Genomic DNA, 72089 nt, shown 5'->3' with positions numbered 1-72089 from the left:
ATGAAACACCATGACCAAAGAAATGTGGGGAGGAAAGGGTTTCTTCATTCGTGCCTTCACATCACAGTTCATCGTCCATGGAGGTCAGGACAGGAACTCAAGCAGGACAGGAACGTGGAGGCAGAAACTGATGCAGAGGCCGTGGAGGGGTGCTATGATTAAACACTGTGACCAAAACCAAGCTGGGAGGAAAAGGTTTATTTGGCTTACACTTCCATATCCCTGTTCATCATGGAAGGGAGTCAGGACAGGAACTCAAGCAGGCAGGATGTAGAGGCCATGGGTGGGTACTGCTTACTAACTTGCTCAGCTTGTTTTCTTATGGAACCCAGGACCACCACCCCAGGAATAGCACCACCAACTATGGGCAGGACCCTCCCCCACAAGTCACTAGTTAAGAAAATGCCCTACATGCTTGCCTACAGCCTGATCTTATCAAGGCATTTTCTCAACTGAGGCTCCCTCCTCTCTGATGAATTTAGCTTAATCAAGTTGACATAAAACTAGCCCCTACAGTTTCTATTTGCATATATTTTTATAATGTGCAATAATGTGATTTTATATATATATTTAGAATAAATCAAAATTAAAACAGTTGGTAGATGTTAAATTTTTAATGAATTACTAAGAAGAGAGACATGTCAGGAAATGTAATTATGGCTTCAAATATGACATGTATTTTCTCCTTAATTTAAACATAAGGAAGGGGAAGAAAGTCTCTCTTTCCCAAACCATTTGATATAAAACCATCCTACTTACATCTAAACAACCTGGTTGTTGGTAAGACTTTCTCACAAACACTTGTGAACTCGCCCCCGCCCCCACCCTGTGTTTTGAGGTAGGCTTTGTCAAACTGGCCTCTGGTATCACTAAGGCTGAGTGACATGTTTACACAGAACAGTGACTAATGGACTGCTGCCGCTTAAGACAGAGAACAGGTTGTCAGTGTGCAATAATCATGTATGTGTGAGATTTCTTTCAAATCTATGGCTTGCGGCAGATCGGGGAAGGAAAAATAAAATCCATGAGCTACCCAAAAACCTTTGATTTAGATCAAAGTCTCAAGAATTACTGAGCACAATTTAAGCTTTTATAGCATATTTTCAAGCCTTTTGCTAAAAATGTTTTGTTTCTCCCCAAACGCTGCTGTACATTTGTAATTTTATCTTGCTTGTAGTTTTGGTTTTCTAGGTGTCTGATGAATAAGGAATAATCATTATGCTAACGTGTCTATTGATGAGATTTTAATCAAACAAAAATATGTACAGTTATGTCTTAACTGGAAAATTTTCACAGTGGGCATAACAACCTACATACTTCTTTGCATTTGTGTGAGTGAGATACAGTGCAGTCTTTGTAGACTGTGTCTTGGCCTTTCTCCATCACCTATGTAACATTCAACAGCATTAACACAAGTTTGAGATTCATAAAATGAGGATTTGTGAACCACATATTATCCCTGGTAAAATTGCTGAAGCTTTGTTCTCTGTGATTTCTAAAACTCAGTAAAAAACTTATATAAACTTGGCTATGACATATGTCTTATGCATAGAGTGAGTCCACAGAACCTTGGTATCACTTTTAATTATCCCAAACTCTCTTATCATTCTCTACTTTTCGGTAATTGCTAGCTCATCTCTGTTAACTTCAGCCAACTGCAATATCCCAGCATGGGTTATCAATAAGATCAGGACACAATTTTACCCCAACTGGGAGGGTCCATTTGTTGTTAGTTTTGTTTTGTATGATGCAGATTAATTCTTTTGAAATATTAAAATAATAAGAGCTTCCTGTCCCCCTATGCCAGTCAGTCACTAGTTATTTCCCCTTTGAGTTTCACTGCAGTGGAGAGCTGGATGGTAGGTTCATAAGATATGTCAAAAGAAAAGGTTTATGCCGTCAGATGTACCTATATAACTGAAAAAAAGGAAGATTGGGAAAAAGGAAACTGATTAGGGCAATAGGTGCCCAGAGTAAAGAAACAACAAAACAAAACAGAACACTTGTCAGACTTATTTCTCCCACAGACTTTATAAAGCAAGAGACAATGACATCCAAATATTAAAGACAGTACATACAGTTGAAAACAGAGCAGGTTTTTGCCTCAGCATTAGAGAATCCAGGTGAACCCACAGGTAAATCATCTGCTACAATATGGAACAGCTGTAGCTAAGCTGCCACTGTGATATTAATAGGGCAGAAGGGCAACACGCTTCCACAGAAACAGTTCGGCTCTGTGAGTAATGAAAAGTATACAAGCAGCTCTGGCCAGAAGCAATAGCTAACTGCCCATCTTCCTGTCTTCCTCCTCTTCACCAGACCCACCCCCCTGGTCTCATCCTCGGCACTGTAGCAGACCATCTGATTTGGTCTCCCCTGCCTCTGTGTCCCCTACCTCCAGTAGGTCACAAATACCTCTTTTCCAGAACTTCCTTCCCAGCACCCATCCCGTTATCCCAATCCGCATCCCCAGCAGGTCTTCCCTGGGAAGCCGCAGGCCACTCCGGCCAGGGAAGCCGGTAGGCGAACTGCAGGTCTTCACTGCTCCCTTCTCGTCTCCAAATCCAACCCCCCCCCCAATCTCACCCCTAGTTCTGTAGCTCACTACCTCCTGTGGTCTCCCTCCCTGATCTTCAGTGGACCACACAGATCTTCCCACCTTTCTCCCCTCATCCCGTTATCCTAGCCCCTAATTCCAACAGGCACCCCTGGGAACCCTGCAGCACAGCGTGCCAGAGAAGCAAGTAGACCAAAGAAACAGCTAGGACAGCCTTGTGCGTCCTCTCTCCCTCTTCTCCTTCATATTTAACCCCCAATCTCACCCCTAGCTCTGTAACAGACTAACAGTTGTGGCCTCTCCTCACTCTCTGTCCCCATTCCCAGGGGACTAAGCAGATTCTCGTGGACCGCCCTGCTACCCTCTTTCATTTGGATCCTCCTAGGCCCTCCTCCCCGGCCCGTTGCCGTTCTGAAGTGTCAGATCCCAACACTGTATGTACCCTGAACCACCAGTGGCCACACTTAGCAAGATGCAAGGCAGCACACAATCACAAGGCCTTTCTAAGAACTAGAGAGGGTAACAGGAAACAAGGAGCAAAACACTCACCCAACAAAGCCAAGGCCAGATGTCAGCATCTATAATTACGATTCTCTCAAGCCCAGATGCCTAGATGCCAGTGTAAAAACACAACCCACAAGAGCCAAAACAGTCTATCTCCACTATCTATCTCCAGAGCCCAGCAATCCTACCATATTAGGCCCCGAGAATTGTGACATAGCTGAAATACAAGACAAAGATCTTAAAATGGGCTATATGAATATTATAGAGATCCTTAAAGAGTAAATAAATACATTTCTTAAAGAAATCTATAAAAGCACAAACAGTTGATAAAATTAATAAAACAGTTCAGAATCTGAAAGTGGAAATAGAATTAACGAAGAAAACACAAACTGAGGGAATTGTAGAAATGAAAAATTTAGGAACTAGAACAGAAGCCGCAGAGGCAAGTCTCATCAACAAAACGCAAGAGATGGAAGAGAGAATCTTGGCCATTGAGGACATGATAGAAGAAATAAATACCTCAATCAAAGAAAATGTTAAATCTAGAATGGAACAAAATATCCAGGAAACCTGGAACACTATGAATAGACTAAATCTAAGAACAATAAGAGTAGAAAAAGGATAAGAAATCCAGGTCAAAGGCACAGAAAACTTTTTTAAAATGCATTTTTATTGAAAAATAAAATATTTCATATTACATCTCATTTTCTATCCCATCCCATGCATCCTCTCATTCCTCCTTCCCTCCCAATTTCACCCCAATCCCCCTTCCCTATGACTATGACCGCGGGGGACCTCCTCCCCATGAATATGGTGCTAGGGTATCAAATCTCTTCTTGGTAGTCTGCTATCCTTCCTCCGAGTGCCATTGGGCCTCCCCAACAAAGGGACATGGCCAAATATGGGGCACCAGAGATCATGTGAAAGTTAGTCCCCAGTCTCTACTTAACTGTGGAGAATGTTCTGTCCCTTGGCTAGATCTGGGTAGGGGTTTGATGATGACTGCACGTATTGTCCTTGGTTGGTGCCTTAGATCAAGCAGAACCCCTGGGCTCAGATCCACCCATCATAATGTTCCTCTTGTAGGTTTCTAGGACCCTCTGGATCCACCTACTTTCCTATTCCCTATATTTTTCTCACCTAGAGTCTCAATAGGATGTCCTCACCTCTATCCCACCTTCCTGGTAGGTGAAGACTTTCATGGGACCTGCCCCTTGGGCTAGTGTCCAGTTATAAGTGAGTATATACCATTTGAGTCTCTCTGCTTCTGGGTTAGCTCACTCATTATGACCATTTCTAGTTCAATCCATTTGTCCACAAATTTTGGAAATTCCTTGTTTTAATAGCTGAATAGTATTCCATAGTGTAAATGTACCACAGTTTCTTTATTCATTCTTCTACTGAGGGACATTTAGGCTGTTTCCATGTTCTGCCTATTATGAATAAGGCTGCTATGAATATGGTAGAGCATATGTCCCTGTTGTATGCTGGAGCATCTTCTGGGTATATTCCAAGGAGTGGAATAGCTAGGTCTTGAGGAGCCCTATTCCCAGTTTTCTGAGATAGCGCCAGACAGATTTCCAAAGTGGCTGCACTAGTCTGCATTCCCACCAGCAATGAAGGAGTGTTCTTCTCTCTCCACATCCTCACCAGCATGTGTTGTCACTTGAATGTTTGATTTTAGCCATTCTGATGGGTGTAAGATGGAATCTCAGAGTTGTTTTGATTTGCATTTCTCTGATGACTAGAGATGTTGAGCATTTCTTTAAATGTGTCTCAGTCATTTGATATTCCTCTGTTGAGAATTCTCTGTTTAATTCTGAGCCCCATTTCTCAATTGGATTATTTGGTTTGGTGGTGTTTAATTTCTTGAGTTCTTTATAAATTTTGGATATTAGACCTTTGTCAGATGCAGGGTTGGTGAAGATCATCTCCCAGTCTGTAGGCTGTCGCTTTGTTCTCTTGACAGTGTCTCCTGCCTTACAGAAGCTTCTCAGCCTCATGAGGTCCCATTTATTAATTGTTGACGTTAAGGCCTGGGCTGTTGGTGTTCTGTTCAGGAAGTTGTCTCCTGGGCCAATATGTTCCAGGCTCTTCCCCATTTTTTCTTCTGATTTAGTGTCTCTGGTTTTATATTGAGGTCATTAATCCACTTGGATTTGAGTTTTGTGCATGGTGACAAGTATGGGTCCAGTTACATTTTTCTACATGTAGAAATCCAGTTAGACCAGCACCATTTGTTGAAGATGCTATCCTTTTTCCATTGAATAGATTTGGCTTCTTTGTCAAAAATCAGGTGACTATATGTATGTGGATTCATACATCTGGGTCTTCAATTCGATTCCATTGATCAACCAGCCTATTGCTGAGGCACAGAAAACTTTTACCACAAAATGAGAGTAGAAAGTTTTGCTAATATAAAGAAGGCAATGCTTATCAAGGTACAACAGACAGAGAATACCAAATAAACTGGACCAGAAAAAAAAAATCCCCTTGGCGTATAATCAAAATACTAGACTCACAAAACAATGAAATAATATTAAAAGTTGCAAAGGGAAAAGACCAAATAACTAATAAAGGGAGACCTATTAAAATAACACTTGATTTCTCAATGGAGACTCTAAAAGCCAGAAGGTCCAGGACAGATGTTCTATAAATTCTAAGAGACCAGAGATTACAGATAAGACTATCACACCCAGAAAAAATATTTAATAACAGTAGATGGAGAAAATAAAACATTCCATGAAAAATAAACAAATTAACAGTATCAGTCTATGAATCCAGCTCTACAGAAGGTACTATAAAGAAAATTTTTATCTTTAGAAGTTAAGTACACCTCTCTGCCCCCCTAAAACACCACAAAGAATAAATAGCATCAGACAAATCAAAATAAGGAAAAACCCCACACCACAATGAAGAGAATCAACATATACTGCTCATTAATATCTTTCAATATCAACAATCTCAATCCACAATAAAAGGACACAGACTAACAGAATGGATTTTCTTTTAAAAAGGATCCATCCTTCTGCTCCATCCAAGAAACACACCTTAACATCAAGGATATACATAACCTCCGGGTAAAAGGATGGAAAAATATATTCCAAGTAAATGGACCAAAGAAGCAAGCTGGTGTAGCTATTTTAATATCTGACAAAATAGACTTCAAACCAAAACTAATCAGAGGATACAGTGGAAGATATTACATACTCATTAAAGGAAAAGTTCACCAAAAGGTCACTGCAATTCTTAACATCTATGCACCAAACACAAGGGCCCCCAAGTTCATAGGAGAAACTCGATGATAGCAAAAATCACATGTTGACTATTTTACCCAAACACAAAAGAGTATACCTTCTTCTCGGCACCTCATGGAACTTTCTCCAAAACTGACTGCGTTCTCAGAAACAAAGCAAGTCTCAACAAATACAAGAAAACTGAGATAACACAGTGCATCCTATCAGAGCACCATGGATTAAAGCTGGATTTCAGCAACAGCAACAATAGAAAGATTGCAAATTGGTGGAAACTGAATAGCTCTCTACTAAATGAAAAATATGTAAGACAAAATAAGAAAGAAACTGAAGACTTTCCAGAATTGAATGAAAATGAATAAACAATATACCCAAACATATGGGACACACAATAGAGGTGGTTCTAGAAGGAAAGTTCATAGCACTAAGGCCTTATATTTTAAAAAATTAAGATCTCATACTAGTAATTTAACAGAACACTTGAAAGTTCTAGAACAACAACAACAACAACAACAAAAAAGCCACATCCCAAAGTAGTAGACAGCAAGAAGTAATCAAACTCGGGGCTGAAACAATAAAGTAGAGACAAACAAAACAATGAAGAATTAATAAAAAACAGTTGATTTTTTGAGAAAAATCAATGAGATTAGCAAGCCCTTAGTCAAATTATCCAAAAAAACAGAGAGAGAAAAGATCCAAATTAACAAAATTAGAAAAGCAAAGGGCAGCATCCCAACAGAGGAAATCCAGAGAATCATAAAGATGCTTTAAAAAACCCACACTCCAGGTGGGGCAAGGGGAGGAGTGGAGAGGAGGGAAACTGGTTAGGATGTGTTGAAGAACAGTATGATGGGCAGATCTGGGCCCAGGGGTCCTGCTCAAACTATGGCACCAACCAAAGACAATACATGCAGTAAACTTCAAACCCCTACCCAGATCTAGCCAATGGACAGGACATTCTCCACAGTTGAGTGGAGAGTGGGGGCTGACTTTCACATGAACTCTGGTGCCCCATATTTGACCACGTCCCCTGGATGTGGAGGCCTGATGGCACTCAGAGGAAGGATAGCAAGCTACCAAGAAGAGACTTGATACCCTATGAGCATATACAGGGGGAAGAGGTCCCCCTCAGTCACAGTCATAGGGGAGGGGAGTAAGGGGAAAATGGGAGAGAGGGAGGAATGGGAGGATACAAGGGATTGGATAATAATTGAGATGTAATATGAATAAATTAATAAAATATATTAAAAAAAGAAAAAAGAGAAAACAATAGATGATAGATAGATGGACAGACAGATGGACAGAGACATATTAACTTGTACTTCCACAAGTGCAAGTTGGAAACTCTATTAGAAACAGACAATGTGTTCAGTACATACTACTTACCAAAGTTAAAGCAAGGTCAAATAAGTAATTTAAACAGTAGTAAAACCTGTACTAAAATAGAAGCAATAATTAAAAGTCTCCTAACCCAAATGATCCCAGCTCCATCAAAATCCTACCGCATTTTCTGTTTGTTTGTTTGTTTGGTTAGGTTTGGTATTTGACTCTTTTATTTTCTTTTTTCTTTTATTTATTTTTATTTTCTTTCTTTACTGAAAATCGATTTTTCTCTAGTACAGTCCATCCCAACTACAGTTTCCCCTCCCGCCACTCCTCCTAGCTCCTTCCACCTCCCCTCTCTGTCAGAGCCACTCCCCCTCTGTGACCTCTTCAGAAGGCAGCAGGCCTCCAAGAACCAACAACCAAACGCGCCACAGCACGATACAAGTAAGACAAAGCAAAAGCCCTCATATCGAGGCTGGATAAGGCATCCCCATAGGAGGAAAAGAGTTCCAACGTTGAAATGATTTTTATAAAACTCAGTTTATTTCTTTTAGCTTATTTCTTAACACAGCTATCACACAAATGATTGAGACTCTTTTATAATACAAGGCTTCACAACACAATCTGAGCAGTCTGTTCTTAACTCTCTATGCTATTTTTCTTAAATCCCAGCAATACTTGCACTTTGTAGCTTTCCTCAGCTCCAGCTCCTTCTTCCTAATCTTCCTAGGACCTCTCCTGGTGGTCTACACCTCCAGCTTCTCCCCCTGACTCCTCCTCCCTTGGCTGGCAGGAAGTCCAGCCCTATTCTCTCCCCTGCTCATTGATTGGCTGTAAGCTGCTTTATTGGCACAACAGGAGGATAATTAGGGAGCAGAGTTTACACAACGTTTAGACAGAAAATCAGAAGTCAAACTACACAATAACCTTATGCCTACACCCCAAGCTCAGGCAAAAGAGTCAGAGACACACCTGTTCCCACTGTTAGACGACCCACAAAAACACCGAGCTAACAACCTGGTAGAGACCCATGCCGTCCCCCTGCTTGCTGCCTCAGTCTCTGTAAGCCCTTAGGAGGCTGATTAGTTGATTTAGTGGGCCATGTTCTCCTGGTGTCCTCCATCCCTCTGATTCCTACACTCTTTCCTCTCCCGCTACCTCAAAGTTGCCCAAGCTCCAAAGGGAGAGAACCACCGAAGACCCTCAATTTAGCCTTTCTCTGGACAGGCTCTCTTCACCTGCTCCCAACATCTGGCAGAGGAAGCCTCTCTGATGAAGACTGGGCGGTATGGCAGAATATCTTTCGGAATTATTTCATTGATTTTTGTTTTAGTCAGTTGTGTTTGGTTCTACCCTAAGTCTCTGGGTTATCCAGCCTCAGGCTCCTGGCCATCCAGGCAGTGTAGGGCACAGGCTCCCTCTCCAGGCATGGGCCTCAAGTTACACCAGACATTGGTTGGACACTATTTATGTAAATATAAAAATCCATATGTATTTAAGTATGCATTATTGCTTTTTTATGTCCACGAAAGATTAAATATATGTGTGAAAATCAGTTGTTTTAATAATAGAGGAAAATGATCATTACTTCATCACTGGTGCTTAATAAGTCCATCACTGACTTCTTACTGCACAAAGTTCTGCGTTAACTAACCAACATCAAAGATATTCCAAATGTTATAATCCAAATCTTTCAATTTTTGAATAAAGTATTTAATAATCCATTTAAGCCATAGCAAACAGAACAAAATATTTTATATTTACACAAGGATTTCCATTTATAGAGTAATTTCTCATATATTAATTCTTCATCAATTTTTCAATATGCTCATAAGAGAACAGAATGAATACTTTGCTCTATAATCACAGGAAAATATTAAGAGACAGTGATATTAGGCAAATGTGAAAGCTGGACTTAGAAATCAATTCTTACAATGCCTAGGCCATTTCATTATTCATTTGAATAGTTTACAGTAAAATTTGTATCTATTTATGAAATAGTATTAATTTGTCAACATATTTTACTCTGTAACTAAAAATGTGTCAAAAGAGAAAGACTGTTCCAAAAAAAAAAAATCATCTCAAAATGCGAGCAAGATCTATATTCTTTATTATGGTTACAAAGTGAATATGCTGCAAATCCAAAAACAAAACAACCACCTCCAGTGAAAATGCATAGCAAATGGCCCACTGATTTTCTCTCACCTACACATATCCAATTTTCTTTTCCATTGTTATACTCCCTGCGTCCCATTACAGTGCAATCAATGTAATGAATGCTGAAACAAAAAAGTAAAAATAAAAATGAAATGAAGGAAGCTTTGCCTCACAGCAGATACTCGCAACACATCCATGAGAATTTGCTATTATTAAATTAGCCACAGGAGTGTTTTTATTGCTTCCTCTTTGCAAGAGAATATTCAAATCAAATAAAATTCAGCTTTTAACAACTAAATATTATATACTTACAGCTAAAGCGCATAGTTATATTATAGACCTAATGTTATATGCATAATACTTGTGATACAAAGTAACCCTTAATTTTCAATTAAAAGTGAAAATTGCCTTAGATTTTGTCTACTTGGGTTTTTCTACAAATAAAAATGATATTAAAATTGCGCTATACCCGAGTGTGTGTCATAAAAGAATGAACTCAGCCAGCTAATGGTATATCATTCAGGGTTATTTTTCTGATTGTTTTATTGCTTGTATTAACTCTATAACCAAAGTAGCAGTCAAAGGCCAAATGGAACATATGTATTAAAACAGTAAAAAAAAAAATCTTCGCAGTCATGTCGAACTAATCTTTAGCTCAGCGAAATCACTTGATACTACTATGATGATCTCAGGAAAATTGCATAGTCTCAGCCGTGTGGCAGACGACGGTAGCTGTTTCTGTTTGTGCAGCTTAGGAAGGAAGTGGATGAGGCCTCCTGCTCTGTACACAGCGTGCACTTAATTGTTAGTGTTGCTGTTAAGCTGCAGCTCCATAAAGCTGAGATTTTACCCACAGAAACACGAGAATGACAACCAAGGACACTTACCTTTAAATACGTGGTCTAATGGGATCTTTTACATTTTTTTCCCGGCACTCAGCAAATATTTAGTCAATTGTAGCAACATTATCAGTCATGGTTTTTTAAAATGTCACATATCAGTAAAAGAAACAAAATGTTTTCTTCTCATGGAATTTAGATTCTGGCTGTTGGGAGTTTGATATGAAAGGCTGAGTAGAACTGAGTGAGTTAAGTAAAAGTGGAAGCTAAAGGGGAAAAAAAGCAAAACAAAGAAAGGGGATGACTGCTGTGGTTGGGGGGAGGGTGCAGCCTGTTTTCTACTGGCATCCACTGCGTACAGGCATTTGAGTAAAGGCATATGCAATGTACAAGAGAAGCCAGGTAAAGTGCTTAACTGGTGCCTGGTTTTGAAGGAAATTGCAGTCGTGTGTTCAAGGTGAAGCCAGTAAGATTTATTTTCTTAAGTGGGTTAGATACAGGTTATAAACGAAATGGGCTCTTCCGGGGATGGTGCCCGGAGGCACTCAGCTCAGTCCAGCAGCTGACACACTGCATCAGAGACTTTCCTACAATACGGTCTCTAACAACCTCTAGGGTGTCTTGAACCACTGACTATAGAATCATTTACCTTTATACCAAGAAGGTTGGAAAGCACCGAAGTCCACACATAATGTGTGCCCAGGTAGACCTCGAGAGCTTCGTGCCATAAGACCTGAAGTCCTTGTGAGAATGTCTAAGACAAAGAAACATGTCAGCAAGGCCTATGATGGCTCCATGTGTGCCAAGTGTGTGGGTAACAGGATCAAGGGGCTTCCCTTACTGAGGCACAGAAAAATGTAGGGAACGTGTTGAAAGCCTGAGCACAGAGTCAGAGAACAAAATAAATATAGAACTTTATCAAGTAATAAAAGTCAAGGCTCAGTCCAAAAATGGAAGGAAGGAAAGAAGGAAGGAAGGAAGGAAGGAGGGAGGGAGGGAAGAAGGAAGAGTGGGAGAGAGGGAGGGAGGGAGGGAGGGAAGGAGAAAGAAAGAAAGAAAGAAAGGAAACTAAAGACATCTATAATTACTTTTAGCTGAACAATTAGAAAAAATGCATTTGGAGTTGCTATGATGTGAAATATTATAAATGTGGGAAATAGGGGGAAAGTGCTGATGTGTTCATTTGTAATATAAATTTTGAGAAAACATTAGGCATATATTTAAGATTTCAGATGGTCAATTACATCCATTACAGAACACGGGCATCCTGGAACTTTTAACAACAGATAACCACGAGATTTATCAGGAGTTGATAGCGTAGAGCACGGTGTCTTAAGTAGGTCCTAACTCATGCGACTGAATGTGGTAGCCATGAAAACTTAGCAACAATAAAAGCTGTCTGGGTGCACAGAGGCTTAAACTCCATTCCAAATCAAATGCATAACGAATTGTAAATGTATCTGACCCCACTCAGCTATGCTGCAGCATGAAACTTCCCTGTGGCCTTGCTTCTTTCTACACGTATAAAACACGTGTTTTACACCTCACATGTTATCGCAACATTGCAGCTGGACTTTTATTACTTTCTGGGTTCTTCCTTTTCCCATCCTTTATCCCCCACCCTGTTTCACCCCCACCACTAGATAGAAGAGAAACGAGAGAGGAAAGAGTAATCCTTGGATCTAACTTGTTTCTTTTTCTTTCTTCTTTGAGCACCTCTACTAAAAAGCCTCAATCAATCCCCCTGAGCGACCACCAACCACCAACCCCACCTATTTAGCACTTATATATGGTCTGAAAATTTCCCAGAATTCCAACATCACACAATCATAGAAATTATCTGCAACTGGCAAACCATGTCTCTGCTAGAGCATGAGGCAAATCGTAGTCAGGTGCTGCAAAGCAGCCCCATATCCCCACACTGTGATCAAAACAAAAACATGTTCTTATAATATTTCTGTGATGTTTTTATTTTATTTTGCGTGCGTCGGTATAAAGGTGTCAGATTCCTTGGAGCTGGAGTTACAGACAGTTATAAGCTGTCATGTGGGTGCTGGGAACGGAGGCAGGATCCTTTGGAAGAGCAGACAGTGCGCTTAACCACTGAGCCTCCGTATTTCTGTTATTTAAAGAAGCTGAAATTCCAGAACTCTCCTCACACAGCATACAATACCTGTGAATACTGCCTGAAATGCTCTGACTCATATTTTAATTTTATCACGAATTCTGGAGCTGCTTCTTATTGTACATACTAAGCTTTCTGATGTCATGAAAACACGATGGCTTCATCACAGAAAACAAAGACTGCTAGTATTTTTCTACCTTCATCAGCATTTAAGTAAAGTCAGTGTATCTAGGGTTGTATTGTCTTGGAATATTTAACTTTAAAAATTGCTCTTTGAGACCTGATAGGCTGTGGTCATATGGTGGGGGAGGGGTATAGAGGAAAAGAGGGAGGGAGGGGGGATGGGAATGGGAAGATACAAGTGAGGGGGTAACAATCAGGATGTAGCCTGAATAAATTATAATTAAAAAAAGAAAAAGAAAAGAAAAAAATTATTCTTTGACCTGAGTTTCAAAAAAATTTTTTTAAAAAATGAATTTTGGCTTGAGATTAAGAGAAAATTTCCAACAGTTTCTGAAATGGCCCTAAATATGATTCTACCATTTTGTACTACATATTTTTGTGAAGCAGTGCATTCAACATGGACAATTATAAAATCAAAACATCAATCGACTCAAAAATATTGAAACTGCTCCAAGCCATAAAACATCAAATATTCAGCCAAGATATAATTTTTTATGTAAAGATAAATAAGCACATCTTCTCATTCATATGCAAATTGGATTTTTTTCTTTACTACAAGAAGAATAGTATGCATAACAGAGAATTGTTTTAAGATACATTTCTTTGTGGTTATTTTCAGTAAATATTTTATTTGTATACTTATTTTACATAACAAAGCTGTGATATAGAAAAATTTTTAAAGGTTCATAGAATAAGAAAAGAGGATTAAAACATCCATAGGAAAGGAATAGGGAGGTAATCGGCAAAAGTAGAAGTCATTGTCCAGGAAGACAAGAGAAGTGGATTAGTGCTGCTTGGTGCTCTTGAGGAGTCAGGTCATGCCAAGTCAGAGAGGTGCTTATTGGCTTGCAATGAGCTAACATCCCAATAAACCAAAGTTATCAGTAACTTGAATAAGATATGCTACATTGAAGTAGTAAGGTTAAAGGCAGATACAGTGACTTGAATAGAAACTGAGGCAGCAATCACAGATAGATCCCATGGAATCTCACTGACGGGGGGGAAAAACCCAATATTGGTGGCCGTGGAAAGGAATACAAATCAGAAATGGTTTGGTGGGTGTGGTTGCTGCTGTCATATTTACAATGAGAGAAGTTCTTGCCTGTTGTGTACTGATAAAGGTCAAATTAATAAGTTCAACTGGTGATGTAGAAGAAAGCCCGTAAGAGCAATTATTTTGAGCTATAAGAAAAATGAATGATAGATAGTGGAAAACAGACCAATAATGAGATGGAAAAGCACTGTTTGCTGGTTCTAACACCCACTGACAATATGCACAGCGGTAGACCCTCCTAGGAATTCCCTCTTCATTATTCCAAACTTCCCGGCGACATACAAAACAACATCAATAGTTCAGATTCATGTTCAGTGGGCTTGAGAAATAGAATTAGGTATGAAATGATTTATTTCATAGAGTGAGACGACAAAATTAATGTGGGGATGGAATAAGTCATCTGCAGTATGAAGGGCCCAAGGGGAATAAGTCATCAAAAATTCAAATTCTAGTTATGAATCGATACACTAAATGTGTTGCATTGGTATAGCTTTGAAATGGAATAAAATTCTGGCAAACGAGTGAACTGAGTGAGATAAACAAGTGAGAAAAAGACAAACCCTACAGCTCCGTTTACATGAGGAACCTAAAGAGGTCAAATTTATAGTAATAGACAGTAGAATAACTGGGAGATAGAGATGGAGATGGAGATGGAGGAGGGATGAAGGGTTATTATCCAATAGGAATTAAGTCAATTGGAAAGGTGAACACTCCATAAATGAATAGTAGGAATGCTTATGGCACCAATGAACTCTACAGTGGTAGATTTTATATTATAGTGTGAAATCTTTAAAGCCCAAGTTCTGGGCTTGAAATCCCACCAATTCCCACCCTGGAAAGCTTCATCCTGGAAATCCTGCCCAGCCACCCACCCAAGAAAGCCTATATAAAGCCTGCCTTCTTTTTAGTCCTCTGCTGCTTCTCACCTGCACAGAGGCAGCTTCCCTCCTGGGTTTTCCCCCCTCAATAAATCTATTGTATGAGGTTTATTGTTCAGTGTGATTTTTGTAGCATCCCTTGGCTCTCCAACTGCCAGAATACCTTTCCATCTGAGCTGTAACATTTACTTATCGATGCCGCCCCCGACCAGCAGGAAAGATACCAACACCGGGAACTCTTCTTGCTGCAGTTTATTCAGGATCCTGGACTACCAGAGTGACCCTGGGAAAAGCTCCCACAGAACCTTTATAGTGTGCCTAGTCCTATCAGAGACTGCCACGTTGTCACTCTTGGTTGGTGCATTTGGATCACGCCACCTCACGCTATGCCTTGTTCAGATCACGCCACCTCACACTATGCCTTGTTCGAATCACGCCACCTCACGCGCTATGCCTTCAGGCATGCGCATAAGGGGCTTGCTCACAGGCGCACTGCGCATGCGCAAAAAGGGGCGCACTGCGCATGCACATAAGGGGCGCATTGCATCGGGGAAACAGCAGGGGGCGCTGCTATCTGTGGCTCTCCACATTTACTACGATGCTGGAAGTATCATCCGCACAGGTGCTAACATCACACTGCAAACGACAATAGCATTGGTTAAAATGTCTGCAGCCCAGGAGCTGAAAATCCAGAGAAGAAAAAAGGCATGGGATAATAGAAGATACGTGCTTGTAAAGTTAAAGAGGCTGGATACAATAATACAGTCCGACAAATAATAAAGCCTGAATATTTACAAAGAGAAGAAGAAAAAAAAAAAGATCTGGAAACATCCGAGGACATCTACTGCCCACAGGCTCAGAGGAATAAGGACTGTAAAAGAACATGCTCTTGCCCTTAGATGGTTGCATCAGAAGTATCCAGAGTCAGTCAAACAATGGTGTTAATGTTATGGGCAAAGTGTTAAATGACAAGAGGAAAGTTCTGAGTAATTGATATTAAAGTCTAGTCAGTTCCCTTCCCCAAAAACCTACGTGTGCTGCTGCAGAATCAGATGCACTGGTGCAACAAAGCATTGTTGTCTTCCACAGACAATGTGGAATACAGCTTCTACCAATAAGCACATATATATATATATATATATATATATATATATATATATATATATATATATGTATATATATATATACGTATGTATGTATGTTGTGGATTCTATCTTTATTTCCTTTTCCTTTTGTTTTGAGACACAGTCTTGCTAGGAAGTCCTGCAATTTAAGCAATCACAATAGTTTCTCCTGAGTTCTGGGTTATAAGTGTACACCATCACGCCCCACTTGGAAAACGCATTTTGAAAATCTTGAGTACCTGTTGAAGGAGTCGCAGTAGGCCAGAAGGAAAGCAGGGATCTGCTCTAGATTGGTTACTAGGTCCACAGTAGAACTTGGACAAACAAGAATTAATGACTAGGCATTGTCGTAAGGCAAGAGCAGCTTAGCAGTTGGAGATTTCAATAATAGGTAAATAAAACAAGGTTTGCCTAGAGTGTCATGGGTGAAAGAGCAATTGTCTGCTGCAAAGTGAATTTTCCTTGATGAGGTAAAGACGACACCTATCTGTGACTATAAGAATAAATATCTACAGTGTAGTTAGAGGGTATGCTGGTTTAGTAAAGTGGTGGATGTCCATTCTGCTCCAAGACCCACAACTTCACTAGCTCTGGGTATTCGGCTAGATTTCCAGTACCATGCATGACTTCTCTCCTGTTGAGCTAGTCTTACAAACAGAGAGCTGTTGGTTACTGCCAAGTAGGCATGCCACTACTGCATCCTTAGTTATGTTGCTGTGCTGGTCATTGTTGTACAGAAAACTACAACCACTCAAAATACAGAGCTGGGGAACCCAGTCCCAACAGATACATCTGCAAAACAACTCCTGCACGCAAGGCTCAGTGACATTTTAGACAAAGGGGCAAATATATTTCAAGAGCCTGAGGATTGAGGAGTTTGCTATGAGTTTGTATCTTTTGGTAATGTCAGAAGTTACACCCATAAAGTCTCACCAACATGATTGCCCAAATGTGAACTGACTATCACACATTTGTTCTATAGTTACTGTATTTTCTTATTGGTTAACATAATTCACAATTCTTCTTTGTTCAAATATCCAAATTGAATAGTTAGATGTGACAATTGAAAGATCTACTCCATATTTGTTGTCCATACTATCTAGCAATTATTGAGCAGAGGGTGTCTTCCATGGTCTATGCTAAGTGCTTTACATAATGTATGTGATTGCATTGTTCAGGTCCTATACTAAGCATTTTGTATATACAACATGTGATTTCTTTCTCAAAACACATTAATTCATTAATACAATTTTCCATTATGCAAATTAAGAAACTGAAAGTCAAAAAATGCAAATGACTCATTTGGGATAATAAGTCTTGTGAATAAAAAATATGGAACTTGAGCTAAGGTCTTTGGGTAATAAATGTGATATGCAAAAGGGTTGATGTGAGTCAGGAAATACAAGCATAAGCAAATACAATGTCCTCCTCGTGGAACATAAAAATTACCAGCTGCAAAACAGATGATAGACGCACACCATGATGGCACATTAGATGAACAGCTGCCACAGACTGGATCCATTGGAGAATCCATTCCATGGATGAAACCAAATAAAGAAAGAAATAGAGAAGAATATTCTAGGCTAAAGGGATAGTAGAAGATAGACACAATATCAAATGGCTCCATAGAGAAACAGGCATTGATGGTTATATCTCGTTTTATTCGGAACATATATTGCGTATCAACTCACAGCTACTTAAGTTGGGCCTTTGTCAATAGTCCACCCAGCATCAGTATATTCCAAAAGGATATAATAACAATAGAGGTCAGCGATTTTTCACAAACACCTAAAATATGAGCTGCAGGAAAATAGGTTTATACATAGTTTTTCTAAAGACATTCAAATTTCTGTTAACATGCAGAATTCATGTGGTGACATCTTTCTGAAACAATAAATACAATTTATCCTTCAATACCTCCAGGTTCTCAACATTAGTAGTCAAACATTTCTAGTTTTTGTCTAAAATGACAGCTATAACAATAAGCCTCTTAAAACAAAGATCTCGTTCTAAGAGGGGACAGTGGTGCATACCTATAATCCCAGCACTCGGGATGAACTTCTGAATTTGTTAGATCACCAATGGAGCTGTCCAAAAAGAGTAAAAACATGAAGAAGATGAAACATGAGAAATGATTATGGGAACGTGTGAGAAATTGGTATTTTCTTGTCTCTTGTTCTTATCATTTTAGTTAGAATATGAGGAATTCTTCTCAGTGAAAGCACTTATTTGCTTTACCATTATTTTGTAGTTATCGATGTGAGTTTGTTCTTAATTGTACTCGGTGTGAAGTATCTTAGGACGAGGCACGGCAGCACCTCTGGTTTGCTCTTTGAGGATGTAAGTCTGTGAATCTATAGAGGATGCTGCTAGGGAAGGATGTCTAGAGAAAGCTTTGTATGTTGCTTAGCATGTGCGCACAGACAGACTCACTTATGGGGACTTCGCCTGCTGTGCAGGGTCTGCTTTGCCCACTCAGATCCACTGTCATCCACTGGTCATCCTTCTGTGATATTCCACGTTGTGAGAAGTTAAACTAGATGGACTGCTTTGATGAGACATCCTGCCCCATGCCTTCTTTCTGGTTTATAACTGTGACAGTGCGCCAGGGCGGAGGGAGAGAACAATTCATACTCCTGTTGAGATTCCTGCTAGCCATAGATTTGATTAGAGTCCTGAGCTGATCCCAGCTTCCCTGTCCGTATGTCTGTCCTCTCTTCATTCCCTCACCAACATGAGCTCCCAGTGTGAGTGAGGTGACACTCTGGACATCTTGTTAGTGACCTACACCCTCTCTCTCACCTGTCACAGGTCTGGTTGTTTCGCAAGGGCCATGGCATAACTTTATGGCTTCCGGGGGTTTAGCCAACTGATGCAGATGACCTGCCAGTCAGAACGTTGCAACCAGGTTTAGCAGACCAGATCCAACCTGTGGTGCAGGCTTCAGAGTGGAAGCACTCAAAAGTCCCTCAAGGCCTGGGTCTGTGGTTTTTTGGTATGTTTTCATTTTTAAAAAAGATTTATTTATTATTTACACAGTATTCTGCCCACATGTGTACCTGCCCACCACAAGAAGACACCAGATCTCATTATAGGTGGTTGTAAGCCACCATGTAGTTGCTGGGAATTGAACTTGGGACTTTCGGAAGAGCAGACGGTGCTCTTAACCTCTAAGCCATCTCTCCAGGCCCCTGTTGTTTCATTTTTTCCCCATTTAATGAAATGATCTCCCTGTTCATTTTATCTTTTTCTTCCCCAGAGCTGAGGACCGAACCCAGGTCCTTGTGCTTGCTAGGCAATTGCTCTACCACTGAGCTAAATCCCCAACCCCTCTTTGTTCTTTGTAGAATTAGTGAATATATTAAACTCTTCCTCCCATACAACGCATGAATTTGTAGAGTACTACTCACAACCTTATAGCATGTGCAAAATGAACATCCTTTGGACCATTGTTTCATCCACTGGAACTATCATTCCAGAATAATTTACAAGACCCTGAGCTGTGTCTGCAGGAACTCTAACCCCAACCAGACTCTTCTCCATGTCCCCAAAACCAGTCCTTCACAAACAAAAGTGTTTATGATCAGTATAAATTTGATTATAATATTTAATCTTTAAGTGTCTTAGCTTTTGTGTTTGTACACATGTGTGCATTGCTTCTCTCTCTCTCTCTCTCTCTCTCTCTCTCTCTCTCTCTCTCTCTCTCTCTCTCTGTGTGTGTGTGTGTGTGTGTGTGTGTGTGTGTGTGTGTGTGCGTGTTAATGTGCTGGGTACTCACAAGCTAAGGCACACATGTGGTTAGTGGAAAATATTTGAAGTCAGTTGTCTCCTTTCACTTTGTTTGCTTGTTGGGTCATATCTCAGTCTAGCTGGCCTGGGAGTCTCCAGCCAGTCCTCCTGTCTCTGCCTCGCACTTTACTGTAGGGACTTCAGATGTTTGCTACACAATAAGGGTTTTTACTTGTGATCTCAGGATGTACCATGGGTCCTTGGGCTAGGATAGCTTTCCTGATTATAATCTTGCCCTCTTTTACTGCTGGATACTTCTAAAAATATGTTGTATTTTAGGTTCCTTTGGAAGACCAATTCTTTAAAATGTGCTTTGTTATGGTTGTTTGCGTGTGTGCATTCAAGTGTGTGTGTATGTACGTGTGCACACAACACTTCCTTTCATCCTTTCCCACTGGTCTGGTCTGGTCCTGACCGTGTTTTGCAGGTTTCCTTCCATCCACAAGTAGTTGCTTCTTCTGATTGTGTCCCCTGTGTTACACACAGTGCCTCATGCTTCCTACCCACCACGTCTCCTCTTCTCCTTCTCTCTCACAACTGCTCCACTCTTGTTTTCATGCCCTAAGGTTGACACACAAAGGTTCACAAACTGAAACACCTGCATACACATATATACACAGGCACACTCAGGCATAAACACACACACACACACACACACACACACACACACACACACACACACACACACTCGCACAGAAAGCCATACAGGATATAGAAACACATCTCACTTGTACATACTAAATTAAACCTGGTACTTGTCCTTCTGAATCCGGCGTGTTTATTCCACTTAACATCACGATCTCCAGTTCTAACCATTTCCTGCTACACTCATTTTCCACGACAACTAACGATATGTTCATGATCCTGGTAGTCCCCCATGCACGTGTTGGTGCACATACTGGCTGGTTCCTTTCCTGAGCTACAGAACAGTGTAACAGTGAACTTGGAGGTCTAAGTGTTCCTGGAGAGCACTGAAGACTCAGTCAGCTGCCTCAGCTTCAGCTTCCACTAGCAGTGTGTAAGCATTCATGCGTCTCCACATCTTGCTGGCATTTGTTGGCCTTGGGTTTCTTGATAGGCATTGTGGGTGTCTGGGGGGGGGAGGGGTCATCTCAACCACTCTTACTTTTATTTCAGGAAGATGAGCACGGTGAAGACTGGTTAAAGTACCTACTGGCTATTTGTGTTTCTTCTTTTGAGGACCTTGTCTTCACTTCACTACCCTATTTATTGTTTAGATGACTTGGTTTTCCTTGTGTAAATTTGCAGATTTCAGTCTGTTTGAAATATCCTCCAGATTCACAGTTGCTAACTTTTTCTGTTGTTGTTTATGTTTTCCCTGTCCTGCGGGTGACCTCTTGCTTTGGGCAGTTTTCCTTTATTGTATAGAAGTTTTTGAATTTCACAGGAGCCCACTTGACAAATCCTACCTTGTTCCTTACCTTACCCATGCCATTGCAAGCCCTAGGGTGACTTGGATAATGAGTAACGCATGCTCTGATTTTTTGGAGCCTTTCAGGTCATCACTTTGTGGTTTTGCCTCATTGGGGTCATCTTAATGTGGGCTCAATGGACTTCAATCCTCTGCATGTGGAAAATCTGTTTTCCTAGCACCGTTGGCTGACCAAGCTGTCCCTTTTCCTACAGATTCCCTCGCCACCTTTATATAGAATTACATGACTCTTGCCATGTGGCTTTATATTTAGATCCTCCATTCTATTCCAGTGCCCTGAAGGCCTATTCTGAGCCACTATCACACTGTTCTCCATGCAGGGGATGTGCAGTGTTAGGATACCTCCAGCACTCTGTTTTCTCCTCTTCCTCCTCTTCTATACTTCCTCATTTTTACTTCTCCTTTCTTCTCTTTACTCATTATACACCTCTACCTTCTCTTCCACTTCATCTTTTTACTTTATTTATTATAATATATTCACATTACATACCGTTTGTTATCCCTCACTGTCATCTCCCTGTTCCCACCATCCTGCCCTCTTTTCCCCTATCTTCTTTCACTAGACCTCCTACAGGTGTGGACCCCTTCTCCCCAACTGTCTGTCCACAACCTATCAGGCCTCATGAAGAAAGCCTACATCACCTTCCCCTGTGAGCCATCAAGGTTGTTCAGCCAAAGGGGCAGTGATCAAATCGTGGGCACCAGAGTGCATGTCAGAGGTTCAGCAGAAGTCCCTTCTCCTACCACAGATGTGGAGAATTAGCTGTCCTTAGGCTCCATCTGAACCGGAGGTCTATGTTCTTTGCACGCGTTGCCCTTGGTTGGGGCATTCGTTTGTGCAGGCCCTGTGTCCAGATCTGTGGAGCTCCTGACCCCTCCCTGGTCCTTCTCTGGCTCCACTCTTCCATACACCTCTCAGCACTCTGCCCAGAGCCCGGCTTGGAGATCCAGCATCTGTCCCGATGCCCCACTGGCTGGAGTCTCTAAGAGGGCATTTATGTCGGCGCTCACATCCACATATAAGTGAGTATAAATCATGTGTGTCTTTCTGGGTCTGAGTTACCTCCCTAAGGATGATCATTTCTAGTTCCACCCATTTACCTGCAAATTTCAAGATTTCTTTGTTTTTAATAGCTGAGTAGTAGTAAGTATTCCTTTGTGTAAATGTCCCAGTTCCTCTATTCGTTCTTTGAGGGACATCTAGGTTGTTTCCAGATTCTGGGCTATCACAAATAAGGCTGCTACAAACATAGTTGAGCAAATGTCCATGTTGTATGGTGGAACATCTTTCGGGCATATACCTGGAATGGTATACTGAGCCTTGAGGTAGAACTATTCCCAATTTTCTGAGTAAGTGACAGACTGATTTCCAAAATGGTTGTACAAGGGTGCAATCTCACTAGGCCTATATAGTACTTGAGATTTTGACCTTAATCATTCTGACTGTTGTAAGGAGTAATGTCAGGGTCATTTTGATTTGCATTTCCTTGATGACTACGGATGTTGAGCATTTCTTCAAGTGTTTCTTGGCCATTCTATATTCCTTTGTTGAGAATTCTTTGTTTAGTTCCATGCTGATTTTTTAAATAGGATTATTTGGTTTGTGCTTAATTTCTTGAGTTGTTTGTTTTTTTGGACATTAACCCTTTGTCATGTGTAGTGTTGGTGAAAAGCTTTTCCCAGTCTGTAGGGTGTCATTTTCTTCTGTTGACAGTGTCCTTTGCCTTAAGAAGCTTTTCAGTTTCATGAGGTCCCATTTATCAATTGTTGATCTTAGAGGCTGAGCTGTTGGTGTTCTTTCTGTTCAGGAAGTTGTCTGGAACATCTTTTATTGTTCAGGATTGTTTTAGCTACTCTGGCTTTCTGCTTTTCCATATGAAGTTCAAGTTGATCTTTCAAGGTCTGCAAAACAAAATGTGTAGGTATTTTGGTAGGGATTGGATTGACTCTGTAGTTTGCTTTTGGTAAGATGGTCATTTTTACTATGTTGAGTCTGTGATCCATGAGCATGGTAGATCTTTTCATCTTCTGATATCTTCTTGAATTCTCTTCTTCAGAGCCTTGAAGTTTTTTCGTATAAGTCTTTCACTTGTTTGGTTAGAATTACACCGAGATACTTTATGTTATTTGTGGCTAGTGTGAATTGTGTAGTTTCCCTAATTTCAATCTCAGCCTGTGTGTCCTTTGTATACAGGAGAGATACTTTTTTAAAGTTGATTTTGTATCCAGACTCTTTGCTGAAGATATTTAATAGCTGTAGAAGTTCCTTGGTAGGATCTGTGGGGTCACTTATGGACATTACTATATCATCCACAGATAATGACCCTTTAGCTTCTTTCTTTCCAATTTGTATCCTCTTCATCTCCTTTCTTGTCTTATTGCTCTGGCTAGAATTTCAAGTCCTATATTGAAAAGATGTATAGAGAGTAGGCAGCCTTGTCTTGTCCCTGATTTCAATGGATTTGATTTAAACTTGGGTATGTTGTGCCTTCATTTTCATCGAGGTCTAGGAAGCCTTTAATTGCTGACTCATTTGCTATTGAGGAGAGCATTGTTCAGTGTCCATGTGTGTGTGCCTTTTATTATTTCTATTGTTGTTTAAGTTCAGCCTTAGTCTCTTGTGGTCTGATAATATACAAGGGATTATTTCAGTTTTCTTGTATATGTGTAGGCTTGCTTTGTGACTGACTATATGGCCAATTTTGGAGACGGTTCCATGAGGTGCTGAGAGGAAGGTATATCCTTTTGTGTATGAGTGAGAAGTTCTGTGGGTATCTGTTAGGTCCACTTGATTCATGAGCTCTGTTACCTTCATTATTTCTCTACTTAGTTTCTGCCTCGATGATCTGTCTGCTGGTGAGAGTGAGATGTTGAAGTTTCCCACTACTAATGTGTTGGGATCAATGTGTGATTTAAGCTTTGAGAGCTCTTCTTTTATGAATGCGAGTGCCCTTGTATTTGTGGCATAGATGTTCAGGATTGTGATGTCATCTTGGTGAATTTTTTCTTTTATGAGAATGAAGTGACATTCCTCATCTTTCTTGATTAATTTTAGTTGGAAGTCTATTTTATTAGATATTACAATGGCTACTCCAGTAGGCTTCTTGGGTCCATTTGCTTGGACAACCCTTTTCTAGCCCATTACCTTCAGATAATGTCTATCTTTGTTGCTGAGGTGTGTTTCTTGAATGCAGCAAAATGTTGGATCCTGTTTCTTTAGCCATTCTGTTAGTCTGTGTCTTCTGCCTGGAGAGTTGAGGCCGTTGATGTGGAGAGATATTAGTGACCAGGGATTGTTAGTTCCTTGTATTGTGGAGTTGGTGGTGATATTGTGTGGTTGTGCTTGTTTTCTTTTGGTTTTGTTGTAGTGAGATTACCTCTATCCTGTGTTTTCTTTGGTGGAGTTGACCTTACTGGGTTTTGTTTTTGTTTTTTGAATCAGGGCATCACTACACAGCTCTGGCTTACTGAAACTTGATATGTAAATGACACTGACCTCAAAATCAGTGATCTGCCACCTCCTCTTTCCTCAGTGCTTAGTTGAGTGGCCTGTGCCAACACCTTTGGTAGGACTATTTGATGTTTCAGAATTGTCTGTTTGAGGACTCTTGTGCTTTAATATGAAGAAGTTCTCAGTCTGTGGCAATGTAACTTAAATCTCAATTCAGATGGAGTTTTATCAGCAGACCACACAGGCAAATGTAGCCATTTTTATAATGTGGAATGCCCTAGCAAACAAGTTCAAGAGGGCGTTACATCAGCTAGAAACAACTTTAGTTTCTACAGTGTCTCAACTGTTTCTTTAGCTATGTTCTTTTGACCTCCTTGCTTAGGCTTATTTGTAGTTTTTATTTTGCAAGGATTATCAACAGGATTGTTCTTCCTTGCTTCTTTCTCACCAGTTTGTGCTTGGTTTGTGAAAATGTTCCTGAATGTTGCTTGTTGGCTTTTTGTTCAGCAGCGTGGGCATTGTCCCATTAGATTATATTGTCAGCAGGGTACAGCAGAGATACCTCGGTGCTGTCCATTAGGGACAGTGAGGACATAGGCTAGTTTTGGAAAAGGAGGTGGAACAAATCAAACTGGAAGAGGGCAGACAGCTTGCTGGATATACCCAGCACTTTAAGACTGAGGTTTGGGCATATCATGCAGTGGTTGAAGTACTAGCTGAGCAAGCTCTGTTGAACAGGGTGCAACCTCCTAGAACCATGGAAGCTTGCATCTACTTTTCTCTGTGCTGTGACCCAGTGTCTACTTTTTGAGCAGCCCTCCAGTAAATCTTATGGTCTTCTCAGTGCGTGAGTGCCCTGATGGAGCCTCATGGGGACTTTGAGATTGTCTAACGGTTCTCCATGGCTCTTCAGTACCACAGAGAAAGTGTCTGACCAGGAGGGAGTCAGCAGGAAGAGGGGAGTAAGTGGCCTGGCTTAGATGCTTTTGGGCTGACAGGCTTCATTTTGAATCTAAGGGCAGGGCTCCATGGGATAAAAATGCTTTTCCTAATCCGTGGGAGGTGGGAGGGGTGAGAGTGGTCATGAGAGCAGGCCAATGGAGGAGATGGTGCCCTTGCCCCTAGGGCCATCCCTTAGGTAGGAGTAGTATAGGTCCTTGGATGCCCTGGCTGGAATGCAACAAAACCCCCCATGATGCTCTTAGGCAAGACTAGGGCTTCTTACTGCTTTGTTATTTGCTAGAGAGAAAAGCAGCTGGAACAGCGAGTACAGGAGTCAAGGCTCTCACAGGCGCTGCTGTGGTTCTGCTTCCTTGAGTATGAACCAAGACCCCTTCATCCAGCTGCGTGGCCACTTGTGTCTTGCTGCCTGCTCTATGACTTCAGTGTCTGGCCTCTACTTCCCCTGGGCTATTAGCCCTCCTGTACACCCATCCAATCCCCTACCATCCAGAGAATCCCTCTATGCCAGCCCAGGGCATGTTCCTGAAAGTGGTATGACCTCCTGCCCATGTGCTGTCATTATGCAAAATGTCAAGTACAATGCTCTCATAGGCCCAGTTCTGACTCCTCTGTCCTTGGTGCCATCCCTGAATGTGTACCTCCTGTTCAGATGCACATGACCCTTTCCAGCCCGGTAAACTGAGACCTAGCCTGGGATTCCTAGGGCCGGGATCACCTCTTCCACAGTGCCTCACACTTTCCTCTTGCTTTCTTCCTAGATGTAGAAGATGGAGTGATGGCAACACCTTCTCGAACCACTCACTACACCACCCTAGTAGCACTGGTCCTGCCCAGCATCCCTGCACTGTCATTCTCCACACGCTGCCCTCATTTGTTGAGTTTCCCAGAGAGCATGGCAATGGCCCACTGAGCCAGTGCCATGGTGACGTGGTGATGGTCTAGCCCCTATTTTTTGGCACCACCCCCATTTTCTACTGTGGGAATCCATGGAAGAAGACTTTCTGCAAGTTAAATGTTGCTGTGTGGTAGAAGTTTCTGTTTTCTTTGACAGCTCACCTGGGTCATAGGAATATGCTTTTGATTTTGGCCTCAAGTATAGGTATTGGTGATGTTTTTCCACCACTGAAAACAGACATGATATTTGTCAGCTGGAAACTGACTCATGAGAGGACACATGTTGTTTTGCTGTACGCTATCTTGTGTAAGGTGTATGTTTTTTTAAAAAAGATTTATTTATTTACTGTGTATAAATGTTCTTCCTGTACACCAGAAGAGGGCACAAAAATCTTATTTATAGATGGTTATATCATGTGTTTCCCGGGAATTGAACTGAGGACCTCTGGAAGAGCTGCCAGTGCTCTTAACATCTGAGCCATCTCTCCAGCCCTCAGGCGTGGTTTTTGCTAGCTGGAAAAACATTTTTGTGTGTAGTCTGAGAGGGGATAAATAGAAGCCCACAGACACTGAGACAACATGTTTGCATCAGTCCATTTTGCAATGGTTCACATTGCTTCGCTGCTTTGAATTTTCTCCACTTGCCTTCACAGAGAGAAACTCTCCAGAGAAGTTCTTGTGCACTCCCTCTGAGTCTTGCCCCTCCCGCTGACTCATGTCAGTTAGGTCTAAGTTTTCACTAAGTTGTGCCTCTGCTGCTGCCCTTTGCTCTTTGCTGGATTGCTGGTGTCCTGAGCACAAAGACTGGACTCACCACCTACAACTATATCTTAAGAGGTTCCTAACCCACTTTGTTACTAACCTTTCCACTCCTCTTCCTCAGATCAGTGGGTTGAGATGGAGGTAGAGGAATTTAAGGACCCTAAATAAAATAGGTTTTTGAAAAACCTAAGTCTTCATTTCCAAGTTTTAGATGTATATATCTGGTAAATCTTATGTCATGGTGACGTCTTTACTGTTCTGAGCTGTGGGATTCTGAACTTCGTAGTGTGGAGGTTGGAAAGAGCAGGCTCTGTGCCTTGTTCCCAATTAACCCAGAATGAAAAGGGTCAAGAAACATAAAGCAACATAAATTGACCTTTAATGCCAACCGTAGTTTGAGCCTATATCCAGCCCTGGTCAGGCCACAAGCAGCACAAAACACTCACAATGTCTATACTTGGAATGTTATACCAAATGAGGTATAAGACAAGGACCATGGGTATTTGGACGGAGGACCCCTCAAGCTGGTATCCACAGACATACAAGTGTTTCGAATACACAGTCCTAAAAGTAGCAGCTTTATCATGAGGCTGCTTCTGTGCAGCATGGACCTCTGCTTCTCCTAGGATTCTGAAGTAAACTCTTCAGTTGGTCAGGCGCCAACTGGACTGATGCAAAGTGGATGCGGGAATTCTCGATGAGCCAGGGATCCTTGTATTGTTCTCTTCCTCTCTATGCTATTCGAGTAGTATCTAAGGATGTGATTCATCTTTACAGTAGCCAGGCTACTTTGTTGCAATCCATCTGCTAAGCTGTGGACATCGGTGAGGGCAAGATGCTGAGTATCAGTGGGTGAGATCTGGAGAGAAAAATGAATCAGCTGTCATAAGGTAAGGGGAGTGAGGTTGCCTTGCAGAAGATACGTCCCCAGCTCCTACCCACCTGTCCTTGCCCTTCCCAGGCACTCTAACACTGCATCAATGCAAGGACTCTTCCTGCAAGCTGTATGTAAATGCTGATAGCCCATCAGGGAGGACTGCAATGTGAGGTTCTACCCAGCAAACAACTGAGGAGAATGAGGTAGGCAGCCAGCTAAAAGACACAGAGTCACTGCTAGAAGACAGGAAAATGAATGCCAACTGTCAAAAAGACCAGAAAGATGGAGCAACTCTTGTGGAGAAGATTCCTGTCAGGTGTAAGGCGCAGGGGAGCAAGACAGCAGAGGACAGCAGTGCGACACTTTCCCGAATGCATCTTCTCTGTAGAGTGTTAACTTGAGTGTTAAGAGAGTTTGCCTGGACAGAGCAGAATACAAACCCTGCCAGGACAGTAGGAAAAGCCCACCACAGGATGTGCTAAGAACCAGCCAGACTGTGTTCTCCAAGGGATGGGATAGGTCAAAGAGCAGCAGAGCATTCTTGGATGTCAGAAAGCAGGGTGGTAGGGAGGAGGGCAGAGTGTACAGGAAATGGAGGCCTTCTACACCAGAAGCCTCACTGGTTCTAGCCCAGTGGCCCCAAACCTGAAAAACTGACAAGAGCCTGGGTTCTCCAGGCGGCAGGAAGAAGCAGGCAGGTGGTCAGTGGCTCCCTTTGGCTCAGAAGAAGGCTCCCTTCTATGGAGCATGCTCGTCTCCCAGCTTATGCAGCAGCCAAGCCAGCTCAGGCCTATGGGAGAAGGAGATCATCTCTCGGTAGAGATCTAGAATGACACAGCACTGTGCTGGGAGAAAGCATGGACCACTGCCATGATGTAGGGTCCCCGTCTCAGTGCTTCACATCCTCGGAGGACATAGTGACCCATCAAGGCCAGCTCACAGAGAGGACCCCCCTTTACTTGTGTCTCTATGGCTAGAACTTCCTTAGGATGCTCAAGGGAGGATCTTTCACCTCTGCTCTCCTTCCAAGTGTCAGCTCATCCACTGTGCCTTGGAGAACTGAGACATTGGAGTATGTCCCCTGAGCAGGATGGCAGTAGGCCTGCTGAGGCCAGGGAAAAATGAGGTGAGGTTTAGCTGCTGTGTGCAATGAGTAGAGTTGTTGCCTGGGCTCACATCAAAATGACAAGGACATGATGCAGGAATCCCTGAAGACTGACAGCCCTGGTCTGACAAGGAAAGTGTAAGAAAAAGAAGAATGCTTGCAGGGCTGCAAGGGAAGGCAGCCATGAAAGCCCTTAGCTGTGCAGAGGAAGCAGGTCACTCAGCAGCTCTGTTAGGACCCTGGACATGGCAAGAGCCTGCTTGTGTTACAAAGAAGGAGAGAGCAGTGCAAGCTGCCTTGGCCAGACTGTCCCAAGGGGAGGGCAGTGAGAATGACTAGAGTGGTGTGTCTAATGGGAGCAGGCTTCAAAACCAGAGGAAGGAGCACAAGTCCTGGCTCTGGGGCAGGTCCAGCAGGGCTTCGAAACAGGCTCTTTCCTGTGAGCCTTGATTGGTTGGGGTATGGCCTTGGCCATCATCCTCAGGACAGACCTTACTTGGCCTTGTTTTCCTTTTTCTCACAAGGACACAGTGTAACTCTGCAGAGTCACAGACGCAGGCACAGGCACAGACACAGACACAGGAACCTACACAGGCAAAGGCACAGGAACAGACACAGGTGCAGGCACAGGCACAGGCGCAGGCACAGGTGCAGGCACAGGCACAGGCGCAGGCACAGGCGCAGGCACAGTGCCTAGACCATACTGAGTACCCTGTCCTTCCATATACTGACCGTTTAGGAGCATTGGGTTGTGATTCTAGCAAGAGTGTCTATGTGATTCCTGGAAGGCCCTGGAGCACAGAGTCCTAAGGCTGCCATCCCCCAGGACAATTCCAGTTAGAGTGCTAGGATTGGCTATATGCAGCCATGTGTCCACCTCCTAGCCCCACCCAGGACCGTGGGCCACATTCCCAAAGCATGTCTTTGCAAAGAATACTAGAAGGGAGGCAGAAAGGAGTGGAGTTGAAATGGGGTCTCTTCTTGTGGCTAGGTATACAACGGAAGTCTCTCTCAGCAGCCCCATAACACTAATCTTAGAGGGAAGATATATAACAGTCACGCTTTAGGATTTTTTGTAACTGAGGCCTTGGCTACAGGTCCTGAGACCTGAGACAGCTTGTGGGATGCTCCTTTCACCAATACAGACATCTCCCCCTGCTGCCTCCTGAAAGCAAAACTCCGGGGCCTCAGCTCTGCTGGGGGGAACTCTAGACTGAGGTCCATTGGCGGCCCTCTCCTGTCACAGCTGTTGAGAACCCACTGTGTTACTATTAGAAACTAAGGGCCTCCAGGAGGACCATCCTACCTGCTTCGAAAGGTGACATCCATGGGACCTTCTGATCTGTCTGTCAGAGGAGACTGAGGAAAGCCTTTGTGAGGGGTGATCTGATTTTGATCTTAGTTGGTGGTGTCACCAGTCCTGACAGCAACACTTCCAGGAGCAAGGACTCAGGATTGCTTAGTGTTCCCTAGAAACCAGAATTGAAAGAGTCAGGGTGGTAAACCTCTGAGCCGACTCCTTCTGTGGACTCATGCTCTACCTGGTCTTCATCACCTCAGAGGAGCGTTCCTAGTTGAACAGTCTGTTGGTCATTTACAGCAGACGAAGATGCCACTGAGAGGGTGAGAGTTTCCCCAGAGCCTTAGGGGTCTGACTCAGACTTCCTGTAGATCCTAGGGCCTGAATGTCTTTCATTTGACACTTGCTCCAATCCTCCTCACAGAGTGCCGAGCATGGAGCAGGCACGCCCTGTGGAGAGATGTGGGATAGTATTTAATGGTGAGGGTAGCTAAGGAAGCCTGAAGACCGTGGGTCAAGATCCTGCAGGAAACCCTGTCCCTAGCTTTCTGGGATCCAGCTTCTTCTATTGAGGGTTTTGTTGGCACTGCCGAGAAAGGAATGGCAAAGGTGCCAATATGGAATAAAGCAAGAAGCTTGGATAGTGGGACCAGGAGCTTCTAGGCTCAGGAACCACACTGTGGCCGAACAGGCTTCAGTTTCTTCCCAACTCTGAGTATGCACTGGAGTTACTGGCTTGCTCTCCTCACAGGGAAATAAGAGCAACCTTATGTGAGCACTCTGTGTATGCTAATGTGGGAAGCCATGTCCTAGCACGTGACCTTCTTACTGTCACAGGCACAGAAAGGTCTGTTAAAGTACCCGTAGGCATAAAGAAGAGGGCAAATGAACAGGGAGGCTAAGAGTCAGTGAGAGTGAGTGAGAGAGCTAAGCTGAGAGGGGAGAATCCCCCAGATCAACAACCAAGGCAACTCTGAGGGACAGAGATGATCTTGCTGTCCTGACTGGCATCCAAGGATGGAGAACAGCACCCGGGTGCGCCAAGGCCGAGGCTCCCACTCCCCAGACCAGGCAGCGGCTTCTCCAGCAAGTCCTGGCTCTGCCTCATGTCCACAAATTCTTCACCTGCAAAAACTTTTGGAGGAAGCAGGAGAGTTCAATTTCGGTGTCCTTGAACTTGGTCACAGAGAATGACTCCATAGAGTTATCCTCTGACCTCCACACGCTATAACACATTGCTCTCATACACACACACACACACACACACACACACACACACACACACACTCACACACGTACACACACACTCACACACATGTACACACACATGCACACACACACACACACAGACTCACAAAATGTCAGAGAAATAGAGAAAGAGTTTCAGAGAGAGAGACACACACATAGAGAGACAGGGAAGAGGAAGAGGAAGAATAGGTGACTAGGTGAATAACTGAGTGAAGGTGTAAATAATTAAAAATGCATGGCAAGGTCCTAAGCTCTCAGAGCCAGACCATCTGTCTAAAAGAGTCTCACTTGTGAGCATCATACAAACCTCGATGGAGCTGAAATGGACCGAGTCTTCTAAGCCCAGGCTAGTAGGAGGAACATGGGCTGAAGGGCTGACCAGTGGCTAACCTTTCATGGCAGGAGGGGTGTCACGAGTGGGAATGGGACTGGCAGAGCTGCAAAGAGGAAAGGACTGAGTTGAAGGCAGCACAGTCTGCTGGGAAAGCTTATGTCTAGTCCAGGACGCAGTGGAGACATCCCAGTGATGAGCTGCTGGCTGAGTGTAGACAGAGTCACATATTATGGGGTGGAGGGAGATCTGAAGGAACAAGGGAGAACATTGTGCTGGATGTGGGCTTGGAGCCTAGGCCAGCAAGAGGCTAAGTCTCTGGCCTTGGGTGTGACAGTTTTCAATGTAGGGAGATGTGATGTCCACTGGGAGCAATTTGTGCTGCTTAATGTGAACTCTCAACTTGGGTGGCTGACAGTGACCTGGGAAGAGAGTCTTCACAGAGGAATGGGCTAGCAGAAGTTCCCCTATTAGCATGTCTGTAGAGGAGTGATTTGATTACCTCAACTGATACTGGAAAACCCATCTGGTTAGGGCGGGGCCATTCCCTAGGCCTGGGTCCCAGACTTCATCAGATGGGAGTGCTCTAGGGGAGCACAAGCAAGCTAGCTTACACACAGGCATCTATTTCTTCCTCTCTTGACTGCGGGTATGGCATGCCTAGCTGCCTTGCGCTTGTCCCTAGACTTCATTGTGATAATGGAGTGTAGCCTGACAGTATAAGGGAAAACAGTGTAGTGACAATGGCACTAGAAGAGTTTGGTGGAGATAGTAACACTGACTCTAGGACAATGCACATACCACAGAGGCCACTTGTCTCATGATTCTCTTAGTCAGATGATAACTATGAAGCTCTGGCTCCAATACATGCCCTGGGGGACCACAAAGCCTCACTCCCTCTGATCCTCTGATCTCCAAGAAAACTATAAGCATCCCCATCATGGAGTTCTGTCAAGGATCTGAGGGACATCTCTGTCAGTGCAGCAGCAAAGAGGAGCTTTCAGAGACCCTGAGCATCCCTCCAGGAAGGACTTTCCATGGAGTACCAAGTATCCTGAGAGGCATCCTGAGAAGCTCTCGCTTCTCTCATAGCACCATCCCACCTGGAGAACACTAGTGAGCAGCATCCTGGCTGAAGCTGGGGTGAAGATTAAGGCAGGAAGCATCCCTGTTTGAGCTGCACACACAGATCTCTCACGTTTAAGGAATCACCAGTGACCTGAAAAGTCAGGACCTCTGTCTAGGTGGCCCTGTGCAAGCCCCATCTTCAGAAGGAATGTGGGTCTACTTATTGAAGTGAAAGACCTATGTCACTCGTGACAGTGACAGCCAGGGAAGAGAGGGTGTCACACCCCTGGTTACCACTCACCTCCATACTTCAGATGCATGTGATGATGCAAATAAGATTGTTTGACTCAGTGGTGATGACCTCCTGTTCATCAGACAGAGACCCGTGGCCTTCCAGGTGGACACAGGCAGCAGCAGCTTGTGGGGAAACACCAGGAGCTACAGGGGAAGAAGAAGAAGATGGAAAACCACGGGAAGAGGACTACCTTGACATAAGGCCGCCCATATCCTCCTGAGTGCTGGAAACTGAACAGAGACTCCTGACAGAAGACTTATGAACACATGGAAGGATCAAACACACACAGTCCCAGGGGCCAAGTGCTCCAAATGAACCAGTAGAGAGAATGCACAGAGCACAGAACATTTGAAGCCATGCCCATATTCCTGGTGAACCGAGGCCCACACTCAGCCCAGGCATACCTACTCAAAAAAGACTAAGTGAATGAGAAGGAAGCACAGAAAACTGTGTCTTTCTTAGGTGATGGATGATCACCAGGTCTAGGGGGTGAGAGAAACAGAGCTGATTATATCCAGGTGCCCTGTCTTGTGCTGGCTGTAGGCACCAGGGAAGTCTAGCACCTCAACACACTGTTTTAAGTGGATTTCCCATTTGCATGCTCTAATCACTATAGAAAAGGAAGTTGGAAGTGGCAAGCAGCTCTCCACATTCAAGAGGAGGAATTCAGACCCCAGGGTTTCCAAAGAATGAAAAAGAATAGGTCCTCCTTGAAGGGGCCGAAAGGACTCTGTGTGGGACATGCCACACAGGGATCCCTCAGTCCTAATCAGTACTTCAGGGTCTGTTCCTTCTGAACTACTAGCAATTATGGGGTGAGGCAGAAGGAACAATGGCAAGGGGCTGACAGCAAGGGGGAGAAAGCCTCAAGATACCACCCCATTTTCCTCACCGGGTCTTTCGTTTCAAGTCCACACACACACTATGCACGCTGAGACTGGAGGTTCCTGGTTGAAGTCGGAAAGCTCATGCTTTCCAGTACTTAATCGAGATTTTTGAGGGCAGCAGCAGCAGCAGTGGTGGCGGCGGCAGCAGCAGCATCAGTGGTGGGACCAGCAGTGGTGGCAGCAGAAGTGGTGGCAGCAGCAGTGGTGGGAGCAGAAGCAGTGTTGGTTGCAGCAGTAGCAGCAGCAGTGGTGGCGGCAGCAGCAGCAGTGGTGGCAGCAGCAGTGGTGGCAGCAGTGGTGGTGGTGGCAGCAGAAGTGGTGGGAGCAACAGTCGTGGCAGAGGAGCAGCAGTGGTGGCAGTAGCAGTGGTGGTGGGAGCAGCAGTGGTGGCAGTAGCAGCGGTGGTGGCAGCAGCAGCAGCAGTGGTGGTGGCAGCAGCAGCAGCAGCGGTGGCAGCAACAGCAGCAACAGTGGTGGCAGCAGTGGTGGCAGCAGCAGTGGCAGGTGGCAGCAGCAGTGGTGTTAGCAGCAGTGGCAGTGGCAGCAGCAGTGGTGTTAGCAGCAGTGGCAGTGGCAGCAGCAGTGGTGTCAGCAGCAGCAGCAGTGGTGTTAGCAGCAGTGGCGGCAGCAGCAGCAGCGGTGGCGGCAGCACCACCACCAACTCCATTTGGATCTTCCGGCCTCCTGGACTGCTTTGCTGAATATCAGAATGGTAGGTGGAGAATCTACAAAGAGAACAGGGGCAACAGGTCATGGCTGAGAGGATTTGGGGTGCTCATCACACCTGCCCCACTCAGTGTCTTATTTTCAAAGTACGATGATCAATCTTGTAGAGTGGTAGGGTTCCCACAAGGAGACTGAGTGTCTGGGTGGGACACGGAGCAACAGGCGGCCTTCCTGATGTCAGTGTTGACCTGGAGTCTCCAGCTGCTCTGGAACTCCTAGAGGAATTTGCAAAGAATGGTGGAGCCATTGTCACCGCCTCTCAGGACGGTGTCTGGCTTCCGTCTTCCCCAGAGTTCTGCCCCTTCATCTTCTACCTTTCCCTTTCAATAGTGCAACAGGGCAGGTGCACTTTCTAGTGTTTTGCGAGGAGGGTGGGGTGTCATTCCCTTTTGCTCATCAAGAGCCTCGCACTGTGCTGAGGGAGGTATGGGAAGGAGCCGCACTGACTCCGGGGTCTGACGCCGACTGGTGTAGTGACTACAGCTCCGTGCCAGCGCTAACTAATTTGCTAATCATCATGAATTTTTCCAAAATGTGGTGAGACTTAGCTGCATAGGTTACCATCAGAATGGATGTACCATTGAGTTAAAAACAAGATAGAAAAGCTGCCAAGTTCATTGGTGAGAGATTGACCTGAAATCCTTGCAAGATGCCCACACTCAGGCTGTTGACATACTCGTTGCCTACTTTAACAACTGCCTGGGCGTGATGGAGTAAGGAAGTGCTCTTTAAAATCATTCATAGTCTGTAAAATGCAAGGTAAATTAAAGTTATTATAACAATAAAACAACAACAACATCAACAACAATACCCCATAAAAACAAACAAAAAACCAGTTCAACAGCTGTGGACAAAACAGGCCTCGGGCCCTGTTGGGAGTGATGAAACCTTCAGGCCCTGAAAGCCAAGAGAGAATTGAGAGCACCATTTCACCAAAACTTAAATTTCAAGAAACTTCCTTTAGCTGTCCATAAACACTACAGGATCACAGAGAGGCATCAGATGTGATGAGTGACGTTTGTGCTGGCAGCGTGTCCCATGGCTGCTTTCAAGTCCTCTGTCTCATCTCTTTGTTTCCTCCAACTTGGCGCAGCAGTGCTCTCAACACAGACACAGGGCTTTCCAACTCCCTGACTACCACTCTTAACTGTTTCCTGCCCACTCGCCTCCCCACGTTTGTCCCCCGACAGTCCTGGACTCTGTCAGAGGGTCATGTCCTTGTGGACAGCTTGACCATCAGAATAATGATCCCAGGATCCAGACCCTAGTGTGCGCCCGGCACATCCCTAGGTTTCTCGAATGTCAACTGACACCGGAAGAGGTCACACCACTGCACAAAGGCAGCCCGGAAGCTGGAGTCGGGTCTCAGCACCGATCTTCACCCTCAGGCCTTGTAGGTGAGGATGAAGTCAGGCCTGGGAAGGGGCGAATTGCTGCCATGACGCTACAGGAGGAGCGGAGAAGGCGCCGCCCAGGAAGTGAGGAACAGGCTGCACGGCTAACACTGTGAGCCCCAACCTGTCAGACATCCCACTCCTAGCACAACATTTTTAAAAAATTCAGTGACAGCGGTCACGGGGCCACCCTCTGTCATATCTGCAGGCCCTCCACTAGGGTGTTCAGGTCCACATGACTGAGAAGGACGGCTGAGGGAGACTTGGGGAAGAAGTTGTTGCATTCTCGGTGACAGAGAAGGTAGGACTACTGGAGTGAGTGGAGGAATGGCAGGCACTTATGGGACCTTTTCATTTTCCTGAGAGACTAAAGGCTGCGCTTGAGACAAGCAGTGGCCATGAAGAATTGCCAAGGCATCTAAACACATGTATCAGGGAGTCGTTCGGCGGGAGCTAACGGAACACCATGTAGTTTAGTGTGGCGAGAGGCAGGAGCTTACATCGACCTCTGTGCTTGTCTCATGCTGTAGGCTTGGGCAGTGCACACTATGTTCTGTCTGAACTTAGCATCCACTATGGCTCTAATCACCATTCTCCGTGGGTAAAGACAGCGACAACCAACGCCAGAAAATAAACAGACGCCTTAGAATGATAACGGAGGGGCGAGCAGCTGACACACCTGAGAGTTGGATGAGTGAGAGTGAGCAGGGAGAAGAGTTCAGACCCTCTACTGTTCCAAGAGCGAAGAGAAGGGAGCACCCAGGAGTATCTGGCATGCTGTATGGGGATTCCCTATTCCCCACGTGTGTTGGTTGATTTTATGTTCCTTGTTCCATGTGGGATGTAAAAATCTGGTTGAGCAAATGCCTGCGCCAGATTGGCGTGTGGGGAAGCATGTGGTGCATGCATTTTCAGGACTAATGACTGATGTGTGAGTGTTCAGGCCGTTCTGGGTGGTAGCACAGCTGGGCAGTGGGAAACACGCCATGTGAACCGTCAGGAAGAAGCCAGCAAGGAGTAGCCTTCGTGGACTCTGCCTGTGCCCCTGCCCCCAGGCTCCTGCCTTGAGTTCCTACTACAGGCTCCATTCAGGGATAGCTAAACACATGAGCACATGCGTGTGAACTTAAACCCTTTCGTGCCCACGTGGCCTTTGGTTATGAAGTTTTGTCACAGTAAAACGTCCAAAGACTCCATTCAGTCAGGGGTGCTACCTCAGAACCCACTTGATATTTCAGCTGGAACAGAGGACGAGAGACAAAGCTGAGAGATAAGAAGACACATAGTGGATGCACCCTGAGTCTGCCTCTTCCTTACCTGCTCTCCCACGTGACCACTGGCAGCTCTCCACCTAGAGAGGCAAGCCCCAGGGCTCTGCGTGGGCAAGCTTCTCGTTTCAGAGGCTCTATGTACAGTGCTGGGAGCTGCAGCAGGCTGAGTCTGGCCATGCTGCGTCCCAGAGTATGGGGCTCCCAGGCACAGCAAAGCAGGACCTGCTGCTCTGTGACTATGGCAGGGATAAAGAGGGAAGGACCCTGCTGTGTAGCTGTTTGACTGTGGCTCCTGCTTGGGGCAGCCTCAGTCCTGAAGCCTTGGAGTAGCTTCCCACTATGAGAAATCAGAATCCCAGCTGGAGAAGTCTAGAGAGAAGAGCAGGGGCAGCAGGGCAGGCCTGGGAGGCAGAGGGTGCTTGTCCTACCTGGGCCACTTGGTGCCTTTTGTCAGAGTAGAAAGAAAACCTAACACTGAAAGGGTTCCCTCGGGGTGACTGAGCATCTGAGGAGGAGAGGACACATGTTTCAGATGCTAAAGGACAACCCTGGTTCAGAAGGGCAGCCTAGTGTCACTTCTTCCCTAGAGTCACCACTGGTTCTGAAACACATAGGTATCAGTGAAAGAGGGCGTAGCCCCACAATGGGACAGGGCCTCTGTGTTCTGGCGTTGCTCTGTGACCTCCATTTCTGCTGTCTGCTTTATTTCCCACTGTTCTGTCACCACAGCTCCTGCCTTTCCAGTCATCAGTGCACAGGGCAGCACACACTTGGTGTCTTTTGCGTGTGTGGACTGTCACCACTGTGACAGCCTAAGCGCTTTTCAGATCTTAGGACAATATTTCATCCCACCTGAAAGTACCAAAAGTTTCCTCTGGGTGTCCACCAACACTGCACTATCACAGAAAGACAGCGTGTCCATGCAAGCAACATGCTGGCAGCTGTCACATCTCTGCCCCCATGGCCCTCTGTCTCTTCCCGTCTTTTGTCCCAGTCTCTACTATGGTCCTCTACTGCCACACCCCCTCACATCTATACCCTGTTCCGGTGTCTTTCTGAGTTCCCTGGACCCTGCCGGAGTGTCTGCACCTTGGGGACATGTAGCTCCATGGACAGCAGCTCCAAAGTCCCCTTCCCCCTGCGGTTGTGCCCACAGTCTCTCGCTGTCTACTGCTAGGTCAGTCGCGTCAGGCAGCATCTAATGTCTTCCTGAGGTGCTATGCTTAGTCCATGGTTTGAGCCTGCTGGGGTAGGAGGACAGCTGACCATCCCATGGGAACCCACAAGTGCATAGCTTCCAGATTTTTCCAATGCAAAGACACGGGGACAGAGACAATGCAGTGCAAAGCACAGATGCACCCTGTCTTACCTGCTTGCCTTGTCACTGGGCTCCGCCTCCTGCCTCTCTCATGGGAGCCACTTTGTGGGTGAACACAGGCCACCGGGTTTTTGTCCTGGGAGTCCGAGGGAAACAACAGAATGTAGACAGGCAAGCCACTATTCTTCTTCGTAATTTCTGCAAGCACCCGATGTTCTGAGGGGGAGATGCTGTTTCCGTGTCAGAGTCTTGCCCCGGTGGCAGGGGCGCTTCCTCTCCCAATATGCTGCCGAATACCCGTGGGGCAGCCACAGCTCTTGATGTGGCAGCAGGGCTACAAGTGGGGGTGTTCTTTTGGGAGGAACATAGAGGAATGGCAGGAAGGGAGGCACTTCTGGTCACCTTCTGCCCTGGGAGTGTCCGGGCTACAGGCAGGGGCTGCCGTGAGGAATGGGCATGGAAGAGGCCAAAGTTGGGGGTGCTGGCAATGTGCTTGAGGGGAAGACCAGAGACAGAGGCATGGACTGGGGTTGAGGGAGGCGTAGCTCCAGGGTTCACTGGCTTGGCAGAGATGGTACCTCCAAGCTCAAGGCCCTTTCGTGCCTGATCTTTAAGGATTAGGTATGCCACCATTGCTGCGTCATACGTTTTTTCTTGCAGGGATCGCCTGATCTTGGTGGCATCAAAACCAGCATCACAAAGTTTGTCTATAATCATAGAATCTGGGTAGCTGTCTTGTGGCATGGTTGGTTCTAATTTCATCACCCACGGGTGTTTCTCCAGCTCTTCAATGGAAGGCCTCATCTCTGGGGCAACTGTCAACATCTGGTGTATTAAATTTTCCAGTTGCCCCGAAATATACGTGGGTATGTCATAGGAGGCAGTAGTTATTTTCTTCTCTGTCTCACACCACTGTTTGCTGGAGAAGGGCAGACGCCCGGTGGTGATAAAAAAGAGCAGCACACCCAGGCTCCAGATGTCAGCCTTTCGGCCATCATAGGCAATATCATGCACTAGCTCTGGTGCAAAAAAGCCTTTGGTACCACATTGGCCTTTGAGCTTAGTGCCAGCTTTAGACCTGGTGGCCAGCCCAAAGTCGATAACTTTTACTGTCCCGTCCTCATCAATTAGGATGTTTTGAGGCTTCAGGTCTCGATGGATGATGCCCATGCTATGACAATGTTTTATGGCTGCCACTATCTGCCCGAATATTTTCCGTGCCTCCTCCTCCTGCAGCCTGCCCTCCTCCCTTACCAGTTGGTACAAGTTTCCTCCCGGGGCATACTCCATTACTAGATGGTAGCTTTTTGGTGTCTCTAGAACCTGGAAGAGGCGGATGATGTTGGGATGCTCAAGGGTCTCGAGGATTTCAATTTCTGAGAGGATCCAGCGCAGGCGCCTCTTGTTGTTGGCTATGGTTTTGATGGCCACCAGGGTGCCCGTGAGCTTGTGCTGGGCCAGTCTCACCGAGCCATATGTGCCCTGGCCAATAGGAAGGAGCATCCTGTAATGGAAATGAAGGTTTTTAACGGCACGCCTGGCCATGGTAATAGTTGGTCACTGTTCTGCTGTGAGACAGCAACCCACAACCACAACCACAACGCTAGACAGCCGTGAAGGAGTCCCACAGTTCACCAAACACAGTTCCCTGGTCTGTCTGTAGGGACAAAACCACAGCCTCGGGCACAGCCTTATATTCAGGGCCCCCATTCTCCCCTCGCAGTGGCTCTTTGTGAGGTCAGAGGGAGAAAGGGACCAATCGCAGCAGCAGCAGCCTGCAGTTTGCTGTGTCCACCCTAGCCCCCAGGGAGCTCTCCTCTTCTTGTGAAAAGGAGACTAGCCTCTGTCAGCTCCTGCTTTGGTGCAGCAGAGAGAGACAGCCTCTGCTTCTTCAGCAACTCCAGCCTGCAAAGCGCTTCAGTGGCCTTTGTTGCTGGATGCTGTTGAGCACCCAATCCTTTTCTGCCTTTTCCAGGATGAGGGGCATTTTGAACCAGTCTCCTGCTGAGAGAGGCTAAGTCATCAGATTTTTTCTTTTTTCTTTCTTTCTTTCTTTCTTTCTTTCTTTCTTTCTTTCTTTCTTTCTTTTTTTTTTTTAAATCAAAGCCACCTTTACAGTCTAGTGTTCTCCAGATCAGGAGGAACAAAGGCAGAAAGATCCAGGCCTGGGGGATCTCTTGGCCCCTCTGAGTAGCCTGAGCCTGTTAGTCCTGCTTCTGGCTCAGAGGCTTGCTTTCAGTGTGGATCAAAGGGCCACCTTAGGTGTGAACACCCAAAGAGAGGAAGGATCCTCAGGGGACTCTTTGGCCTGAGGTTATTCTTCTCCTGAGGAGCTGTGATGGGGCTCAGGGCCTAGGTCTAGGCTCTGGCCATGCTTATTTGTCCCAGGGAGTCCTGGAAAAGCACCGTGTTGACACCTTACAAAGAGGAGACCTGGATTTGATTTTCAGCTCTCCCTTGTGGTCCTTGGTGCTGGCTGGCCCCAAAGTCTGTTGTCCAGGGTATTTCAGGACCCCCCCAACCCCCACCAGAGTTCTGTTTCAGCCTCTTGTCTGCTCTGCGCAGAGCTCCAGCCATTCCTCTCTCCTACTTCTGTGACACTGCTCTATTTTTGGGACAGGATCTCATCTTTGTACCAGGGGTCAAGCTCTTGCTCATGTTTGAGACAAACCTAACCTAGCCCAGGAGGGCATGAGGGAGTGGAGTGAGCAGAGTAACGCAGCCACCCAGACCTGACCCACCTTCCCCATCCTGCTCATATTCTCCCTCAGAGACAGCACCCCCTCCTCCTGAAGCAACGGTCTAGGGTGCTTCAGTGTTTCTTTATGGGCAGTGGAAACACCATTCAGCTACTTGCTGTCCCAATGTGCTTTCTTATGGATGTGAGAAACACCATGGCCATAAGCAACTTAGGGAGCGAAGGGTTGATTTCCCTTGCCTAGTCCACTCAAAGCCCACCACTGAGGAAAGCTGGGGCAAGAACTTAAGCAGGAGCAGAGGCAAGATCCATGAAGGAAAGTTCTTCACTGGCTTGTTCTCCATGGCTTGCTCAGCTTGTTTTCTTATGTGACCAAGGGCCACTGTCTAGGTGTGACGCTGCCCACAGTGTGCAGGAAGGGCCTACAAACTCAGGGAAACTGAACAACTCTACTCAATGACCACTGGGTCAAGGAAGAAAGGGAGAACTTAAAAGCTTTCTAGATTCAATGAATGTGATGGTACAACATACCCAAACTATTGGTACACAATGAAAGCAGTGTTAAGAGGAAAGCTCATAGCCTAAGTGCCTTCATAAAAAAATTGGAGAGAGCTCATGCTAGCATCTTAACAGCGCACCTGAAAACTCTAGAATAGAAGGAAGCAAACACACGCTTCCTTGAGTAGACGGCCTCAAAAAGTCCAAGGCAGTGCTGGGACCAATCAATTTGAAACAAAGACAACAATAGAAAGAATCAATAGAAACAAGATTAGTTCTTTGAGAAATCAATGAAATAGACCAACTCTTAGCCAAACTAACTAAAACAATGAGAGACAATACCCAAATTTACAAAATCAGAACTGAAAAAGGGGACATAAGAACAGACATTATGGAAATCCAACGAATCAATAGGTTTTACTTCTAAAACCTATATCTAAATGAAATGGATGATTTCTTTGGTAGATTCCTCTTACCAAAGTTAAATCCAAGTCAGGTAAATAATTTAAATAAACCTAAGGACCCTAAGGAATGAAAAGAAGTCTTTAAATTCTCCCAACCAAAGAACTCCAGGGCCAGATGGTTTTAAGTACAGAATTCTACCAGAATTTCAAAGAAAAGCTGACACCAATACTCCTCAAATTTGTCCACACAGTAGAAACAGAAGGAACATTGCCAAATTCATTCAGTGAGGCCACAGTCACCCTGATAGCTGACCCACTCAAAGACTCTACAAAGAAAAAGAACTTCAGACCATTTCCCTTATAACCTTAGATGCAAAACTATAGAAGAGTGTTAATTCAGAACATGGCTGTTCTAGCAAGAGATCACACCCAAAGATGATCTAGGTCTGTGTGATCTGGCTGGGATACAGTCTTGCCTTTAATCCAGGAGAAGGCAAACAGTTCTGGTAGAGAGCAAGTATCAGGTAAAGAAAAGCTTAGGTGCAGCTGTGGTGGTACATGCCTTGAATTCCAAACAAAGGTAAAGTTTGCTTGTAGGAGGAAGCACTCATGTTTGAAAGTGATGCCTAATAGAGTGGCAGAAAAGGTGATGGACCAGAGAAGATTTGACCAATCAGGAAAGGCTCAACTCTCATGAGAAGAGAGTGGAAAGGGAAGCTACTTGAAGAGGCAGTTTGTCAGAGAGAGGAGGCTGTTTTACCAGGACAGTAAGAGAGAGATGGGTTGCAGAGAGAGAGGGGGGGTGGGTGGGGGGAGAGAGGGGGAGAGGGAGAGAGCAAGAGAGAGAGAGAGACAGACACAGAGAGAGAGAGATTGAGAGACAGACAGACAGACAGACAGACAGAGAGAGAGACAGAGAGACAGAGACAGAGACAGAGAGACAAGAGAGAGAGAGAGAGAGAGAGAGAGAGAGAGAGAGAGAGAGAGAGAGAGAGAGAGAGAGAGAGAGAGAACCCAGGAAGAAGCCAAAAGATTACAGCAGATTGCTGAGTTAGTCTGAGGCCCAGCAAAGCAATTCTTAGCTGAGAGAGAAGCCAGCTTAAATAAGCTGGGAAAAGAGTTTGAGCCACATCAGCTGAGTTGCACCACCCAGCGCAGAGCTGAGAAAGATCAGGAACAGGTAAGTTTATTAGGCATTAAGACTCAGATGCTAAAAACATTCTAGGCCTAGGTTAGATTGGATGGAGGTTGGAAGCTTCCAGGCCTAGGTCTCAGCTGGCAGAAGGGGATGATAAGCCTCCTTGAAAACATTGAGCCAGGAGAATAATGAAGTCAAACAACGTTATCTGCATCATCACAAACTGTAGGAACGCTCCTCTGAGGTGATGAAGACCAGGTAGAGAGTGAGTCCACAGAAGGAGGCGGCTCAGAGTTACCACCCTGACTCTTTCAATTCTGATTTCTAGGAAATCCCAAGTGACAGAACATGGCTGATGGGATTGCAAACTTGTACAACCATTTTGGGAATCAAGCTGGCACGTTCTCAGAAAATTGGGAATAGTTCTACCTCAAGGCCCAGTATACCACTCCAGGGTGTATACCCGAAAGATGCTCCACCATACAACATGGACATTTGCTCAACTATGTTCGTAGCAGCCTTATTCGTGATAGCCAGGAATCTGGAAACAACCTAGATGTCCCTCAACCAAAGAATGGATAGAGGAACTGTGGGACATTTACACAATGGAATACTTACTACTCAGCTATTAAAGACAAGGAAATCTTGAGATTTGCAGGTAAACGGGTAGAACTAGAAATGGTCATCCTTAGGGAGGTAACTCAGACCCAGAAAGACACACATGGTTTATACTCACTTATATGTGGATGTGAGCGCCGACATAAATGCCCTCTTAGAGACTCTACCCAGTGGGGCATCAGGACAGATGCTGGATCTCCAAGCCTGGCTCTGGGCAGAGTGCTGAGAGGTGTATGGAAGAGTGGAGCCAGAGAAGGACCAGGGAGGGGTCAGGAGCTCCACAGATCTGGACACAGGGCCTGCACAAACAGATGCCCCAACCAAGGGCAACGCGTGCAAAGAACATAGGCCTCCTGTTCAGATGGAGCCTAAGGACAGCTAATTCTCCACATGCGTGGAAGGAGAAGGGACTTCTGCTGAACCTCTGACATGCACTCTGGTGCCCACGATTTGATCACTGCCCCTTTGGCTGAACAACCTTGATGGCTCACAGGGGAAGGTGATGTAGGCTTTCTTCATGAGACCTGATAGGCTGTGGACAGACAGTTGGGGAGAAGGGGTCCGCACCTGTAGGAGGTCTAGTGAAAGAAGATGGGGGAAAAGAGGGCAGGATGGTGGGAACAGGGAGATGACAGTGAGGGATGACAAACGGTATGTAATGTGAATATATCATAATAAATAAAGTAAAAAGATGAAGTGGAAGAGAAGGTAGAGGTGTTTAATGGTTAGAAGTGGAGACTGCGGTGCTAAGTGGAATAAACACACCGGATTCAGAAGGACAAATGCCAGGTTTAATTTAATATGCACAAGTGAGACGTGTTTCTGTATTCTGTATGTCTTTCTGTGTGTGTGTGTGTGTGTGTGTGTGTGTGTGTGTCCCTGAGTGTGCCTGTGTATATAAGTGTATGCAGGTGTTTCAGTTTGTGAACTTTTGTTTGTCAACCTTAGGGCATGAAAACAAGAGTGGAGCAGTTGTGAGAGAGAAGGAGAAGAGGAGACGTGGTGGGCAAGAAGCATGAGGCACTGTATGTAACACAGGGGACACAAAATCAGAATAAGCAACTACTTGTGGATGAAGGAAACCTGCAAAACAGGGTCAGGACCAGACCAGACCAGTGGGAAAAGAATGAAAGGAAGTGTTGTGTGCACACGTACATACACACACGCTTGAATGCACACACACAAACAACCATAACAAAGCACGTTTCAAATAATTGGTCTTCCAAAGGAACCTAAAATATAACATATTTTTAGAAGTATCCAGCAGTAAAAGAGGGCAAGATTATAATCAGGAAAGCTGTCCTAGCCCAAGGACCCTTGGTACATCCTGAGATCACAAGTAAAAACCCTTGTTGTGTAGCAAACATCTGAAGTCCCTACAGTAAAGTGCGAGGCAGAGACAGGAGGACTGGCTGGAGACTCCCAGGCCAGCTAGACCGAGATATGACCCAACAAGCAAACAAAGTGAAAGGAGACAACTGACTTCAAATATTTTCCACTAACCACATGTGTGCCTTAGCTTGTGAGTACCTAGCACATTAACACACACACACACACACACACACACACACACACACACACACACATATACACACACACACACGTACACAACACAGAGGCTAAGATACTTTTAAAAAAAATTTTTTTTCTCCTTTATTAATTTATTCTCGTTACATCTCAATGGTTATCCCATCCCTTGTATCCTCCCATTCTTCCCTCCCTCCCATTTTCCCCTTATTCCCCTCCCCTATGACTGTTCCTGAGGGGGATTACCTCCCCCTGTATATGTTCATAGGGTATCAAGTCTTTTCTTGGTAACCTGCTGTCCTTCCTCTGAGTGCCACCAGGTCTCCCCCTCCAGGGGACATGGTCAAAGGTGAGGCACCAGAGTACATGAGAAAGTAATATCCCACTCTCCACTCTCCTGTGGAGAGTGTTCTGTCCATTGGCTAGATCTGGGTAGGGGTTTAAGGTTTACCGCGAGGCTAAGATACTTAAGGATTAAATATTATAATCAAATCTATACTGATCATAATCACTTTTGTTTGTGAAGGACTGGTTTTGGCGACATGGAGAAAAGTCTGGTTGCGGTTAGAGTTTCTATAGACACAGCTCAGGGTCTTGTAAATTATTCTGGAATGATAGTTCCAGTGGATGAAACAATGGTCCAAAGGATGTTCGTTTTGCACATGCTATAAGGTTGTGAGTAGTACTCTACAAATTCATGCGTTGTATGAGATGAAGAGTTTAATATATTCACTAATTCTAGAAAGAACAAAGAGGGGTTGGGGATTTAGCTCAGTGGTAGAGCGATTGCCTAGCAAACACAAGGACCTGGGTTCAGTCCTCAGCTCTGGGGAAGAAAAAGATAAAATGAACAGAGAGATCATTTCATTAAATGGGGGTGGGGGTGGGGAAATGAAACAACATAGCAAAAGCAAAACAAACAAACAAACAAAAAACAAAAACAAAAACAAACCAAGACCTGGGACTTGAGGGACTTTTGAATGCTTCCACTCTGAAGCCTACACCACAGGTTGGATCTGGTCTGCTAAACCTGGTTACAACGTTCTGACTGGCAGGTCATCTGCATCAGTTTTCTAAATGCCTGGAAGCCATAATGTTATGCCATGGCCCTTGAGAACCAACCAGCCCTTTGACAGGTGTGAGAGAGGATGTAGGTCACTAACAAGATGTCCAGAGTGTCACCTCACTCACACTGGGAGCTCGTGTTGGTGAGGGAATGAAGACAGACATATGGACAGGGAAGCTGGGATCAGCTCAGGACTCTAATGAAATCTATGGCTAGCAGGAATCTTAACCTTTTGGTTAGGTACAGGTTAGGAGGACAGTTAGCTAGACTTGGTGGGAGGTCTGTGTGCCTGAGCAGAATCAGACTGTAAACACCCCAGAGAGGAAAGTACTGTAGCTGGTCCTTGCACACACTGGTCAAATATTCAAAAACAATCATACGTGGACTTCAGAGGAAGATTAGCTATTCCTCTTGAACCTGGCTCAGATGTTTAATGGCTTAGCTAATTCATGATGGGACAATCGGTCCCTGAGTCTTAGATCGGCGGTGTCCATGTAAAACTATCCATTTCCTCAGGACTCACTCAAGGCTCCCTTGCTCCCTACATAAAAGTGGGTTGTGGATCCTCTAGCTGACAGGAGAGAATGCAAGTCAGGGTCTCTATGCCTTGGGCCTTCTCTAGCAGGCATGTCACAGCCAGGGCTGTCTCAGATCTGTGCCAGACAGAGCACATTCTCCACCTAGTGACCAGCTGAGCTCCAGCAGGCAATCCTCCAGGCCCTCAGATGTGCCCAAAGAGGTCCTGACAGCTACACAGCAACTGCAAGCTGCTTCCTGAGACTTAGCCATCCCACCTGAGCGCCCAGCCTCTGATGCCTTTTCACCTGGACCTAGGAATGATCCTTCCATTTGTGTGGTGCTCATGTGTGCTGGGCAACATGTCAAACTGACACAAGCTGGGGCATCAGTAAAGACAGAAATGCAATGGAGAGCATGTCTCCAAAGAATGCATGTAGGAGAGTGTGTGGGGGTGATTTCTTCATTAATGATTAGTGTGGGAAGATAGTAAACCCACTGGGGATGTGCTGCCATTGTGCAGGATGCCACATGTTTCTTTTTGTCATCATGGCTGTCACTTCAATATAAAGTAACCTGGGACAGACATTGGTCCTCATCAGGGGCTGTGAATGCTTTGTTAGTAAAGAATGGAGAATGGAAAAAAAAGGAAGAACAAAAACCAAGGAGAACGAAAGAAGGACTAGAGCCCAGCCCCACCCCCACCTCACACCCCTGTCCTTGAGTAAGAGGTTAGTGGTCAGAACATGGGGGATGGGCAAGCCCTAACTGCCACAAACTGGGGCCTAACTGCCACAAACTTACATTCTGTAGCTCACTGCTGGAGATGAGGTACTCACATAGACTGCCTTGACCTCCATATGGCATGTCTCTCCTTGGGGTGGGGCTCATAAAGACCAAGATGCACGTCTGCTACATATGCAAGGGGGCTTAGGTCTAATCTATGCATGCTCTTTGGTTGGAGGCTCAGTATCTGTGAGCCCCAATGGGCCCAGGTTATTTTACAATGTAGGTCTTCTTGTGGTGTCCTTGACTCTCCCAGTTCCCTCAACCCCCACCCCCACGCTCCCGTCATGCTCACTCTTCCAGAAGACTCTTTGATCTTTGCCTAATGTTTGGCTGTGGGTCTCCGCATCTGTTTCCATCCGCTGCTGGGTGAAGCCTTTCAGAAGACAGATATGCTAGGCTCCTGTAAGTATAGCAGAGTGTCATGAATAATGTCAGGGGTTGGCTCTCTCCCATGGGATGGATCTCAAGTTGGGCCAGTCATTGGTTGACCATTTCCTAAATCTCTGCTTCATCTTTATTCCTATATATTTTATAGGCATGACAAATTTTGGGTCCAAGGTTTTGTGGGTGGTTTGGTGTCCCTATCCCTCCAGTTTTTTTAATTATTAGATCTTAAGAATAAATTTCTGGTATATATTAGAATAATAAAATTAGAATATTATCTCTTTTTTAAAATTTTCTTTTTTTTCTTTTTTTTTTATTAATTTATTCTTGTTACATCTCAAAGGTTATCCCATCCCTTGTATCCTCCCATTCTTCCCTCCCTCCCATTTTCCCCTTATTCCCCTCTCCTATGACTGTTCTTGAGGGAGATTACCTCTCCCTATATATGCTCATAGGGTATCAAGTCTCTTCTTGGTAACCTGCTGTCCTTCCTCTGAGTGCCACCAGGTCTCCCCCTCTAGGGAAAATGGTCAAAGGTGAGGCACCAGAGTATGTGAGAAAGTCATATCCCACTCTCCACTCTATGGTGGAGAATGTTCTGACCATTGGCTAGATCTGGGTAGGGGTTTAAAGTTTTACGGCCTGTATTGTCCTTAGCTGGTGCCTTAGTTTGAGCGGGACCCCTGGGTCCAAATCTGTCTATCATAATGTTCTACTTGTAGGTTTCTAGGACCCTCTGGATCCTTCTACTTTGCTATTCTCCCATGATTCTCTCATCTAGAGTCCCAATAGGATGTTCTCCCCTCTGTCCCAGTTTCCTGGTAAGTGAAGGCTTTCGTGGGACATTCACAAGTTATAAGGAGAAATGTTAAACATATCAGTGGCTCTTGGGTCCTGCGGTCTTATGAAAGATACAGACAGAGGTCCGAATAGCGAGAAAGATTTTGGGAGAATTTTTTTTATAGATAACTGTTAGGATTTTGTTTGCAAACTTTGTGCAAGACTACAGAGAAGGATGAGATTCAGGGCTTTTGATGGCCTCAGACCTCTCAGACCCAATCTAGTCAATGATGTCAAGGCACAGAGTCAGCATCTGTCCAGTGACTTGATAGGATGCAGGAACTGCCAGTGTTCCTAAGAGAAGGAAGTAGGTATCTCAAGACAGTGAGCCAGACAGCCATCAAGGTTAGCTTGTGCTGTGTCCAAATCAGAGAACCTGTATAGACTGACAGCCAGAGGAGATGGAGCAGAGCACTGGAGAGAGTGAGTGTACTACTCACATCACAGGGGCTTGAAGTTAGGAGGGTCCAGTAAAGGAATCTCTGTAGCCTCAAGAAAACTCCCACAGCAGGGGGAATCTTCTCAAAACATACGCCATCCATGCTGTTGTGCTGAGAAGTTTTGGTTTCTTAAGAGACCCAGTTATGCTATGTGAATATGTTTTTGTTTTAATAGCCAGGTGTGGGATAAGGGGCTGCTTCAGTTTGTCCACAGCCGTTAACTATGATGGTTTCATGTATCAGTAAGGGGCGCGATCTTTGCCATCTGCAAGTAGTTTAACTCTAGGAACTCTTGAGAGGGTATAAACTCCAGAGTCCGGAGAGAGGGCCCCGGGTGCTTTGAAGAGGAAGGCTGCTGCCCGCTCCAGTTGTTCCTGGTTCCTGTTGTGGTTTGACTAGAAAAAGAGGTTGGAGATATCCTCATGATAAAGATTGGGTTTACCCCAAGGAACCTGACAACTCTGTTCACCAGAAGTAGTAAAAAGATCTCAATGCCCCGTCTCTCCACTAATCTTCTGTCTCTCTTACCTGATGTTGTGGTGTTGGAAAGGTTTGGGGTGGAGAAGGGTGGTAAATATGAGAACCCAAATAAAGTAAGTAAAAAAAAATCCCAACATGGTATGGGATGTGACATTAAAAAATGCCAACATGCTATGGCGTGTGACATAAAAAATGCCAACATGCTATGGCGTGTGACATAAAACAGTATAAAGTGTTTGATGGGCACATAATATTTTGTTTTTGGAATATGAAATTAGGAATAATATTTTATCCTCAGTATTACTGATTTTCAGTTTTTGTTTACTTGGACTAATATAATTGAACATTAAAGTATTCCTTTGAGACTGAGTTTCTTTTTAGAAACTTTTTCATTATTTTGATTTTGCATTGTGATTTGTGTTTATGTGACTGGGTGTAAAATGTTCCAAGTTATCCTGTCTTCATTGTAAGAACCACTAAGATATCAAGAGACAAATGGTAAAGGACATAAAAAATAAATTAACATAGAAGAAGAAATAATGCCCAAATGCAAAAAAAAAGCTAAATCTAATTAATATCTAATAAACAATTCCCAGCATATTGGCATATTTATTTAAGAATATCCACTTAAGCTTAATTGTGAAACTAAACTATTTGGTCTTCAACCCTATCAGAGACTTGAGAAGAAGTATAATTAATTACCTGAATAAACAGGAAGGGCAAGTTAGTAGCTTCCAAATTAAAAAAAAAAAAAAAAAAAAAAGACAGACAGTTTGCTGCCTGAACAATCACTCATAACTCTAACATTGGAGCATCATCTTCAGCCTTCTGGCCCAATATAGCAGAAAGACATATTTGTCCGGCAGGAACTACTGAGGACTTTCTTACCCTGTCTTGACAGAGTTTGGCTGTTGACTCTACCTGCATCGAAACGTGCCCCTTTTTAGACAGAATTCCGTTTGTGGCTGAAACAATGACATTTTGCCCACTGGCTGGTTTGCCACATTTGAAGCCATCTCCATAAGGAGGCTCTTTGATACTTACTCACCACCCTCTTTGAGGTAGGCTGGGTGTTGCCAGGAGTTAAGCGGTCTTATTGTCAAAGAATCCTTAAAACAATTTTTTTAAAAACACGTTTAAATGCCACATTCTGTGGGACTTTGATATTTCTGAAGACCTTATCTATGTTTTTGAAAGCCTTATCTATTTTATCTTATTTGTCTACACACTCGTACCTATTCATTACACCTAGCATTTATATTCCTGTGATGTAAATAGACTAGTAATTGACATGACCATGATTTGATCAACTAACAATTAACTTGTATAATTTACTATCCTAAACAGCCTGCAATGGCACTTTCAAAGTACTGGAGGTAAACCTGGCATTCTGCTGGAGTGGTATGGCTACAATACCTTATTGATCTATAGAACTGACTTGCTATTTTAATTATTTTCAGACTTCACTAGGTTGTGAGACTCTTAATACTAGTTTATCATCAGCTTTGCAGCCAAATATTTTACGTCTGAGCAAAATAAAGTGCTTATTTAATATTTTCTTATATAAATATTACAGAAGTCAATTTTAAAAGCCATTTATTTTTCTTTAATATAAATTTTTGGTTAAAGTAGGTAATATAGTTCATAAAACCATTGCTGACCTACAGAAACACTGCACAGTGCCTTCTTGTGAACTGTGAGCTGCTTGTCACTGTGAACTCTCTGAGTCTGAGGATCCTACTTTTCTCTCAAACATCTTCAGATATTGTCATCATGGGTCCTAACATTATGGTCAAGTTAGAGCACCACTGCCTAGGGATCTAAGATCTATTAGCCAAGTTAATTTTGATTTTTTTCACCTTAAAAATAAAGACAGTTGGGAAGAGTTGGCACTTTCTTCTGTACTCTTGGGGTTAATCACCTTTATTCTTTAGCAAATACACTATGGATATAATAGGTAGGAAGTCTGGCCAAAAGGTCAAGGAACATGGGAATAAGGAACGGACTGGAAAATGTAGCAACTGGGGAGATGTAGTCATTTTGTAAGACTGACTCAATGGAGCAGAGGATGCAGAACACAGTAAACTGATAGAGTGCAGGGAGACTGGCATAAGCCATCATTCCTGCTAGGGGCGTTTCCTATGCATAGAAAGTGACAAAGTCTACCCGTAGTTAGGTAGGGCATGAGAGGAGCAAAGAATGTATTCTTGAAAGACATCTGGGACACACGCATGCATATTCATTTATGCATATATCCTCTATGTTCTATCTTTGTAACCTATTTGACAAATAGTCCAAGCTCCCAGCCGACTGTAGTGTGTGTCATGTAACCAAGATGGCTGTGATAGCAAAAGCCTTCTAATGATCAGTTTCAGTTTCAAATGCTATTGGATTAGGCTTTATTCTGTGTCCTCATTTGTCTCTGTATGTGTATAATTTACATATAAATTACTGTTTTGACAAGGCTTTTAGGATTGTTTGATCCATTCTCAGGGTCAAAAGAAACTGGGCAGAAGCCTCTTCTTCTATGCCAATAGCATGGTAAATAGGTCTATGACTGGAGTAACGGAGGTGCCCTTGTCAGCTAAAGGGTAGCACGAAATTGTGTCCACCATGCTCAGTTGGCTTGTGTACATATTTCAGCTTAGGGCAGTGAACCTGATTGGGGGGGAGGCTGGAGGGGGGAATGGGGGAGGAGAGAGGGAAGGGACAAAAGGGGGGGGGGAGGGTCCTGCTGTATAAATGCAACTTCACCTGAACAGTTGGGTGCTTTGAATTATCTGGTCTATAATATTTTTTTCTCCTGCATTCTAGATCCAGAATTTGGGCTTGTACATAATTTGTTCACGTCGGTAGGTCCTCAAATGTACATAGATTCATAAAGACCCCATTCAGCCATTGGTACTCTCTCTCTCTCTGGAATGCTCTAAAATGCAAAATTGACAGATATATAAATATAGAGCTAGCTTGCATCATATGCTGAAATAGAAATTTGCTTTGCAATTGTGGTCATTATAGCACTGAGAAATTGCTTTGTAGATATGTCAAAAAGCAATACAGCCCTATGAAAAATACAATTACTATGCCATCACAATGATTATTAGACAGAAAGACCTCCATTTATTGCTCTAAGTCAGTAAGAAAAATGATAAAAAGTCAACATGATAGTGGGGCTAATGTATAACTTGCCAGTGAGCGTCAGAAACCAGTGAGCTAGAGTTTCCTCAATACTGTTTTATTTTTTAACTGTTTGTCTCATTTTACTGATTAGTAATATCATCAAAAGAATCAATTGGAACAAAAGAAGTAGAAAATAAGTTGCAAACAGAGAAATGTGTTTCTTCTTTACAGAACATACAAACATGCTTTATGGATCTTATCAAAATTAATAAACTTTTCAAAATTTCTAGGCTTCTTATTTTAATTACACAACATGTACCTAAATGCAGTAAATAATGTCAAGATGAATATATCTGCATTCAATTAAGTAGCTCTAAGCTCCATCTGCTGGCCTACTTGTATTAAAAAAAAACATTGAAAGCAAACAGATTTTTAAGAGAGGTTAAGACAGATGGCTCCTCCGGGTTTACCTTAATGTAATATAACAAAAACTAAGATTAAATATCACCTCAGTTGCTGGCTATAACACTGAGAATTATTGTCGTACTAGACCATCAGACAGAGCAGCGACTGAAAATAAGGACATGCCAGTAGAACTTGTAACGGATCACTACTAAGACTGAATACAGAATGGATCTGATTGGCTTGTTGAGGATGCTAGCTGGGTAAGGCTGGCATCAGTGGAGGCTGGGTATGAGGCTTAATCTGGATTGTCACCTTGACTACATCTGGAATTAGCTAAAAAGACAAGCAGCATGGCATATCTGGGAAGAATTTTTATTTGTTTCTTTTTTTCTTTTCTGTTTTTCTTTTACTGAAAATAGATTTTTTTTTCATATATTAAGTTCTGATTAAGGATTGCCATGCCTTAGAGGATCCTAGAAACCTACAAGAAGAACATTATGATAGGCAGATTTGGGGCCAGGGGTCCGGCTCAAACTATGGCACCAGCCAAGGACAATACAGGTTGTAAACTTCAAACTCCTACCCAGATCTAGCCAATGGACAGGACACTCTCCACAGTTGAGTGGAGAGTGGGATCTGACTTTCACATGTGCCTCATATTTGACCAAATCCCCTGAATGGGGAGACCTGGTGGCACTCAGAGGAAGGATAGCAGGCTACCAAGAAGAGACTTGATACCCTATGAGCATATACAGGGGGAGGAAGTCCCCTCAGTCACAGTCATAGGGGAGGGGAGTATGGAGAAAATGGGAGGAAGGGAAGAATGAGAGGATACAAGGAATGGGATAACCATTGAGATGTAACAAGAATAAATTAACAAAATTTTTAAAAAGAAAAAAAAGGAAAGGATTGCCATACCTTAACTCCTTCCACCCAGAGCCACCCCACCATCCCTCCCATCCGAATTCACACCCTTCTGTCCCTCCTTAGAAAACAAACAGGCATCCAAAGAGTAATGACAAAATAAAAAACACAAATAAGATAAAACAAAACAGACAAACTGGAATAGGACAAAACAAACAGAAGAAAAAGAGCCAAATAAAAAGCATAAGAAATATACATAGACTCAGAGACACATGTTTTTGCACACATAGGAACCATAAAACCAGAAGCTATAATATAGCCACAAAGGAGCTTTAAGTTTAAAGAAAACAAAAAATAAAGTAAAAAAGGAAAGAAATAAAAATTAAAAATAAACAACTAAACATTATGAGACAAGAAAGCTCCAAGGAGGCCACTGAAGTCACTTTATGTTGGCCATCTACTGCTGGGCATGAGGCCTGCGGTTAAGAATGGTTTGTATCCCCAGTGACTCCATTGGAGAAAATTAAATTTTCATTTTTGAGGGATTATCATTTGGAGATAGCTTCTGAGGTTATGGATGGGGCTTTGTGTCCACTTTTCTCACACTGGACCCCATCTGGCACAGACCTCTGCAGGCCCTGTGCATGCTGCCCAGTCTCTGTGAGTTCACTATGTTCGTCAGTCATGTTGTGTTGAGAAGGCCTCGTTTCCTTGATGTCCTCCATCCCTTCCGGCCCTTAAAATACTTCAGCCATGTCCACAAGGTTCACTGATCCCAGAGGAGAGTGATGGAGACATTCCATTTAAGACTGAGCATTCCGGGGTTGGAGAGATGGCTCAGTGGTTAAGAGCACCGTCTGCTCTTCCTGAGGTCCTGAGTTCAACTCCCAGCAACCGCTTGGTGGCTCACAACCATCTATAATGGGATTTGATGCCCTCTTCTGTCATACATGTAAATAGAACACTCAAATAAATAAATATTAAAAAAAAAAGACTGAGCGTTCCAAGATCCCCACAGTTGTCCCCACCTGATGCAGGAGGAAGCATCTCTGATGATGGCTGAATTAGGCACTGAATTAGGCACTGATCTCTGAGTGTAGCAGAATGTCATTAGGAGTCATTTCACTGCCATGTTTCTTTAGTAGAAGAATAGTATTTGCTTCTCCACTAGGTTGCTGACCTATGTAGTTTCAGGTTCTCGGCCACTCACGCAGTGTTGGGATGGGTGCCGTGTCATGGAGTGGGCTTTAATTCCAGCCATATATTGTCTGGCTCTCCCACAAGCTCTGTACAGTGTAAGCTTTGTCTGACTGATGGTGTCCTTTGCCATGTAAAAGCTTTTCAAGTTTCATGAGGACCCATTAATTAATTGCTTATCTTAGCACCTGCATTATCAGTGTTCTATTCAGAAAGTATTTTCCTGTGCCAATGAGTTCGAGGCTAGTCCTCTCTTTCTCTTCTATCAGATTCAATGTATCTGGTTTTATGTTTATATCTTTAATCCACTTGGAGGTGAGTTTTGTGCAGAGTGATAAGAATCCATCTATTTCATTTGTTCTCCATGAAGCTTTCTAATTTAACCATCACTACTTGTTGAAGATGCTGTCTTTTTTTTTTTTCTAGTGTGTATTTAAGGCTTCTTTATCAGAACACCAGGTGTCCATAGGTGTGTGGACTCATTTTTGGGTCTTCACTTTGATTACATTGATTAATGTGTCTTATTTCGTGATAGTACCATGCTGTTTTTATTTCTGTAGTTCTAGGTACCATTGGAGGTAGAGAATGGTGATACCACCATCAGTTCTTTTTATTAAAGAATTTTTATATGTGTGTGCGTGTGTGTGTGTTTCTATATGAAGCTGAAAATTAAGATGTATCTCAGTCCTGGGACTAGAAGCTTTGGTGAACAAGAGATGGCCAGTATTTTATGCCTGGGTTGGACTTACATGACTTAGTTAAACAAGCATATTGTCTGTCTTCACAGAGTACATAAAATTCTTTTTCATGAATGGCTCTTTGTCCTTTTCAAAAAATGAAACCACATTATATATTTCTGACTATTATAATGCTTAGCACAGATTAGGCCCCTCTTCTTGTATTACTCTTGGAGAAGCTGTTTAAAATCAAACTTTTGAGCTGTGCATGCTGCACATTCCTTTAATCCCAGCACTTGGGAGACAGAGGCAGGCTGACTGCTGGGAGCTCAAGGCCAGTTGGTCTACAAAGTGAATTTAGGATAGCCAAGGCTTCACAGGGAAACCCTGTCTCGAAAAACCAAAAACCAAAACAACCAAACCAAAACCAAAACAACACAAGAAAAGAAGGCAGTTGAGTGTACGTTCCTGGTCTGCAGGGTGGTGTATTACCTTCAGTGACTTCTCTATCACTTTTTTTCTCCTGAAACAGTGTCTTCAGATTGCGTCAGAAGAAAAGATTCCAAATTAAGCCTGTGAAAAAATGAGGCGTTAGGGCTGGGGAAGGATAAGAAAACAAAGCAGGCTGAGAAAACCAAGGTGGGGGCAAGCCGGTAGGTGAGCAGCGGTCTTCCCGGTAGGTGAGCAGCGGTCTTCCGGTAGGTGAGCAGCGGTCTTTCCGGTAGGTGAGCAGCGGTCTTTCCGGTAGGTGAGCAGCGGTGTTCCTGGTAGGTGAGCAGCGGTCTTCCAGTAGGTGAGCAGCAGTCTTTCCGGTAGGTGAGCAGCGGTCTTTCCGGTAGGTGAGCAGCGGTCTTTCCGGTAGGTGAGCAGCGGTCTTCCGGTAGGTGAGCAGCGGTCTTCCGGTAGGTGAGCAGCGGTCTTCCCGGTAGGTGAGCAGCGGTCTTCCGTGACTTCTGCCTCAATTCCCACCTCTTGGTTTCTGCCCTGGCTTCCGTGGATGACAGACTTAACATCAGAAGGCTAAAATATACTCTTTCCTCCTCAAGTTGCTTTTGGTCATGGCATTTTATCACAGCAATAGGGGCCCCAACTTTAAAACTAATTCTCCATGCCCTTTATAGGGAGATTCGTTTTTGTAGATTCTAACCTCTGGGAAAAAATTTTACCATCTGATCCTTTACATACAAAAGCAGCATGAAAATTAAAATGTACCACCAAATTGAGATTATTTAATTTGAATCCACATATAATCTTCTAAAAACCTTCTTTTAAAATTTTAAGTCTGAGGTCAAATGTTGAAATTTCAAAGCTCACGTTTTACATTTAGGGGCCTCGACAGAAGCAGAATTCTCATCCAAGCACAAGCTGCTTCGAGAGCTCTGCACACACATTTAAAGGCCCAAGTAATTGAGCTATCCATCTGCAGTCACCTGAAAGCTGTGATTTCTAATCTCCAACTGCTGCTTGCTTTAGGGCCTGAGCACTCACATTTGTAACTTCCATTTCGACAACACATTCCAATTCAGATTGGCCCCGGGCAATCAGGCTGCTGCTTTGGGGTTCTGGTGCCTTGCTCTTCTGCATGCTGCCTGCTTTCCTGCCTCTGTTCTTCACTGCTGCTCTCTGATGTGGTTAGAGTGGAGAACCATCGTCTTGCTGTATTTTTTTTTTCATATTTACTATGTTCTAATAGAGAAGTATCATGATCCAGTAATGTTACATTTATTTTAGGAAAATTATGAAATACTACAAGAGCGGTCAGTGAACATTTCTGTATTTCTAATGTACTTGAAGTTGGATAGTCATGGTGTCCTTTGAGGAGGGCCGAGCTGGCTAGAGCGGGGAAAGCTGTTAGGAATGGGAGGACCCCATAGGAGCTGTATTGCTGACTCTCCCATGGGGCTACCCTACCCTGGGGCTGCATGGTGCATTTCTTTAGAATCTCTGGTAAAACAGCAGTGGAAGTAGAGATTTACATGAGGCATCCTGTAAGGTGAAGTCAGGATTCAAAAGTGAAGGAAGAGAAGAGAGTAGAAAAAGTCAGCCCAGGGCGTGGCGTGGGAATGGCTTCCTGGCTCCCGGGTGTTTGTCCCTTAGTCTGCCTGGAAGACAGGGCGATGGAGCACTTCTGTCCTCTCCTCCTTGCCTCTTCTCAGTTTTGCTTTCGGGGAGGTCTCATGTGTTTCCCCAGAGATGAGAAGAGTTTAGGGTTCAGTAGTTAACTGCTGATTGTCAGGTGTCTAAACTCTGTCCACACCTGTTGACTAAACAGAACATTACATTGGCCCTAAGTCAGCCTTTCCTATCACACTGGAGAAGTCACAGCATTCTAATTGGGCCGATTGGGCACATTTCAGGTAAGGATGGAGAGCAGTGGCTCGTAGTTTATTTTCACCAGAGATTTTTTTTCCTTTCTTTCTTTCTGAAGTCCAGGGTAGAAAAATAGCTTCACACTGTGAACGTTGCATCTTGTTTCTCCCACACGGCTTTGACATAAAACGTTTCCTCTTCTATATTTGGGGCTTCTCAAATGAACTTTCCTTCAGGAGCCAAGAAAGATGTGCAACATTAATTAGGGTTGAGCTTGGTTCACAAGCTTGTGCTCTGCCAGTTAGCAACTGCAGCAACGCTACGTAAGTTATTGGTCCTTGTTGTCACATACCATGATGTTTACTTATGTCCTAGGAGGGATATGGATATAGTCTGAGATGATGTGTGAAAGGGGCTGAGCACAAAGCATGGCCTGGAGGAAACTGGGGCCACAGCATCCAGATGGATAAAAGGAAAGTGACAGTTATACTGTTAGGAGCTGCTCTTTGCCTGGGAGATGTCTAAGTTAGAGACACTGAGAGAACTTAAGCTTCACAGAGTCAATGATCATAACTTACAGGTATTTATAATAGAACTGCATTCCATTGCCCCCTTCCGATACTGGAATTGTTGTTAAGATTAAACTTTCTTTACAGTTCCTCTGGAAGGTGCTTATTTGCAGTGGGTAAATAAAAGAATTCCTCTTGGTGTATTTTGATGGTGATACAGTCAGATTCTATAATATTTAACAAATGTTTTTGGCTTTAAGTCTGTATTTGCTATATTTGATTTCATTACATGTCAGTTACAATTTCTGCTTGCTTATTTTACATATGCAAAAACCCCTTTGGGCAAAATGGTTAAGAAAAGACATTAGTTTTTGACCATTAAATCTGGGTTTAAATGTGAATATTTAATAATGCTTTAAAACGTTCATTTTTAAGTGTTCCTTTCATTTCTTAGAGTTTTGGGACTGGCAGCTATAATTTGTATTTCCTAGCTTTCATGTATTAACTAGAATGTAAGTTTCCCTTATAAAGAAGTAAAACACTATTAAATCTAAAGGAAACTATAAAATGTATCATATTGAATTTGAGTAATGCATAAAAAGCTATTTGATTTATAAAAATGTTTTTATTAAGCATAGCGATATGCATATAATAAACAGCTTATTGCTACAATTATGGAAGGCTCTGTAAACATGAAAGGCTTAGACTGCATTATCAGCGTACAGCTGGGGATATGGAGGCAAAAGATATGTGATCTGCCAGGCAAGATTTCACAGGATAGCTAGGGGTGTAGCTAGGAAAGGAGCCACATCATTGTACTGTAGGAGGCAGTATCTATGACAGAGGGATGCAGGATCCTCAAATACACACAAGGATGAGCCAGTTACTTCCCAATTACGTTCCTTCATGGTCACTTCCCCCAAGGAGGCACGAGTGTAGTGTGGATAACTCCCCATGGTCTAGTTCAGGGGACACATGACTTCCCTGTGGAGTGTCATCAAGGGACAGGTTGTAAAGTTCAGGAAAATAAGAGGGAAAGTAAATTATATCAGTTGTGGCCGATCTAAGGCATCGATGGGAAACCCTCCACTGGGCGTGCACTAGAGCAGCTAAGTTGCCTCTGTCACGGCCAAGTAATGGGTGGTATGTAGATCTTGCTTGTACTCGCACAAACTTCCTTGCTGTGGAGGAGGAGCGGTGCTGATGGTCTCATTGCTGGTTTCATTGGGATTTCCTAGAAATCAGAATTGAAAGAGTCAGGGTGGTAAACCTCTCAGCCGCTTCCTTCTGTGGACTCACTCTCTACCTGGTCTTCATCACCTCAGAGGAGTGTTCCTACTTGAACACTTTGTGATGATGCAGATAATGTTGTTTGACTTCATTATTCTCCTGGCTCAATGTTTTCAAGGAGGCTTATCATCTCCTACTGACAGCTGAGACCTAGGCTTGGAAGCTTCCAACCTCCATCCAATCTAACCTAGGCCTAGAATGTTTTTAGCCTCTGAGTCTTAATGCCTAATAAACTTACCTGTTCCTGTTCTTTCTCAGCTCCGGGCTGGCTGGTGCAACTCAGCTGATGTGGCTCAAACTCTTTTCCCAGCTTATTTAAGCTGGTTTCTCTCTCAGCTAAGAATTGCTTTGCTGGGCCTCAGACTAACTCAGCAATCTGCTGTAATCTTTTGGCTTCTTCCTGGGTTCTCTCTCTCTCTCTCCCTCTTTCTCCCTCTCCCTCCCTCTCTCTGTCTCTCTCTATCTCTCTCTCTGTCTTTCTCTCTCTTGCTCTTTCCCTCTCTCTCTCCCTCTCCCCCCCCCTCTCTCTGCAACCCATCTCTCTCTTACTGTCTTGGTAAAACAGCCTCCTCTCTCTGACAAACTGCCTCTTCAAGTAGCTTCCCTTTCCACTCTCTTCTCATGAGAGTTGAGCCTTTCCTGATTGGTCAAATCTTCTCTGGTCCATCACCTTTTCTGCCACTCTATTAGGCATCACTTTCAAACATGAGTGCTTCCTCCTACAAGCAAACTTTACCTTTGTTTGGAATTCAAGGCATGTACCACCACAGCTACACCTAAGCTTTTCTTTACCTGATACTTGCTCTCTACCAGAACTGTTTGCCTTCTCCTGGATTAAAGGCAAGACTGTATCCCAGCCAGATCACACAGACCTAGATCATCTTTGGGTGTGATCTCTTGCTAGAACAGCCATGTTCTGAATTAACACTCTTCTAAAGTTTTGCATCTAAGTTTATAAGGGAAATGGTCTGAAGTTCTTTTTCTTTGTAGAGTCTTTGAGTGGGTCAGCTATCAGGGTGACTGTGGCCTCACTGAATGAATTTGGCAATGTTCCTTCTGTTTCTACTGTGTGGACAAATTTGAGGAGTATTGGTGTCAGCTTTTCTTTGAAATTCTGGTAGAATTCTGTACTTAAAACCATCTGGCCCTGGAGTTCTTTGGTTGGGAGAATTTAAAGACTTCTTTTCATTCCTTAGGGTCCTTAGGTTTATTTAAATTATTTACCTGACTTGGATTTAACTTGGTAAGTGAAATCTACCAAAGAAATCATCCATTTCATTTAGACATAGGTTTTAGAAGTAAAATCTATTGATTTGTTGGATTTCCATAATGTCTGTTCTTATGTCCCCCTTTTTCAGTTCTGATTTTGTAAATTTGGGTATTGTCCCTCATTCTTTTAGTTAGTTTGGCTAAGAGTTGGTCTATTTCATTGGTTTCTCAAAGAACTAATCTTGTTTCTGTTGATTCTTTGTTTTGTTGTCTTTGTTTCTAATTGATTGGTCTCAGCACTGCCTTGGACTTTTTGAGGCCGTCTACTCCTTTTGCGTGTGATTGCTTCCTTCTATTCTAGAGTTTTCAGGTGCGCTGTTAAGATGCTAGCATGAGCTCTCTCCAATTTTTTTATGAAGGCACTTAGGCTATGAGCTTTCCTCTTAACACTGCTTGCATTGTGTACCAATAGTTTGGGTATGTTGTGCCATCACATTCATTGAATCTAGAAAGCTTTTAAGTTCTCCCTTTCTTCCTTGACCCAGTGGTCATTGAGTAGAGTTGTTCAGTTTCCCTGAGTTTGTAGGCCCTTCCTGCACACTGTGGGCAGCGTCACACCTAGACAGTGGCCCTTGGTCACATAAGAAAGCAAGCTGAGCAAGCCATGGAGAACAAGCCAGTGAGGAACTTTCCTTCATGGATCTTGCCTCTGCTCCTGCTTAAGTTCTTGCCCCGGCTTTCCTCAGTGGTGGGCTTTGAGTGGACTAGGCAAGGGAAATCAGCCCTTCGCTCCCTAAGTTGCTTATGGCCATGGTGTTTCTCACATCCATAAGAAAGCACATTGGGACAGCAAGCAGCTGAATGGTGTTTCCATTGCCCATAAAGAAACACTGAAGCACCCTAGACCGTTGCTTCAGGAGGAGGGGGTGCTGTCTCTGAGGGAGAATATGAGCAGGATGAGGAAGGTGGGTCAGGTCTGGGTGGCTGCTTACTCTGCTCACTCCACTCCCACATGCCCTCCTGGGCTAGGTTAGGTTTGTTTCAAACATGAGCAAGAGCTTGACCTCTGGTACAAAGATGAGATCCTGTCCCAAAAATAGAGCAGTGTCACAGAAGTAGGAGAGAGGAATGGCTGGAGCTCTGCGCAGAGCAGACAAGAGGCTGAAACAGAACTCTGGTGTTGGCAGTTGGGGGGGGGTCCTGAAATACCCTGGACAACAGACTTTGGGGCCAGCCAGCACCAAGGACCACAAGGGAGAGCTGAAAATCAAATCCAGGTCTCCTCTTTATAAGGTGTCAACATGGTACTTTTCCAAGGCTCCCTGAGGGGAAAGGGCATGGCCGGAGCCTAGACCTAGGCCCTGAGCCCCATCACAGCTCCTCAGGAGAAGAATAACCTCAGGCCAAAGAGGTCCCTTAGGCTGCTTCCTCCCTTTGGGTGTTGACACCTAAGGTGGCCCTTTGATCCACACTGAAAGCAAGCCTCTGAGCCAGAAGCAGGACTAACAGGCTCAGGCTACTCAGAGGGGCCAAGAGCTCCCCCAGGCCTGGATCTTTCTGCCTTTGTTCCTCCTGATCTGGAGAACACTAGACTGTAAAAGTGCCTTTGATTAAAAAAAAAAAATCTGATGACTTAGCCTCTCTCAGCAGGAGACTGGTTCAAAATGCCCCTCATCCTGGAAAAGCCAGAAAAGGATTGGGTGCTCAACAGCATCCAGCAACAAAGGCCACTGAAGCGCTTGGCAGGCCAGAATCACTGAAGAAGCAGAGGCTGTCTCTCTGCTGCACTGAAGTTGAAGCTGGCAGAGGCTAGTCTCCTTTTCACAAGAGGAGGAGAGCTCCCTGGGGGCTAGGGTGGACACAGCAAACTACAGGCTGCTGCTGCTGCAATTGGTCCCTTTCTCCCTCTAACCTCACAAAGAGCCACTGTGAGGGGAGAATGGGGGCCCTGAATATAAGGCTGTGCACTGGGCTGTGGTTTTGTCCTTACAAACCTGGGACAGCTTCACGGCTGTCTAGCATTGTGGTTGTACTTGTGGGTTGCTGTCCCTCAAGACAGCGCATAGCAGAACGGTGACCAACTATTACCATGGCCAGGCATGCCGTTAAAAACCTTCATTTCCATTACAGGATGCTCCTTCCTATTGGCCAGGGCACATATGGCTCGGTGAGACTGGCCCAGCACAAGCTCACGGGCACCCTGGTGGCCATCAAAACCATGGCCAACAACAAGAGGCGCCTGCGCTGGATCCTCTCAGAGATTGAAATCCTCGAGACCCTTGAGCATCCCAACATCATCCGCCTCTTCCAGGTTCTAGAGACACCAAAATGCTACCACCTGGTAATGGAGTATGCCCCGGGAGGAAACTTGTACCAACTGGTAAGGGAGGAGGGCAGGCTGCAGGAGGAGGAGGCACGGAAAATATTCGGGCAGATAGTGGCAGCCATAAAACATTGTCATAGCATGGGCATCATCCATCGAGACCTGAAGCCTCAAAACATCCTAATTGATGAGGACGGGACAGTAAAAGTTATCGACTTTGGGCTGGCCACCAGGTCTAAAGCTGGCACTAAGCTCAAAGGCCAATGTGGTACCAAAGGCTTTTTTGCACCAGAGCTAGTGCATGATATTGCCTATGATGGCCGAAAGGCTGACATCTGGAGCCTGGGCGTGATGCTCTTTTGTAGTCACCACTGGGCGTCTGCCCTTCTCCAGCAAACAGTGGTGTGAGACAGAGAAGAAAATAACTACTGCCTCCTATGCCATACCCACATATATTTCGAGGCAAGTGGAAAATTTAATCCACCAGATGTTGACAGTTGCCCCAGAGATGAGGCCTTCCATTGAAGAGCTGGAGAAACACCCGTGGGTGATGAAATTAGAACCAACCATGCCACAAGACAGCTACCCAGATTCCACGATTTAGACATGCTCTGTGATGCTGGTTTTGATGCCACCAAGATCAGGCGATACCTGCAAGAAAAAACGTATGACGCAGCAATGGTGGCATACCTAATCCTTAAAGATCAGGCACGAAAGGGCCTTGAGCTTGGAGGTACCATCTCTGCCAAGCCAGTGAACCCTGGAGCTACGCCTCCCTCAACCCCAGTCCATGCCTCTATCTCTGGTCTTCCCCTCAAGCACATTGCCAGCACCCCCAACTTTGGCCTCTTCCACGCCTATCCCTCTCGGCAGCCCCTGCCTGTTGCCCGGACACTCCCAGGGCAGAAGGTGACCAGAAGTGCCTCCCTTCCCGCAATTGCTGTATGTTGCTCCCAGAAGAATACTTCCACTTAGCCGTGATGCCGCATCAAGAACTGTGGCTGCCCCACGGGTCTTTGGCAGCATACTGGGAGAGGAAGCGAGTGCTTGCGGAAACTATGCAGAAGAGCGGAAACTATGCAGAAGAGTCATGGCTTGCCTATGTACATTCTGTTGCTTCCCTCAGACTCCGTCGGCCTATGTTCACCCACAAAGTGGCTCCCATGAGAGAGGCAGGAGGCGGAGCCCAGTGACAAGGCAAGCAGGTAAGAGAGGGTGCATCTGTGCTTTGCACTGCATTGTCTCTGTCCCCGTGTCTTTGCATTGGAAAAACCTGGAAGCTATGCACTTGTGGGTTCCCATTGGATATTCAGCTGTCCTCCTACCCCAGCAGGGTCAAACCATGGACTAAGCATAGCACCTCAGGAAGACATCTAGACGCTGCCTGACGCGACTGACTTAGCAGTAGACAGCGAGAGACTGTGGGCACAACCGCAGGGGGAAGGGGATTTTGGAGCTGCTGTCCATGGAGCTACCTGTCCCTAAGGTGCAGACACTCCGGCAGGGTCCAGGGAACTCAGAAAGACACTGGAACAGGGTATAGATGTGAGGATGTGTGGCAGTAGGGGACCATAGTAGAGACTGGGACAAAAGACGGGAAGAGACAGAGGGCCATGGGGGCAGAGATGTGACAGCTGCCAGCATGTTGCTTGCATGGACACGCTGTCTTTCTGTGATAGTGCAGTGTTGGTGGACACCCAGGGGAAACTTTTGGTACTTTCAGGTGGGATGAAATATTGTCCTTAGATCTGAAAAGCACTTAGGCTGTCACAGTGGTGACAGTCCACACACGCAAAGGACACCAAGTGTGTGCTGCCCTGTGTACTGATGACTGGAAAGGCAGGAGCTGTGGTGACAGAACAGCGGGAAATAAAGCAGACAGCAGAAATGGAGGTCACAGTGCAATGCCAGAACACAGAGGCCGTGTCCCATTGTGGGGCTCCGCCCTCTTTCACTGATACCTGTGTTTCAGAACCAGTGGTGACTCCAGGCAAGAAGTGACACCAGACTGCCCTTCTGAACCAGGGTTGTCCTTTATCATCTGAAACATGCATCCTCTCCTCCTCAGATGCTCAGTCACCCCGAGGGAACCCTTTCAGTGTTAGGTTTTCTTTCTCCTCTGACAAAAGGCACCAAGTGGCCCAGGTAGGACAAGCACCCTCTGCCTCCCTGCCCTGCCCTGCCCTGCCCTGCCGCCCCTGCTCTTCTCTCTAGACTTCTCCAGCTGGGATTCTGATTTCTCACAGTGGGAAGCTACTCCAAGGCTTCAGGACTGAGGCTGCCCCAAGCATGAGCCACAGTCACACAGCTGCGCAGCAGGGTCCTTCCCTCTTTATCCCTGCCATAGTCACAGAGCAGCAGGTCCTGCTTTGCTGTGCCTGGGAGCCCCCATACTCTGGTACTCAGCATGGCCAGACTCAGCCTGCTGCAGCTCCCAGCACTGTACATAGAGCCTCTGAAACGAGAAGCTTGCCCACGCAGAGCCCTGGGGCTTGCCTCTCTAGGTGGAGAGCTGCCAGTGGTCACGTGGGAGAGCAGCTAAGGAAGAGGCAGACTCAGGGTGCATCCACTATGTGTCTTCTTATCTCTCAGCTTTGTCTCTCGTCCTCTGTTCCAGCTGAAATATCAAGTGGGTTCTGAGGTAGCACCCCTGACTGAATGGAGTCTTTGGACGTTTTACTGTGACAAAACTTCATAACCAAAGGCCACGTGGGCACGAAAGGGTTTAAGTTCACACGCATGTGCTCATGTGTTTAGCTATCCCTGAATGGAGCCTGTAGTAGGAACTCAAGGCAGGAACCTGGGGGCAGGGGCACAGGCAGAGTCCACGAAGGCTACTCCTTGCTGGCTTCTTCCTGACGGTTCACATGGCGTGTTTCCCACTGCCCAGCTGTGCTACCACCCAGAACGGCCTGAACACTCACACATCAGTCATTAGTCCTGAAAATGCATGCACCACACGCTTCCCCACACGCCAGTCTGGTGCAGGCATTTTCTCAACCAGATTTTTACATCCCACATGGAACAAGGGACATAAAACCAACCAACACACATGGGGAATAGGGAATCCCCATACAGCATGCCAGATACTCCTGAGTGTGCCCTTCTCTTTGCTCTTGGAACAGTAGAGGGTCTGAACTCTTCTCCCTGCTCACTCTCACTCATCCAACTCTCAGGTGTCTCAGCTGCTCGCCCCTCCGTTATCATTCTAAGGCGTGTTTATTTTCTGGGGTCAGTTGTCGCTGTCTTTACCCACGGAGGATGGTGATTAGAGCCACAGTGGATGCTAAGTTCAGACAGAACATAGTGTGCACTGCCGAAGCCTACAGTCAACATGAGACAAGCTCGGGGGGTGGGGGCGGGTTGTTGTTGATGTTGTTGTTGTTTTATTGTTATAATAACTTTAATTTACCTTGCATTTTACAGACTATGAATGATTTTAAAGAGCACTTCCTTACTCCATCACGCCCAGGCAGTTGTTAAAGTAGGCAAAGAGTATGTCAACAGCCTGAGTGTAGGCATCTTGCAAGGATTTCAGATCAATCTCTCACCAATGAACTTGGCGGCTTTTCTATCTTGTTTTTAACTCAATGGTACATCCATTCTGATGGTAACCTATGCAGCTAAGTCTCACCACATTTTGGAAAAATTCATGATGATTAGCAAATTAGTTAGCTTTGGCACAGAGCTTTAGTCACTACACCAGTCGTCGTCAGACCCTGGAGTCAGTGCGGCTCCTTCCCATACCTCCCTCAGCACAGTGCAAGGCTCTTGGTGAGCAAAAGGGAATGACACCCCACCCTCCTCGCAAAACACTAGAAAGTGCACCTGCCTGTTGCACTACTGAAAGGGAAAGGTAGAAGATGAAGGGGCAGAACTCTGGGGAAGACGGGAGCCAGACACCGTCCTGAGAGGCGGTGACAATGGCTCCACCATTCTTTGCAAATTCCTCTAGGAGTTCCAGAGCAGCTGGAGACTCCAGGTCAACACTGACATCAGGAAGGCCGCCTGTTGCTCCGTGTCCCACCCAGACACTCAGTCTCCTTGTGGCAACCCTACCACTCTACAAGATTGATCGTTGTACTTTGAAAATAAGACACTGAGTGGGGCAGGTATGATGAGCACCCCAAATCCTCTCAGCCATGACCTGTTGCCCCTGTTCTCTTTGTAGATTCTCCACCTACCATTCTGATGTTCAGCAAAACAGTCCAGGAGGCCGGAGGCTCCAAATGGAGTTGGTGGTGTCGCTGCTGCTGCCACTGCTGCTGACACCACTTCTGCTACCGCTGCCACTGCTGCTAACACCACTGCTGCTGCCGCCACTACTTCTGCTGCCGCCGCCACTGCTGCTCCCGCCACTGCTGCTGCTACTTTCAGGACCGTGTATGCGAAACACTTTTATGTCTGTGGATACCAGCTTGAGGGGTCCTTCGTCCAAAGACCCGAGGTCCTTCTCTTATACCTCATTTGGTATAACATTCCAAGTATAGATATTGTGAGTGTTTTGTGCTGCTTGTGGCCTGATTGACAAGCAAAGGAAGGCACTTGACAGGGCTGGATATAGGCTCAAACTACTGTTGGCATTAAAGGTCAATTTATGTTGGTCTATGTTTCTTGACCCTTTTCATTCTGGGTTAATTGGGAGTAAGGCACAGACCCTGCTCTTTCCAACCTCCACACTACGAAGTTCAGAATCCCACAGCTCAGAACAGTAAAGACATCACCATGGGAAGAACTCAAGGGGGAAGACTCTTGACATAAGATTTACCAGATATATACATCTAAAACTTGGAAATGTAGACTTAGGTTTTTCAAAAACCTATTTTATTTAGGGTCCTTAAATTCCTCTACCTCCATCCCAACTCACTGATCCAAGGAAGAGGAGTGGAAAGGTTAGTAACAAGGTGGGTTAGGAACCTCTTAAGATATAGTTGTAGGTGGTGAGTCCAGTCTTTGTGCTCAGGACACCAGCAATCCAGCAAAGAGCAAAGGGCAGCAGCAGAGGCACAACTTAGTGAAAACTTGGACCTGACTGGCATGAGTCAGCGGGAGGGGCAAGACTCAGAGGGAGTGCACAGGAACTTTCTGGAGAGTTTCTCTCTGTGAAGGCAAGCGGAGAAAATTCAAAGCCAGCGAAGCAATGGGAACCATTGCAAAGTGGACTGATGCAAACGTGTCGTCTCAGTGTCTGTGGGCTTCTATTTATCCCCTCTCAGACTACACACAAAAATGTTTTTCCAGCTAGCAAAAACCACGCCCGAGGGCTGGAGAGATAGCTCAGATGTTAAGAGCACTGGCAGCTCTTCCAGAGGTCCTCAGTTCAATTCCCGGGAAACACATGATATAACCATCTATAAATAAGATTTTTGTGCCCTCTTCTGGTGTACAGGAAGAACATTTTATACACAATAAATAAATCTTAAAAAAAAAACCCATACACCTTACACAAGATAGCATACAGCAAAACATCATGTGTCCTCTCATGAGTCAGTTTCCAGCTGACAAATATCATGTCTGATTTCAGTGGTGGAAAAACATCACCAATACCTATACTTGAGGCCAAAATAAAAAGCATATTCCTATGACCCAGGTGAGCTGTCAAAACAGAAACTTCCACCACACAGCAACATTTAACTTGCAGAAAGTCTCCTTCCATGGATTCCCACAGTAGAAAATAGGGGTGCCAAAAAATAGGGGCTATACCATCACCTAGTGTTGGGGTGCTGATGGTGATCACCTGATCTGCTCTTCAACCCCACCCCATCCAGCTTGCTTGGGAGTTTTCACCCCCAAAGTCATATACTAGTGATACGGGGAAGGGAGAGCCACGGAGGTAACTGGGTGCTCGCTCACAGACTGTTGGGTCGTACACTGCTGAGGGAGAGGCTGGGCTGTGAGACTGAGCACTCTTTCCACACTTGCTCTGTTCTCTAGGATTCCTGGAACCACTTCCGGGATACTGCAGTCTTCTCACTATCAAGAAGGCCTCACCAGAGACCACCTCCTGACCTCAGACTCCAGCTCCTAGAACCCTGAGGTGATCAAACCTTATTCTTTATGAATCACCCAGTCTGCGGTGTTCTGTCAGAACAAATGAAAGGCACTAAGCTAGGCTCTCTCCCCCAGGGGGGTCTTCCTGGCCTCCTTAGCCTGCACGAAGTTCTGCATAAAAGGTGCAATTCAGAGGTGACTGGGTCTTCCCCATCTCCCTGAGCTTGCTCTTTAAGTCATATACAGAGGTGAACTGGTGGGTGGGTGGCACGCTCTGGTTAGCACTGGGAGGTTGAGAGCCAGGGAGTCCTTATAGCCAGAGCCTGAGCTGGGAGCGAGGCGAGCTCACTGCAGCCCATGGGCGCCTCTGGGCTGAGGCCAAATCGTAACCACACAGAAGCACACACTACCTTATTTAGGCAAGACTCATCTGGGATGACGAAAGCATGGTCAGGCAGTGGCAGGGGTCCCCTTAATCATTACAAATGAACTGTAGCTCCCACATCCACCTGGAGAAATGTCCCCAGTGTGAGAGTCCCAGAAAGGCTCCTACAAGCATTAGCAGGACTATAGTTTCAAGTAAATGCATGATGGCCCGGATGATGCTCCACATCTCTTGCCTAGGCTGTTAAGGGCATGGGCTGACCAAGCCAAAGTGGGAGTGGGGCACAGAGGGCCTGCAGTCGCTGAGCCAAAACAATCTCTCAAAAGGGTCCCAGCCAGGGAGAGGCAAGTCAGCCAATCGTGTGATGTCAGAGTTCTAGCTGCATCCAGGTGGGGATGTGTCCCCAGGGGATGTGGGGACATGAAGGGTAAAGGGCTTTCTGACATTAGTGATGCTTAGTGATGCAGTGCAGTGAGGAGATGGGGGCTGAATTAGTCCTAAACTTATACTGGAATCTTTACCTCAGCACCTCAGGATAGAGCTTTGCTAGGAGTAGGGGCTAGCTATGGGATTAATTAAGATAAGGTCACCTTGGAGTAGGGTAGGCCTTAGCTAGTAGGACTGGCGTCTGTGCAGAAAAGGAATTGTGGACACCGGCTGATGTCTGAGGGTAAAGGCAGAGGTGGGGGATGTGTCTAGATACCAAGAAACCCAAAGGTTGCTGGGAAAATCAGAGGCAGGAGGGGAACCTGGTACATAGTGGCCCGCAGGGACTGGAGATCTTATCTTGAATTCCAATTTAAGAATCTCAAGCCTGTTGGGATCGGTGACGCACACCTTTAGGCCCAGCAGTCTGGAGGAGGCAGAGACAGGTGGATCTCTGTGAGTTCGAGGCCAGCCTGGTCTACAGAGCAAGTTCCAGGGCAGCCAGTGCCACACAGAGAAACTGTGTCTCGAGAAAACCAAAGCAGCAGCAGCAGCAACAACAACAACAACAACCCCAAATGAACAAAATAAACAAAAAATAAAAGAACCTCAAGCTTGAGACAATGCTTCCTAACCCACCCCCGTCCCCACCAGCTAGGGTACATGGTGATAGCCATCCAGCCAAGCCAAGGAAGGCAGGAAGTACAAATAAGCCACGTGAAGTTGCGCATGCCTGGGGGCTCAACACTTGGAAAACTGGTGCTGGACAATTTTGAGTTTGAGACTAGCCTGGGAAATCTGATGAGACATTGTCTCAAGAACACTTGGTTTTCTAAACTAATATATAGACAT

General features: G+C 44.8%; 2 protein-coding genes and 1 long non-coding RNA gene across 4 annotated transcripts; 1 reads left to right on the top strand and 2 right to left on the bottom strand.

Annotated features, from left to right (window-relative positions):
* Positions 1-28037: 28037 nt before the first annotated feature.
* Positions 28038-34668, bottom strand: LOC311591810. 2 transcript variants are annotated; one of them, XR_014777232.1, is made up of 6 exons: positions 34430-34668; positions 33544-33680; positions 32151-32280; positions 30851-31729; positions 30602-30764; positions 28038-28172 (listed from the first exon to the last, which is right to left on the bottom strand). It is a non-coding gene; the product is annotated as an uncharacterized lncRNA (long non-coding RNA). The 2 variants fall into 2 exon arrangements; XR_014777231.1 differs by having other exon boundaries at positions 30851-32280.
* A 4603-nt stretch (positions 34669-39271) lies between these two features.
* On the bottom strand, positions 39272-40678 carry LOC311591811 (putative sperm motility kinase W; the record flags this gene model as incomplete). Its single annotated transcript, XM_084803439.1, has 1 exon — positions 39272-40678. A coding segment is annotated over one exon (1407 nt), but the record flags the coding sequence as incomplete, so codon positions are not given.
* Positions 40679-64113: 23435 nt separating this feature from the next.
* LOC311591814 (putative sperm motility kinase W) lies at positions 64114-64864 on the top strand. Its single transcript, XM_084803440.1, has one exon. The coding sequence runs from the start codon at positions 64202-64204 to the stop codon at positions 64841-64843; it is 642 nt and encodes a 213-aa protein (XP_084659566.1). The 5' UTR covers positions 64114-64201; the 3' UTR covers positions 64844-64864.
* The last annotated feature ends 7225 nt before the right edge of the window (positions 64865-72089 follow it).

Source organism: Acomys minous (genome assembly GCF_964271855.1).
Source record: "Acomys minous genome assembly, contig: scaffold_78, whole genome shotgun sequence".
In the NCBI taxonomy this organism is placed as follows: Eukaryota; Metazoa; Chordata; class Mammalia; order Rodentia; family Muridae; genus Acomys; species Acomys minous.
This window is presented reverse-complemented; position numbering and strand designations above follow the sequence as displayed.

Bases quoted from the DNA above. Each gene is read 5' to 3' on its own strand.
- LOC311591814 (XM_084803440.1), top strand. From the start codon at position 64,202: ATGGCCAGGCATGCCGTTAAAAACCTTCATTTCCATTACAGGATGCTC.